General features: G+C 39.7%; 1 protein-coding gene and 1 long non-coding RNA gene across 2 annotated transcripts; both read right to left on the minus strand.

The window, feature by feature from the left end:
- Positions 1–17,514: 17,514 nt before the first annotated feature.
- Positions 17,515–29,511, minus strand: Grxcr2 (glutaredoxin and cysteine rich domain containing 2). Its single transcript, XM_026384463.2, has 3 exons — positions 29,176–29,511; positions 23,423–23,650; positions 17,515–17,697 (listed from the first exon to the last, which is right to left on the minus strand). The coding sequence occupies exons 1-3, from the start codon at positions 29,509–29,511 to the stop codon at positions 17,515–17,517; spliced, it is 747 nt and encodes a 248-aa protein (XP_026240248.2).
- A 34,506-nt stretch (positions 29,512–64,017) lies between these two features.
- LOC113179724 (uncharacterized) lies at positions 64,018–68,754 on the minus strand. Its single transcript, XR_003300380.2, has 3 exons — positions 68,696–68,754; positions 67,603–67,663; positions 64,018–64,075 (listed from the first exon to the last, which is right to left on the minus strand). It is a non-coding gene; the product is annotated as an uncharacterized LOC113179724 (long non-coding RNA).
- Between the last annotated feature and the right edge of the window lie 3,335 nt (positions 68,755–72,089).

Below are 72,089 nucleotides of genomic sequence, written 5' to 3' on the forward strand. Positions count from 1 at the left end.
AAAATACAGTTCTACTTAGTTTTTTGTAACACTCTAATGTATTATGTTGATTTATAGATTCTTAGAAACCTGTTTTTACATTTTGCTGCAGTGTAAAGTTTACTGTAGAAGCGTTTAAAAACCCATGCTTTTATTAGTCCAATCTGTTACCTGTACCGTTTTACTAAAATGGATCTACTTGTTAACCTAGACATAACAAGCCATATGTCTTTGACCAAAACCTCCAATATGTGAATCTGTATTAAGGTTCTTCAGGAAAAAAAAAAGAACCAATAGAATATATACAGACATACGAAGGGATTTGTCATGGGAGTTGGCTCACGTGTTCATGGAGACTAAGAAGTCCCATAACCTGCCATCCAGTCAGAAAAACCCAGAGAGCTCATGGTGTAATTCTGTCCTAATCCAAAGGAATGGAGCCAGGCACAGTGGCACATCTCCCAGTGTCGGGCAGAATGCCTGAGTTCAGGGGGCCCCTGGGTCAGTCCCAGAGGCTGCAGGCCTGAGAACCTGGAGTTCTGATATGCAAAGGCCAGAGGAGATAGATGTCCAGCCCCAGAAGAGAGAGTAAATTCACCATTCCTCTGCTGTTTTGTTTTGTCTGATCCTCAACAGACTGGATGATGCTTTGGTGAGAGGTCTTCTCTACCCATTCCACTGAATCAAATGCTGATCGCTTCCAGAGACAACCTGAAGAACACACCCAAAAATGTTTTTGCCAGTTACCTAGACAGTCCCCTACCCAGTTGATGCAGAAAATCAGCCATGACATGCTCCATATCTTTATCTGAAAACAGATAAAAATGTAAAAATCAAGAGAGAAAGAGACAGAATAAAATCAGTGAATATATATAAATAGGTGGTAATTACTGTTTCTTCTTTCAGTAATAATCTTTGGAAGCTCCCACACACACAAGGTGCTTTTCTAGATGCTGAAGACATAATGAACGAAACAGATCCAAAGAGCTTACTCTCTATGACAGAAGCAGATGCTAAACAAATCACCAAAAAACTAAATACACATTATGTATTTTGCCTTGTAGAAAAAGTAAAGGAAATGATGAGAGCATCCAATTCTGTGTGTGCCCAGGGAGACTCTCCTGAAGAAGTAACATCAAACATGGACATGAAAGAGATGAGTCAGAAGTGTCTTGGATTTTTCTACCCAGCATAGGTATAGCCCAAGTCTTTCTGGAGAAATACTCTACTTACATTCTTAACCTATGTGCCACCCTGCAGCTGAGACCTAGGCTAAGCTAGAGAGTGTATTCCCTCTCTGGCCACAATGATGACTCAGGGAGTCCTGGGATGAGCCCGTGACCTCCACTAGACCAATTGCCATAGCAGGCCAAGATGGTGCATGTGCTGCCACAGTCTGATTGACAGAAGTCTGAGCTGTCATCAGACACTCTCTCTCTCTCTTTTTTTTTTCCCCTTGGTACTGGAGATTGAACTCAGGGGTACTCCACCACTGAGCCACATCCCTAGCCCTATTTTGTATTTTATTTAGAGACAGGATCTCACTGAGTTGCTTAATGTTTCACCATTGCTGAGGCTGGCTTTGAACTTGCTGTCCTCCTACCTCAGCCTCCTGAGCAGCTGGGATCACAGGCATGTGCCACCGGGCCCAGCTGCTGCTTCTGCTGCTGCTGCTGCTGCTGCTTCTTTTTCAATTTATATATTTTTAATTGTGGATGAACCTTTATTTTTATTTATTTTTATGTGGTGCTGAGAATCAAACCCAGTGTCTCACACATGGTAGGCAAGTATTCTACCACTGAGCCACAACCCCAGCCCTGTATTCAGACACTCTTCTACAATTCAGACACTCTTCTACAATCAACCTATTCTTGCAAACATAGCAATTGAAGAGGTGCCCAAGCAAGATCTGGTGAGGTGAACCTCACAGGCATGTTTTTGTAACTCTTTACTGTAGTAAAATTTCCCCCAAATGTCCTTGAGATGCTTTGACTTGATACATGGAAAAACATGTATTAGTAGTAGTCATTCCCCTAGCTTTGTGTTTTAATTACAGGAATGTAACTTAACTGAATGTTTCTGGCCCCTGTGGGATCCCTTACTCACTCCTGCCTAACTGATGAGTATTAAGGGAAAACTAGGTATGGTTTCTTTCCCTCCTGGGGTTTTGGAATCTTTTTCAGGGAGGATGGTGTCTGCTGTGTTCTGGGCTCTGAGACAAATGGGGCCTCACTATAGGAATGGCCCGCAGGTAAAAATGTCTGCCAAAGCCTGCAGTCCACTCTTAGGAAGCCCATAATTGTCCAGCACCTAAGCTACATCCCTCAAAGTAGCTTTCATTAGTAACAAAGATGATATTTTAAGCTTCATCTTCCTGATCCTTCTCTATCTTTCATATGGTACAAGCTTAATGTACTTGAATAGTTAAAGACCATAAATAAAGTAACAGTTCTAGAGTCCCCTCAAATAACTTAAAACTTAAAAAGCCATGAACAAAGTGACATTTCTTGAGCGCCCTCAAATTCCAACATTAATGTATTCTTCTTAATGTGTACTGGAAAGACATGACCAGTTACTTAAGCATAATTATCTTGCTAGGCATGGTGGCACAGACCTGTAACCCCAGCAACTTGGGAGACTGAGGCAGGAGGATGGCAAGTTTGAGGCCAGCCTGGGCAACATAGCAAAACTCTGTCTCAAAATTAAATTAAATAAATAAATAAAAAGGGGCAGGAGGCATAGCTCATTGCCCATGGGTTTAATCCCCACTACCACACACACACACACACACACACAATGATTTGATAGATATTACTGCTTAATATGAAGCTAATTATTTTAAGGAAGTCAACTTGGTGTCAATGAAGCCAAAATATTAAGAAAATAATAATATGAATTTGGAAAATATGGCCAAAAATAATGAATGATGTGAATGATAAAAGCATGGACATTCTACACCAAAGAGAAGATTAACAGAAGGCATGTCTTGGCTTCACCCAGGAGTTTGATGATATAACAAAGGCCTGTCAATTCAGGAGAAAGCTCTGTTAAGTTGATGAAACCTTATATGGCATAAGAAAAGCATGGAATAGCAATATAGTAAAGTTAAATTGGAAATATTGGTGTGAAATAATGACCTTTAAAAGTACTTTTTCAGCTCTGAGTGACCCAGCAGCAACATTAATAGAACTCTGGATCACTGCACCTTCTAGAACATTCCCAGAGCTTCGTTCCTGGGATTTAAAATCATTATTATTATTATTATTTTTTACTATAAGGAAACAGAATCCCTTGGAGAATAGCCAATTCCATGATTTAGGACAGAAAAAAAAATCAGAACATTTTTCCACCCTCCTTCTGTTGCCAAAAAGCAAGGATGTAAAGGATAAGAGAGGAACATAAAGGGTCCCCCCCTCAATGGGTAAATAGTGACAATGTTTAAAATAAAAATTTTTATTGTAAAAACAAAGTTCAAATAATGAAAACAAAACAAAATAAATACATGCCTGAATTCTATGATTTTGTCATTTTTTAATGCAGAGTAATACTCCATTGTGTATAAATGCCACATTTTTTTTATCCATTCGTCTATTGAAGGGCATCTAGGTTGCTTCCACAGTCTTGCTATTGTGAATTGTGCTGCTATGAACATCGATGTAGCAGTGTCCCTGTAGCATACTCTTTTTAGGTCTTTAGGGAATAGACCGAGAAGGGGAATAGCTGGGTCAAATGGTGGTTCCATTCCCAGCTTTCCAAGAAATCTCCATACTGCTTTCCAAATTGGCTGCACCAATTTGCAGTCCCACCAACAATGTACAAGTGTACCCTTTTCCCCACATCCTCTCCAACACTTGTTGTTGTAGAATTTGGAGGGAAATGGATGGCATTAGAGCAGGTTATGCTAAGTGAAGCTAGCCAATCCCTAAAAAACAAATGCCAAATGTCTTCTTTGATATAAGGAAAGTAACTAAGAACAGAGTAGGGAAGAAGAGCATGAGAAGAAGACTAACATTAAACAGGGATGAGAGGTGGGAGGGAAAGGGAGAGAGAAGGGAAATTGCATGGAAATGGAAGGAGACCCTCAGGGTTATACAAAATTACATACAAGAGGAAGTGAGGGGAAAGGGAAAAATAATACAAGGGGGAGAAATGAATTACAGTAGAGGGGGTAGAGAGAGAAGAGGGGAGGGGAGGGGAGGGGAGGGGGGATAGTAGAGGATAGGAAAGGCAGCAGAATACAACAGACATGAGTATGGCAATATGTAAATCAGTGGAAGTGTAACTGATGTGATTCTGCAATCTGTATACGGGGTAAAAATGGGAGTTCATAACCCACTTGAATCAAAGTGTGAAATATGATATATCAAGAACTATGTAATGTTTTGAACAACCAATAAAAAAAAATATATGCCTGGGCCAAAAAGTAGAACTTGCACCCACCCCTTTTCCCCCTTCTATGAGCCTCTTCCCATCATGCTTCCTCTCCTTTCTTCATATTATGTTGATAAGTTCCTTTAGTTTTTTATAGTTTTATCACCCAAATGTGTGCATTCTAAGATACTCTAGTTTAGTCTGGCACATTTGGAAAAAAGATGATCTGTCTTTTGAGATAAATTATAATCCAATCATCAAAGTCATCACCATCATCATCACGATAGCGTATAGAAATGAGTCTTGTGAAAGTCTATGACTTCAAAATGACTCAAAATAGAAAATTTAATATGAAATCTGCCAAAAACTTTCTTGCAATACAAAATGGTGAATATAACCCTGTGTATTGTTTACTGATTTTAATAATTAGGAAGGCTTGATAGTTCTTCTATTAGTTTTTATGTCCATGAGACATGATCATCTGCCTTTCTCTATCTGTATAAAGAGAACAAATATTGGAAACTAGAAGACAAATATTCCCAGAAAAAGTAGGTGCCAGGAATAGGAAGGGTTGCTCAGCATGAGTGGGTGCTCACAATAATGAACCAGGAGGAGGGCTCTACAGTGTTTTCCAAAGTAATCAACCACCAGATGACCGGCAAAGGAATGCCAATTACAGACTCCAGCCCTCAACTCCTGGGAGATTAGATCTCAGTGCCAGAAGGGAAGATGTCAGCTTTTAATGCTAAGGCATCAAATCAATATTTGATTATGACAAGATAATCAGTTATATAACAATGGACAGGTGATTTTTTTTTTAATTTCAGGGACAGATACTAGATTGCAAAAATTAAACCCTAGGCATAAGAGAAGGCCTGAAACACTTTCACTGGCATAATAGACACCAGTAATGATAGAAAAGCTTGCTATGGAACTGTGGTTCGGATTAGAATCACCTTGGGAGAAGCAATCAAGCCTGCCCAAGAATTAATCATCCAACTCACCAATTCCTGCAATCTAAGCTGTTCCGATAAGATAATCTTTTCTCTGAGTCTGCCTAAGAAAATCTGTGACCCCAGAAAGGAAAAATATAACAATAATAATACTGAAACCTGCAGATATATCAAAACAAGCATAGAAAAATAAGTACAAGTCTATGATATTGATGCTTTAGAGTAGATTTAAGTGCAACTCTAGCAAAAAGATTCTGTGATTTTTGTTTTTATGTTTGTGAATTAAGGTTTAGAAATGTTTAAAAGGATTAGCCATTCTAAATATATAATTGCATCTAGCTTAATTTTCTTAAATGATTTGCTTAATAAATTTGTAATCGATGTTTAAAGGCCCCAAGAAAAATTGGTTTTCGGTTTTTGGTATCAGATTCACAAGCTTAATAAATTGATCATTAAACAAAAAACAAATGATTGAAGATTTTCCTCTCCATACAAAAAAAAAAAAACAAAAAACCCTTGGACATAAAAGATTCAATCAGTAATAGAAGATGGTCTGACTTTATATTAGTTATCACTTTTTTGTGACACATCATCTCCAAACTTCCTTCCTATCTCAAAACAATCCTTACTAACTCAAAGTGTATTGTCTGTGCCTCACACAGCTGAGTGGCTTTCCTCCCAGGTCTCTCCTAGGCCTACAGTTCAGGTGTCACTGTTGCTGTCACTTTTTTTTTTTTTTTTTTTTTTTTTTTTTTTTTTTTTTTTGGTACTGGGGATTGAATCCAAGGGTGCTTTGCCACTAAGTCACATCTCCAGCCATTTATTTATTTATTTATTTATTTGCTTATTTGCTTATTTGCTTATTTATTTATTTATTATTTTGAGACAGGATCTCCCTAAGTTGCTTAGGGCCTGACAAATTTGCTTAGGGTGACCTCAAACTTGCAGTCCTCTTGCCTTAGCCTCCTGAGTCACTGGAATTACCGACATGTTCCACGGTGCCTGGCCAGCTGCTGTCATCTTAAGCTCAGCAGGAAGGCGCCCCTGCCAAGCTCACACCTCTGGTCATTGGCAGGATTTGGTTTCATCAGTTCACTGACTGACGGCCTCAGTTTCACCCCTGGCTCTTGGCTGGGGGCTAGTTTCTGCTCTTTGTCATGTGAACCCTTCCAAAAGCAGCTCATGTCACAGCAGCTGGCTTCATCAAGTGGATGATTAAAAAATAAAAATAAAAACAGGGAATCATAGTCTTTTATAACCTAAGCTCAGGAGTGATGCACATCATTTTTGTCAGGTGTCCTGTTGTGAGAAGAAAGTCACTAGGTCCAGTCCACACTCAAGGGCAGGGAATTCTGAGGTGGGTGTCAGTGGGAGCCACTTTAGGAGCTGACCGCTGGCCCATAAACCAATACATTGAAGGCCCTGGGGATGAAACCAACCATCGTATCTCTGAAAACAATAAATCACCAAATGTTTATTGAACATCTCTGGGCCAGACACTGTGGTAAGATTCTGGGATACGGTGACGGATGAGACATACAGTTCCTGTCTACAGGGAGCTCATGCTGAATGAGGAAGTTCAACATCTTAAGAAGAGTTAACCACTCTCTGCTCTCTTCCTTTTCTGACCCCTATGACTGTATTCTCTAAATATTCATTTAAATATCTGGCTATCTGTGAAACAAAGATGTCCTGGAGGGAAGATATTATATTTCTTTCCTATTTGTGCCTGGTTGCGTCTTTCATATGACCTCACATATATGAAGCCTCCAAAGATGTAACATCTCAAACCTAAAAAAAAAAAAAGCAGGCATGGTCAATTCTCTACAAACCACTTATACCTTAGTATAAATGAATGATCCTAATCTTCTGGGAAATAATCAGGATAGGGGAAGACGTGCTTGGGAGCTGGGTAGAGGTGATGCTAAGGAAACTGTACAAAGAGGAAACTCATAGTGTTTAAGGAAATTAAGTGGACTCTAGTTTTATCAAGGCATGACTTAACTGCCCCCTTCCTTCCTTCTTTCTCTTCCCAACCCCAACTCTCAAAACAATGAGGAGGTTCTACTAAAGTTCCAGGGTCTCCCTAAGTTGCTTAGGGCCTCACTAACTTGCTAACTTCTTTTTTCCCTCTGGATTTTACATGTTCTTTAACACAGGCAGTAATTATATGCCATAATTTTGACACTGACATAACTCTATTTCTCTCTCACACATAATTGCATGAATGTGAACTCTCTATAATTACTGTGTTTAATTAGAAAATTAAGAGATGCAACTAATGAGGACAGGTGATAAAAACAACTGTGAACATTTCTTTCAAATTTACTTTTAGCATAAAATTCACTCCGGTTAAGCTCTAGTGAACCACAGAATTTTTTTTCTTAGAAATGTCACTAGTGTTCATCCCAAATGAATATATTACCAAAGGGATTCATATTTGTAGGAGACTTAGAATTTTTTTTAAATCATCTTCCTTATGACTTAAGCTTAATTGATGCTTTTGGCCAGGTGAATTTGGAAGGTAAATTATAGGTCACAAAGTTAATGCTGAATACAGTTTTGAAGAGGAGAAGGGGAGGGACAGGGGAAGAATTGGGGCATGAAGTTAACCAAATTATGCTATGTGTATGTATTCCATAATGCATTCCAATATTATATCTAACCACAATGCATCAATTAAAAAATAAATAGAAGACAGACCAATAGAGTATAAAAGATGATCAAGGAGGGAAGGGGGAAGTGCCTGGGATTGAAATGGAGAAAGTTATGCTATATATATATTTATGAATATGTCAAAATGAACCTCACTATTAACTATAGCAGTATAACGATAATACACTGAAAAAAAGGCTTCTCGTGCTGACAAAAATCTATCTCACAACAAGCATCCATTGCTTATTTAGGGAAAAAAAAAAAAGTTTAAATTGGCAACTCACTCTTCATGGAGATCTTACCTGAAAGTCAAAATGAAAACAAGAAAAAAAAAAGTAGAGGGCAATGGCTTAGACCTAGAGACTTTGCCTTTCTAGCCCCACCAAATCTACAAGGCAAGCAAGGAGGGAAACACATTGCCATTGCACACCACAAGTGTCTTCCCAAAAGGGTGAGTCTTAGAAAGGACGGCCCCTGGGCTCTACAGATCTGTGTGTGTGAGGGGCAGATAGGCCTTGAGGCTGAGCCACAGTTGGGAACCAGGGCCAAAGACATGAGCTACTGTGCTAACAAAATACTAACAGGAGTAAACTAAGATGAGAAGGGAGGCGAGACCAGCAGCCTGGTTCTGTGGTTCCAGGGAGCAGCACAGTGAGCAAAACAAGTCTTGCAACGTGTTCACATCCTTGTGACTCAAGATCAGCCTCCAAGTATATGCCATTTTCAATGCCATTCATTACTTCCATGCCCAGGCATTGTTGAGAACCACAGAAAAGGCCCACTGTTTAGTTTGGATGGGTGTGGCATGGAAAGAAGCAGCATGTGTGGGACCAAGAGGTGATCAGTAAACTGAATGAATTTTATTGTTAGGATGGTTTGGGGAGTTGGTAAATGTAAAGTGCTTAGATAAGGGTCCTGCACAGTAAGGTGATATGTGCTTGTTAAATTGGGAAATATATTGCATATACAAACACCAAATTGAGCCCAGCTAAACTGGCTAGCAGAGGAAATGAAAATCACCAGACTAAGCAGCAATGGTGTTTTTCACAAATTGAGGCCAAATTTGTTTATTATGCTGAGGCATGAGACTTTAATACCAATGATATTGGGGTTTGTCTTGTTTTGTTGATACTAGGGATTAAAACCAGGGATGCTTTACTACTGAGTTACATTGCCAGTCCTTTTTATTTTTTACTTTGAGACAGAGTCTAAGTTGATGAGGCTGATCCTGAACTGGCAAATCCCTGCCTCAGCTTCATGAGTTGCTGGGAGTATAGGAATGTAGTACTGTGCCTGGCTCGTTTTTTATTCTAAGGACCTATTACAAATGCCTACAACTTACTAGAAATCCAGTGAAAATTGTTCCATGAATAAATCAATGGATAAATGTTGAATTTTTAAAGACATCCATTCATTTTTAAAAATTGTTGAATTTTAAAGGATATAAATTATTTTAATTACAGTGTCATGATGGTTTTTAATCTTTATTTTTTTTCCCCTTGATCTGAAGGGATCCTTGTCATCCTGGGAGTAATAGTTGGCTAAACTTGCACCAATACTGCCCAACCCACTGGCAAATGTTCGTAGGTCACAAAGTAGGAAGTGGATAATTTAGTGCAAACTTATTTCTACCAGTAGGCAAAGAACCAGACATCTCCCTTCACCCCCACTCGTTTATTGCAACTTTATTTAAAACAGGTAAAAGTTAGAAATAGAACAATATCCATCGACAACAAAGGGGAATGAAAGGAAGAGAAAAGAGATGGGAATAGGAAAGACAGTAGAATTAATCAGACATAACTCTCCTATGCTCATCTATGAATAGCTGATCAGTGTAACTCCACATCATGTACAACCACAATGGGATCCTCATCGGAATGGGTTGCACTCGATGTATGTATAATATGTCAAAAGACACCCTACTGTCATGCATATTCAAAAACAAAAAAAAGAATTAATTTACAATCCATAGTACATGCATATAATAAAACACTCTGCAATAAAAAGAAATACTGATACATGCTTGTATGTAGATGGATCTCAGATATGTACATGTGTCTATTCTGAGCGAAAGAAGTTATGTATACATATATTGATACAATATTTTTTACACCAAGGTTTAAAACAAAAGAAAACAATCAGTTAAAACAGTGGTTGTTTCATGAAAATTTAGGGCAAGATTTTACTCAAAAGGATAGAAGGGAAATTTGGGGGGTTGTGGTAAAGTTTCATCTCTTTATGGATTTTAGGATTACATACATGTATGAATTCATTAATATGTGCATAAAGCAAATGTGCTCTTATGATTCTCATACTTCATTTTATGTATCTCAAAAGAAACAGTAAGCCAATATTTAAAATAAGTTGATATTATGCTGCAGTATTTAGCATAAAGTACACTAATTAATTAAATAATGAATAGAGAATTGGACACATGGTAGGTTTCTGAACAAGTGAACAAGAAAGTGCTGATTATTGATTTAGGTAGAGTCTATCAATATTTCCTTTTTCCAGCTTTTTTGTTGAAAAATTTTAATCACAATATAATGTTGGATATAAATATATAGTAAATTCATACAAAGAAAGTGTGAATGAATAATGCTAGACCCAAGTTAAAATGTATCTAGATGGCAACAGAATTTATGATATAAATAACTCCTTCTGATATCGAAAATACTTTATAATAGTATTGTGGGGTAGAGCAGAGACAATGTTATATTTAGAGGTATATATTTGGCTTTTTATTCTTTGAATTGTATATAAAACTACTTTAATCAGAATAGTGTATGAGGACCAGTTTCATCAGTTAAATTCTACAAATTTAGTTTTATGTACAATGAATGCTTTTTTCCTTAGGCTTCAAATGAAATGCTGTCTAATTTGGTTCTTGTTCACTTGCACACGTATAAGTATTTTTTATTATTTATTCACAAACAAATGCTTAAAATTTAAGGATTAATGCATAACTAAATAAATGTATACTTCCTCTTTCTTAGTATAGAATGAGTGGGTATATACTTTAGGGACACTGAAGCTGGCTACTAGCTTGGAGAAGATAAAAATGTTAATTCAAGGACAATTGATATTTAATATCAAATACAAATTGACCTTTATTAATATTAGATATTTCCGAGGTTATTTATTAGTGAATGGTTCTTTGGATAATAATGTAACCCAACATTGTCATTTTTACAATTGCAAAGGGTAAATTAAGTGATATTTAGCTTTCTGCATTAATTAGAACAGGAAAGTGTCTATTTTTCTTAAGTGGAATTTTATTATAATAAGTCTGTTTTAGAGTATCTTCTATTTTTATTTTATCATTGGTTATTAATTTCATTTCATTATAATCCAATAAAATGCAAAGTATTATCTCTATTTTTTTGTATTGGCTAAGAGTTGCTTTGTGGCCTAAGATAATCATATATTTTAGAGAAGGATCCATGTACTGCTGAGAAGAAAGTGTATTCAGTCACTGATGGATGAAATATTCTACATATGTCTGTTAAGTCTAAATTATTAATTGTTTTCTTTAGTTTTATAGCTTCTTTATTTAGTTTTTGTTTGAAGGATCTATCCAGTGATGAGAGAGGTGTATTAAAATCACCCAGTATTCTTGTGTGTGGTCTATTTGATTCTTGAAATTGAGAAGAGTTTGTTTGATGTATGTAGATGCTCCATTGTTTGATTCATAAATATTTACAATGTTATGTCTTATTGATGTATAATTCCCTTAAGCAGCATGAAATGTCCTTCCTTGTCCTTTTTTTTAATTTGAATTTGTTTCTCCTTTGACTGACTGTTCTTCTAGTATAGCTCCTCCCTTTGCTGCTTTTCACTTTTATTTTCTATTTCTTCTTCATGGAATATTTTATAGAGTATGTTTTGTAGTGCAGGCTTTCTAGTTGTGAAATGTTAAAAGGTTAACATTTGTTTATCTTGGAAGGTTTTAATTTCATTGTCATTTCTGAAGCTTAATTTTGCTGGGTATAGTATTTTTGGCTGGCATCCAGTTTCTTTCAAAACTTAATATATCTTATTCCAAGACCTCCTAGTTTTGAGGGTCTGAGTTGAGAAATCAGCCGAGACCCAGATTGGTTTCCCTATGATTGTGACCCTATATTTTTTCTGGTAGCCTTTAAAATTCTACCCTTATTCTGTATGTTAGGCATTTTCATAATAATGTGCCTGTGTGGGACTATTGTAATTTTTTATATTTGGGGTCCTGGAAGCCTCCTATATTTGATTTTCCATTTCATTCTTTGGGCTTGGGAAATTTTCTGATACTATCTCATTGAAAAAAATGTGCATTCCTTTCATTTGTATCTCTGCACCTTCATCTATCCCAATAAATCTTAAATTTGGTCTTTTCAGATTATCTCATACTCCTTGGAAGTTCTGTTCATGGTCTCTTAACATCTTTTCTCCAAAGTCAACTTTATTTTCAAGATTATATGTTTTGTGTTCATTGCCTGAAACTGTCTTCCAAGTGATCTGGTCTGTTGTTGATGCTTTCAATTGAATTTTTAATTTGGTTTATTGATTCGTTCATTTTGAGGATTTCTGCTTAAATTTTTTTTTTCAGAATCTCTGTCTCTTTGTTGAAGTGATAGTTCACTTCTGGTATTTTCTCTCTGATTTCAATCTTTTTATCGTTCTTTATTCCACAGATCAGTTTAACTCTGTACATTCTAAATTGATCTGAGGTGGTAGAGTCTCTATTCTGTGGACTTATAGTGTCCCTGAAGATTTCCAGTACCTCACTATTTAAAGGGAGACAAATAATAACAACAACCAATGCAAACAATATACAGCATTAAACAAATACCTCTTACTATGATTATAATGTTAATTATCACAATAAGCAGAAATTATATGATCAGTTATTGCAAACAATAAAAACAACAAGTTTGCAAAAGGGTTTACAATTTCAAGTGGTGGACTGGGAGAGAACAGAAGTGATGTAAGATGTAAGGATTATAAGGGAAGGGGAGAGAAGATAAAAGTAAAACATTAAAGGAAGAGTGAAAGAAACAACAATACAGATTGGCTGTTAGCAGAAGAAAAGAGAAAAATAAACAATATTTCTAAATGTAAACAAGGGAGAGGAAAAAATATATAAAAAATAAAAATTTTAAAACTTAGAAATAACAATAAGAGAATGCAAACAAAATGAAAATATACTAACCAAAATCCTAATCCTCAAAAAAACTTATTCGTTAAAAATAACTGACTTCAAAAATGCTCAAAATGAAGCCCAGCATGGTGTCACATGCCTGTAATCCCATGGGGTTTGGGAGGCTGAGACATGAGTGAGTCCAAAGCCAGCCTCAGCAACAGCAAGGCACTAAACAACTCAAGTGAGACTCTGTCTCTAAATAAAATACAAAATAGGGTTGGGGGTGTGGCTCAGTGGTCGAGTGCCCCTTAGTTCAATCCCTGGTACCACCCAAAATTAAAAGCTAGAAATGAGAAAAAATAAATAAATTTGTATAAATGTCCATGAACCACTAAGTTCACAATTAAACAGAGAAAAGAAGGGAAAAAAAGATCTCAATGAAAAGTTAAAGAATTTTTTCCATTGGAGTTCAAACTATTCTCAGCTTTCCTTCCCAGCAGTGTTAGGTGGGGTGGTCTGGAGTGTGATGCTGGCCCCACCCTCAGGGTGAGATTGTTGGAGTGAGAGAGGTAATTCCATAAGTGGAACTCCTGGAGGCAGGTTTTAGGCTTAGGTAGGCTTCAGGTTCTTCACCGAATGCCAGTTTATCTGGAGATTTTAAATCAGTGCACTTCCAGGGCCCAGGAATTGTCATTCCATGCAGGAAGACTACACCCCTGATCATCCCTGGGTTCCACTCATGGAGTGGAGGAGCCAATTCTTGGTTCACTCCTTCACCCTTGCTGAGAAGCTGCCTATCTGCTCTCTTGGCTTCATGCCATGGAGCAGCCAGGAAAGTGACCTTCTCTATTCCACCATCTTGAAACCAACCAGGTATGTATATCTTGCATACAGAGTCATAAACAATATTTCTGAATGTAAAGGACAGTAAACAAACCCTGTGGTTCCACCTTGTAAATACCTCTATAGTCTCTATAGTTCAACCACTTTTACCCTGCCAGGCTACCATTCACTGCCATCAGGATCATAGCCATAGACCCTAACTGACTTCCATTTCCACCATTGCCCTAGAGCATCTTCTCTCAAATACAGCAGCCAGAGTGGCCTCGAAGAACAAATCAGATCACAATCCATCTCTGCCCCCAAGGCTTTATATGAGTCTGAATCCAATCAGGAAGACAGAACCTTCTCTGGATATTTCAAACAGAGGGAATGTATTATAGGATTTGGTTACAAAGATTAGTAACTGCAGGAAGCCACCACCACCCTCGGCTGGAGGAATAAAAGATAACATGGTGTTACACCAAACCTATAATCAGAGCCATAAGAGTGATTCCTGATGGAACCAAGCTGCGGGACCCAGCCCTCTCACTTGCTGCTGCTGCTAGAGCAGCTGCTCTGTGGGAAAGGCAGGCAGGAACCTGGTCCAAAAAGAGGAGGGCTCTTCCTTTCTCCCATCTTGCACTCTCCCGCTGTTATCTCTCATTGGCAGACCCTGACAGGAAGCCATCATCAAGGGAGTCTAGGAATTGTAGTTTGTAGGTCTCCTGCCCCAGCATTCAGGGGCGAGTATAGGAGAGTACATGAGGTTGACAGAGAACAGCCCCTGTCCAGAGCAGCATCTCACAGTCTCCAAGGCTTCTGCAAAATAGGAAAGCATCCCTCACCCAACACTCACAGCCTTCCCCTCTGAGATCCTTTCCACCTGTCCCCAGGTGCACACTGCACCCACACTGGCTTCTTTGTTGCTCTCCTTTCTAGGAGTCTAACACTTGCCATTTCCTCTGCCTAGAATGACGTTACCCCAGACACAACTCACTCCCTCTGCCCCATTAGGCCTTTACTTAAGTGACACCTTTTCATCAATGCCCCCCTGGAAACTAGAACTGAACCCGTGTTCAAATCTCCATCTCTCCCACTGTCTTATTCTTCTCTCAACTATGTATCCCATTCTAATATACTGGACATTCTTTTGTTCTTGTATTTATATTTATATTTTATATTGTATAAACATTTTTCTGTATTATATGTTACTATATATATATATATATATATATATATATATATATATATATATCTTCCTGCAGTTACTATATATATATATACATATATATATATATATTTAAATTTGTGTATTTAGTTATCTATATTTCCCCACTGAAATGTAGGCTACACAGGGGTGGGAATTTTGTCCATTTTGTCTACTAAAAAATCCTTGATGTTCAATAAAATAAATATTGTTGATAGTCAGCAATTAACATATTGTATACTTAAAACTTGTAAAAGGGTAGATATTAAGGGTTCCTGGCACAATAATAAATAGATAATTTCTCAATGAATAAAACAAATGTAATCCTTAGTAGATGTATTTATTCTGAGTTTTTTGTTGTAGTTGTTTTGTTTGGTTGTTTCTCTTTCTTTCTTTCCTTCTTTTCTTTTCTTTCTTTTTTGTACCAGAGATTGCATCCAGGGGAGTTTAACCACTGAGTCACGTCCCCAGCCCTTTTTATTATTTTATTTTGAGATAGGGTGTCACCAAGTTGCTTAGTTGCTGAGGCTGGCTTTGAACTCTTGATCCTCTTGTCTCAGCCTCCTGAGCTGCTGGTGAGGTTTTTAAGAATTATAGTCACTTAAGAGCAAGGGTAAGGAAGAGAAGATAATAAGGCTCACACCTCATCTGTAGAGACTCTCTAAGCCCACTAAGGTAACTGGAGGTGTCACTGAGTGGTAGAGTGTTTGCTTGGAGAGTTCTGGGTTCAATCTCCAGCACACACGTGCGCACACACTCACACACACACACACAGCCAATTAGACTAGGAAGGTGTCCCTCCTATGTACTCCAAATGTTCCCTGTAATTATCCCAGAAATTGTCACACTCTATTATAATTATCTGTTGGGTATCTGCCTCCTGCACTGCAACTCTACAACTGTAAGATCCATGCAACACCAAAGGGCTGGTGCCTCTGGGCAACAGCATACATCAAGGACCTAGCAGGACTGTCATGCAGGCATGTGAGGCTCCAACAGTATTTGCGGTCAAATGTTAAACCAGAATACCATATAAAGGTCTCTGAACACCACTTCTTTCCCTGGTGTTCTGAAAAGGCAGAGGAGTCGACAGCTATGAGAATACATACAAAGAGGCAGGAGGTAGTTAAGTATGGAAGCAAGGGAAACTAGAGACCAGTAGTAAGAAAGGGCAAGCAAATAAAATGACTGCAAAAAAAAGTTTTCATGCGTTTTATTAGAAGTATTTATGTTGCCCCCAAAGCATTCCATTGCTGAAGTATTTTAATAGCTGGATATTAGAGATTAACAAACAAATCTTGAAAAATGATTAAGTTATGAAATTAAAATCATCATAGAAAAGTAATGGGTCTCAATAGATAACAGATTTTACAGTGTTATTCTCAAGGGACATGGGGAATGGATGTTAGGGCTACAAAAAATCATTAACAAAAATGTCTTTCTAATTTAATAACAAACTTTAGGAGAAAATAATCCACAGTATGTGCATCTGTAGACAGTAGAAATATAATTGCCTAAAATCATCCTTGCATAGTTTTTCTCCTAGAAGTTTTCCAATAAATATCTACAAAATATCTGTCATCTTTTATGTAGACATTGTGGCTACATATTAAACTTAAAATAGATCTGTTTATTTGGTAAACCATTCAGGAGCTGGAAAAAGTCCTATCACACACATACTGGAGCACCAAATTTATCATAAATAGCTTCGACTTGGCTTATAACTTCAGTGGTTAGAGGCACTCAAAATGTCCCATCTCATCTTGACCTGAGAAGTAGTCCTGCTCACTGCCTGCATGGGTGCTACCTAAGCAAAGCCCCCAGGAGAGACTTTGGAAGGACAAGCCTCCTCAGCTTGCCTATCTCAGGGATGAACATCCTGTTTTGTGGTGGCCTGCTGGAGTGTTCAGTGTTGGCTCTCCCTTTCTTCTGCTTAATTAGAAATTCAATTTGACCAATGACAATTTCAGATGTATTATAAGCAACAGGAATTCAGTTCATCAGAAAGCTGCTTTTCGAGTCCATGCTTACCACATAATTTTGCAAAATACCTCCCAACCAGAAAATAATTTCAACCTGCTGCCTGAAGTGTACATTTATTTGTTCACTGGTGCAAGGTGAAAACTGAGCTAAATCAAGTGAGATACGTGCACACATCCCTGAAAGGATAATTTTAGAACAGGTTTCAAAGCTGACTCTGATTCAAAAATGCCCCTGCTACTTAGACCCACATGGAGATGCTCCCAGCCTCACAAAATGTCACTGAATAATTGAGTTTTGCTAACGGTGGAAGTGATTACAGCTGCAGTGGCTTCCTTGCTGGGAGAGGCAGGAGGAGGAGGAGGGGACAGTTTATTAGAAATAACTTTAGGGAGAGTACAATAAAAGCTGACATGCAAAATCCACAGCTATTGATTGCAAATCTGGCAAGGCTGCAGGCCATTCTCATTGCAGGCAGGGCACCTCAGGGCCCGGTAGGACTCCTTAAATCTGTTGGCCAGCATCGAGAACTTGCTGCCGTGGCACAGAGAGCAGGTGGCACTGCCAGAACCTCGGCAGTGAAAACAGTTGTCCTCGGGAAGTTCCCCTTCCTGCAAGAGACAGGCCAGGGTTTAGTTATAGCAGCAAGTTCAGGTTTATTATTCACATGCAGGTCTTGGCAAAGGCTGGGACAAAATTAGAGAAAAAATACTTCCCACAAAAGCCCAGTGATGGCCGGAATACAGGATAACAGCAGTTTTATCAGAGAGGATTTATCTGGTGAACATGGGCTAAGACAGCATCCTCTACCACCATGACTGGCATTCGTAGACTTCATGTTCTTCATCATGCCTGTGAGCATCTGACGTGTTATTTCTGTAAGTTCCATAAGGGCAAAGACTTGATTTTTCTCACTGCCAAATACTAACAGTGAACCCTTGTGGCATGCCTGGTTGGTGCCAGGTACAGTTCTAAGAGCTTTTTATGTATCAATCCATGTAACCCTTATAACATCCCAGTGAGATAATATGAGTGTTTCAGATAGAAACATGAGATACTGAGAAGTTAATTGACAATGGTCACACACACAATTGGGAAGAAGAGGAGGCAGGTTTTGATCCCAGGGGACTGATCACCAAAGTTCCAGCTGCTAGTGACTATGTATATGGACTTCACTGTAGTCTAACAGTAGATGACCCAAGAAAGATCATTTTGTGGACTGAGAGACTGAGTGGACAAATGAATAAATGAATCAGTGTTACCAGCCTTCAAAGCTTAGCTATCATTTCTTGGCATATTTTATTCCTCTTTGAGAACTGTGTAAGGCCTGGTGATTAAGAGCTCTGGGCTTAGGAGTCAATAGACAGAGGCTATTGCTTGATAGCAGCTGTACAACTTGGACAGTTCCCTTCATGTTTCTAATCTGTTTTTCTATCTGTGAAATGGGAATGGGAATGCCTGAGTAGCTGGGATACCAAATTAGAGAATATGTATAAATGCAATATTCTCTGGCATTCCGTAGATTCCTCATAAAAGTCAGTTTCCTTCGAAGTCCTGCCAATAAGTCTCCAGTCCTTGACTTTGACTCTAAAGAAAATATACCTGGGTGATTATCTTGCTCTTCCCCTAAGACATCTCAAGGAAACCTGCAATTTCACACTCCTTATAAACTGTGAATCTCCCAAGAAATAAGGGGTGATACCAGACTGATACCAAGTCAGTCCAATAATACATCCTGCCCATTTCACGTTCAAACATTTTCTCAGATCCATCCCTTTTTCATCATCCCAGAACTACAGCACCCAGCCCAAATGCCCACCCACTTTGGCCTGAATTCATATGGATCTGCCTCTGTTCCCTCTGGTGAGGACATTCTCCCCAGCAAAGCCCGTCTCATTAAGTTTGCTATAGTCGAGATCCTCACCCACCCACACCTCCAGAGCAGAGGCCCTGCCCACTGCCATCTGCACTGCCCCTGGCTGCAGGTCTCCTGCTCTGCTGAGTGCACCCTGCTAGCCAGTAGGCAAGTGCCCTGGGACAGCACCTTCTTACCACCACTTCAAGGGCAGTGTCCATCCCACTGTTGTTCACATATTGGTGCCAAATAAACAAACACAACAACAATGTCTAAAGAGCCTTTCCTGTTCTTAAACTCTAGGAACAAGACAGCTGGAGTCCATGGGGCAGCCCTAGCTCCACCCACCCAACACAGCTTCCTTTATAACCTGAGAATAAAAATAATTTCTGAAAAGAGAGACAGAAGTTTTGAAAATATCTTCATGATGTTGCAATGTGCCTAGGAGAGATATTAAATTTTATTTATTCTAGACTTAGGGAAGGGAAGAGGTTACCCAACCCATTATATTTGTGTACTCTTGTTAATATTTGATTGACATGATAAGCGAAATAAACCAATCCCAAACAACCAAAGGTTAAAATGTTCTTTCGGATGTGCAGATGCTACCTACAATAGGCAGCAGAGGGGTTGGGAGGATGTGGGGGGAAGAGTGGGGAGATGGGGATGAGAAATTCCTCAGAATGAATTGGACAAAACTTTCCTATTGTCATATATGAATACAGGACCAGTGTAACTCCACATCATGTACAACCTTGAGAATGGGAAGTCATACTCCATGTATGTATGGTATGTCAAAATACATTCTACTGTCATGTTTAATTAACAAGAACAAACAAAAAAATTAAAAAACAAAAAATTTGATTGTTGCCATATTTTAATATATGAATAATGAAGAAGTTCCTTATCTTCCTTTAAAGTATTAAAAATAAATATACTTGCATATATATCTATAGAAAAAGAGAGAGAGAGAGAGACTGGAAATTGAGCACAGGTCTTCATGCGTGCTAGGCAAATGTCCTATCACTGATCTACAAACCCAGCCCTGTATATTTATTTATTTATTTATTTTTGATACAGGATCTCACTAAAGTTGCTGAGGCTGGCCTTGAACTTGCAATTCTCCTGCCTCAGCATCCTGAGTCTCTGGGATTATAGGCTTTTATCACAGGAACCTGCTCTGTTTAGTCATTCAACTAATTAAACAAGTATTTAATGAGCCTATATGTCATATAATACATATAAAATACATGCCTCTTTCTTCTTTTCTCAGTATTTTAAAAAATTCTTCTCAGTAAATAATTAGCAGCAGGATATAGAGCATAGCTGCATAGTGAGGCTTAGATTCTAGACTCTAGCAGAACCACTCAGCCTACCTTTCACTCAAAGGCTATGTGGCTTTGACAATGGCATCCAGCACCAGCCAGAGCCTGCACGGCAAGGTGAATGCAATCATAACATTGGCAGAGATATGTGCCAATGGCTTTAATTATCTCTGGCAAGTTACCTAATCTCTCTGAGCCTCAGTTTCCCCCCGCTGCAGACAGACCATTGGTAATACCTGCCACTCAGGCTCCTGTCAGTATGAAAGGGACTAAGGAGCACTGGGCATGATACCTGGCAACTGTGAGCCCTGTATAAATAGCAGCTGGTATTATTATTGTTACAATTATCATCATCATCAACAACATTATTATTATCTCAAAGGTGAGATCACATAAAGCATAAAGAAACTCAGACGATGTATATTCTAAAATCCACTGAGCACAAAGCCAGATTTTTCCCTTGTACATTTAACTGTGTCTCGATTCAATTATTCTTCTCCTTTTCTTTGATAGTTGATGTAGAGGTTCAAGCGAGGCCTGGCTTTCAGCCTTGCCCTGCTCTTTCATCAGGCTCTCACTGCGTCCTGGTTCCATATAACAGAACAAAGAGTCTCTTGGTCAGAAGGGGTTTCTTGATGTTCTTTGACCCTCTCTTTTAGAAGAAAACTTGTCTGGGCATTTATTGCATGAGGGATTGGGCAAACAAATAGCAATTTAAAGCAGAGTTTAAAGGACAGACAAGTGAAGTATAACCTTTCACGGCAACCGTCTGCCTGCACAGCTCTGCCCTAGTTTACAGCACTACAGCTAAGAAACACGCATCCCTCCAAATTGAATTTAAAGGTAATTGTCATATCAGGCCTGCTGTTGCCTTCCCATTTAGGCCTGCAATGTGACCTGCATTTTACCATTTCTAGCCCTCTCCCCCACGGCCCCCCAAAAAAGAAAGTGCTCCTAAAGGTGGCAATATGATAGGAGAAATAGTAAAATTAAAATTTTTTTTAATTCAGAAAGTAGAGCTTCGATTACAACTTTCAGTCGTCTGCCTGCTACAGCTCTTAATAGCTCTGCACAGAAGACAAGAAAAGGCAATGACAGAGTATTCCTCACCAGCTTGCGCATTGGTTTTAAATCTCAATATTCTTTCAACAAACATTTAACTAAACATTTGCTGAGCATGGACTTTATGCCAGTCGTTACTTTTTTGACACTCAAACCTCTATGTTGCACCCAGCATAAACATGGCCTCTACCATCATGGAAGCCAAATCAAAAGCCAAAAACAAAAGTTAACCAGATTAGCACACACAAAAAAATTGCACTATGGAGAGGAGTGAAGAGTCCCCCAACTGATCCATGTTGGAGGGATTTATCTTCATGAAAGCCTGAGAATTTTATCCCTCTCAGGGGATGATGTTCCCTCCCTGATCCCAGGGGCTGCAGGCAAGGTGGCAGAGAACCTGAGGAACATTCCAGGCAGACAGGATTTGCCTCTGGTAGAAAAGAAGAAAAGAACATATGAGGGATGGTTCCATGAGCAGTGTGTCAGGGTAGAGAGCATGAGGAGAGAGGTGTGAGAGATGGGGCTGAAGAGGTCAGCAGGCCCTTCCGAGCTTTCTGTAACAAGAAAGGAGTCTTGGTTTTATACCAAGCAAGGAGAAGATACCAAAAGCTTTGGACAGGTAGTAAGTTGATGAAGTGGGTGACAGAATCAGATTTTCATTTCAAAAATCCATTGTTAAAGGTGAGATCAGGTTGGAAAGAGACCTGAGTAGATGCCAACAGAACCTTGGGATCTTTCTCTGGAGACTGGGTAGCTGGGGCTCTGGGGGAGGGGAGGGAGATGGGAAAGCAGGAGAGAAGAAAGTGGACGCTGGAGGAGTCGTGGAAAGGTGGGTGGACTCGCAAGGTGAGAGAACTGAAGGGACAGGGGGTCTTTGGCACCTTGGCTGTCACTTTGAGGCCAGTTTCCACTTTCTTACTCTCATCACCTAAACCCTCCCAGAGTGGGATATTCATCACTCAGCTTCCCTCACCAACTCATGGGAGGTGACAGGGAGTTCCACAGAATGCTTTAAATTGCAAGAAATGGAATCTAAGAACAAATTCATTTTCCTGCTACCCAAGATTTTACTCTCTTAGCTTAGATTCATCAAAATTGACTCCCCACTCCAAACCTCATACTGTGGATTAAAGAACACTTTCCTCATCCCTCTCATCTGAGCTTGGCTGATCAGTGGTGGCCCACGCACAGGGCTGTGGAGGGAAAACATTGCAACTGCTTTTTATATTATATCTGCTTTTTATCTAAAAATAGGCCAAGAAATTAAGCTTTAATAATGTTCTTAATGACATTTTTTATAGTGATATATTTGTTTGTTTGAGACAGGGTCTGGCTAAATTGCTGAGGCTGGCCTTGAATTTGTGATCCTCCTGCTTTAGCCCCCTGATTAGCTGGGATTACAGACGTGTACGTGTACCACACCCAGCTTCTAATTTTTAATAAACCGGTTGGCACTGGTGCTCTCACTAGGTCAGGCAATCCCTGGACAAGTGTGGTACCCAAGAGACCCTGGAGTAGGCATGACCTTCAGAGTTGTTGACAGTAGTGCCTCAGCTGTCAATTTTATTCATTTTCAACATATTGCTTTGTATTACAGTTTAGTTGGGCCTGGGATCACGGATTTACAAATATTATTGCTTAGCATTAACTAAACTAGTCTGCAAAATGGACTCCTGGCTTTATGCAATGTCTTCAAGGAGACTGAATCGAGGATCACAGCGATAAGAGAAGCACAAATGAACCCAGGAAAAGAGGAAAGAGCCGACTTTTCTTGAGCTTTTAAAACTAGCTGTTCATAAGCCACATTGCACAGTGAAACCAAAAAATACATAATCATATCTCAAAAGAAGTATGCCCCAAAAATTTAAATTATGAATATTTGAAATATGGATTTATATATATTCTTTGTTCTATGATTATTGCTAACAACATACCATTAAAATATAACAAATACTAAAATGTCTTCACATCTTTAACATTTAGACATTTTGGGTATTCGTATTCAAAAGTTTTGACTTAAAGAGTGCATAATCAAAATGATTCGGACAGCTATAGGGTCAGCCCCGAGTGGGACAATCTGGCCCTCTGACGCACCTGCATGTACTGATCATGAGGGAATGGGCTCTCCGTCTCTGGCAAAGGCCCATTGTTCTGGTCCCTGTCTCCATAGGTTTCTTTTTTGCTCATCAGAGACTCTTCCTCAGCCACTTCTTCTTTCTGGAGAATTTTCCTCATGAAATCCCTCTTGTCCATTGGGGTTCGGATGATTTTCAGGTTATTTGTGTAGATGATTATCTTTCCAAAATCTATAATAGGTGGAGGCTAGAGAAATGGAGAAGAAACATGAAACAACCTTCACCACCAATCGCCAAATACAGGGTTGCAGAAGCTGTCCAACACCCCAGGAAGTAGGAGAGAAGGAATTTCCAACATTCAAAGATTTTGACCACATCAGACCCGGAGTTATAGTTCATTCCACACCTTGTTTACTTTCTGTGAAAGCTATGAAAACGAACCTCTTCCTTCTTGTTGATGGTAACTCTCAAAGCTAAACTACTCAGAGTGCCAGACTCTGGAGAGCAGGGTCTAGAGCTTCTGCACACAACAGTCAATGCAGAGCTGGGCACAGTGGGTGCTTAATAAATGCAATGTAACACTTTTTTTATTCTATGTAAATATAGCTCCACTTTTTTGTATGCATAGGCAATATCAGCAGATACCATTTATTGAGCACTATTGTGTGCCAGATGTTATTGCTAGGCAGTTTACCAATTACCTTACCCCTCTGCAAACATCCCTATGAAGAAGCTTCCACGTTTTACAGGTGAGGAGACTTAGTCTCAGTGGGGTTAAGTACTTTCCAAGGTGGCAGTTACTCAGGTACTGTGCCTGGGATTCAAACCCAAGTCTGTCCTCCTACAGCCCACATTCTTAACACCTGCCCTGCACTAATTGACAAGAATTCCCCTTTCCCAATTGAGGATTGATGTAGCTACTCAGTTGTAACCTGTTTTTTGATAATCCATATAACATGAAAATATTTCACATCAATAAATATGCTTCTAGAGCATCATTATCAATAGCTCATGTTCACTTGCATGGGTTTAGCTTATGTTAGTTAATAGTTTGCTCAGGAACTCATTTGGGCAATACCATAATGCAATAAAAGAAGCCTGGAGGATAGGGTGTTGCTTAGGAGTAGAGCACTTTCCTAGCACAACCGGGGAATAACTGTCGAGGAATTCCTTGATCTATCCAAAGTTAGGACAGCATCCAATCCCGATTCTATGGCAAGCTGCATCGAATCCCAATTCTCTGGTCCACCTATTGCGAGGTACAGGGGAGTTGGGTACGTCTCAGAACTCCGGTTTACTCAATTGCCAATGGGCTGATATGCAGCTGGGAGGCACCACCACAGACAAGTTATTTACTAAAATACGGAAATCCCTTCACACTGGATGGTAAACAGGTATTTTCCTGAGACTCCTGAGTGCCCTCCTATTATCCAGCCTCCCTTCAGGAGCCTTGAACATCCCAAAATCCAGTGGGTAAGAGTTCATTCTTAGAACCCCAAGTCCTGGGACCCTGCCCAATTCTGCTGCCTTCCATGCTGGTTGGGTATGTCCCTGTTGTTAAATATTTTGATTCTGATCCCTGGGGCTAATGATATTAACTCCTGTAGATGGGAGGTGGTATAAAAACCATAAAATAGGTTTTTCAAAAGCTGGAGGAACTATGCTAATAGTGGGCTTTGCTGTTTTTGCTGTTATTGGGAACTGTTCTTCAGTGGTGCATGCACACTCATGCTACATACCTAAATGCCTCCATGAAATATTTCCCCTGCTTACAAAACTACATAAATCAAATCTACTTAGATGCTACCGTTGAGCAGTCCCCTAATTAAAACCTTCATGTATTCCGCCAAAACCCTACTTGAGCCAGACTTCAGTGTTCAAGTTCCCTTTTTTGAAGCAGTGTGGAGTTTTGTGAAGCTCCCTATCTGGCCCTTTCTCTCCCTCTAGTTGAGGGATCATGTAGCAGCTTCCTTTTCCTGTGTCTTCTGCACACTGGACTCCTATTTCACACTCCGGACTATCAGTTTCCCACCATCAGAAGATAAGGACAGAGGAGCTTTGGAAGGTTCCATTTCTACTCCCAGTGATAGCCAAAGAGGCTCAGTTACGAGGAGCCCTTTCACATCTCAAGTCGTCTTCTTTTCATTTTCTTTTTGGAAGGCAAAACTCTGAATATGTGAAGAGCATCAGGGATCATCTGCTCCAACCCCAGCCTCTAAGCTGCATAGTCAGTATTTTTTAATATACTCCAAAGATGGAAGATCCCAAATCACCTTGAAGGTGTGGTTAAGTTTCTGTCATGCTGATAGCCACATTCTTCCCTGTGTCTAAGGAAACTCCCTGGTGTAACCGAAATTCTCATTATCTGGTTACACCCAGTTGCCCCTGAGGAGCAGCCACTTTTGTATGAGAGGGTCAGGATGGGGTCAGAAATTTATCATTTCCTTCCACAGCCCAGGATGGCCACCTGGTGGGTAAACATTTGTAAAATACTTCGGTGTCTGTGACAACATGCCTAGAGATTGTTATTCAGGTATTATTAAATCTTTCCATTGCTGTTTTTTAGATGCAGAAATGCCTTATTGGGTAGTAATAATGTGATGGGCTTTGTAGGCAAATCTGATTCAAATTTTATCCAAATATTGTTTGACAACCGTGCGAGACATGCAAGCTTTTAATCCTTCTGAACTTCTGTTTTCTCAATTTGTAAAACTCTCCTAGAAATATCACGAAGATGAAATTATATAGTACGTGTGAAATGAGTTTCAGTAACTGTTACTTCCCTTCTTTTCTGCTTCCACATTTTTGTGAACCTCAGTTTTAATTCCTTAAAATATTTAGATTAGTTTACAGCCACTTTCTCCACCCATCACATAAAATAAAAAATAATCAACATTTCTTTGATAAGAACCTGCTTTTTATTGCAATGGTGAGTAATATTTTCTAAAGAGATACAAGGTGCAGGTATAATGCTAAGTGCTTCATGTGTGTTCTCTTTATTAATCACAATAACTGCCCTGTAAGCAGGTACTCACTTCTACTGCCCTCGTGTCATGGATGACATTGAAGATCAGCAAAGTCAAGTAGAGTGCCAAGCTCACACTCCAAGTGGGTAGAAATGGACATCAAGCCCAAGTTTGAATGACATCAAAAGTCCTTGCTTTCAGCGGGGTGCAGTGCCACATGCCTGTAATCCCAGCAGCTAGAGAGGCTGAGGCAGGAGGATTTTAAGTTCAAAGCCAGCCTCAGCAACTCAGTGAGACCCTGTCTCAAAATCAGAAATAAAAAAGGGCTGTGGATGCAGCTCAGTGGCTAAATACACTGGGTTTAACCCCTGGTATTTAAAAACAAAACAAAAACAAAAACAAAACTTGTTTTATTTGCATTATTAGTATTATTGTTATTGTTGTATAATATATATATTTTCCATTTCAACCATTTCTAAGTGTCTTAGAGTTCAGTGGCATTAGCACATTCACATTATTGTACAGATAACACCACCATCTATCTATCTGTCTGCAGAACTTTTTCTTCTTTCCAAACTGAAAATCTGAATTCATTAAACAATAACTCTCTTTTACCTCCAGCACCTGGAAACCACCATTCTTCTTTATATCTCTATAAATTTGACAATTCCCAGTTTCTCTCGTAAGTGGAACCATACAGTATTTGTCTCTCTGTGACTTGCTCCCTTCACTTAGCTTAATGTCTTTAAGACTCATCCGTGTTGTGGTGTGTCAAATTTTCCTATGTTTTAAAGGTGGAATAGTATGGCCTTGTTGTGTATGTACTATTCATCAGTTTATTCATTCATCAGCCAATAGACATTTAGGTTGTTTCCACCTTTAGCAGCTGTGAATTGCTATGAACATTGAGGTACAAATGTCTGTTCAAATTCAAAAAACTTTTATTTGAATCATTGCTCTTAACGACTACCCGATGTGGTCTCCTAGCCAGTAGTTACTAGAGATTATTTTACAATTGGATTTGCTATTGAAAAATCATGACATTCCAGTTCTTGTCTCCTTCTTTTGCATGAATACCACATTGACAAACTTTCTCAGTAGGAGATGCTACACAAACCCATCATGGCCCCTCCAACCCAGAACCTGGCTAAGATTGGGATGTGGCATTTGATTAGGAAACAAAGAATAGAAAAGATAATGAACCCAAACAGGAATCCTCTAGAGTACTGTTTTAACCAACTGAGCTGTGTGGCCATGAAGACTCATTTATCAGGTGTTGTAAATCCATGTCAAATCACAGATTTACAGAAATGCCAAATTTGGCATATGACTTATAAAGCAGCCCAAAATTGTCTACCATGGCCTTGTATGAGGTTTGTATAAAGTATGGCTTTTTAAATTCTAAACCTGCAAATATAGCTTAAGATATAGCTTGAGTCCCTAGTAATAAGTACACAATAAATGGTAGCTGCCATTATTGTTGGTGTTGATGTTGGTATTGTCATTGTTGTTATGTAATGATCTTGTTCTTAAAAAGGAAGATGCCATAAGGCAAAAAGCATGAGACATTAGAAGATCTGGATTCTTATTCTGACTCTGTGCCAAGGGACCCTGTAATACTGAGTGGGTCCCTCATCAACTTGGCACTTAGCTTTTCTCACCTGCACAGTGGGAATGACCTTAACATTCTCTCCAAGATTATGGCAAAGATCCAATGCTATAGAGACAGAGATAATATGTGATAGCACTTAACAATGTATATGTTACTCTACTAACATAAATATTGAAAAGAAGCCTGGTAATCTTTGGTAATTGTGGACATTCCTATAATTATACTGTATCAATTACAGCAAGTCCAATACATTTGTCTACAGTAGATGTAGTCTCTATTCCCTTAGGAAATGAACAATAAAAAATGATTAGGAAGTAATTATCTGAATTTCACACTTTAGAGATGAGAACATACCCTGGTTTGTCATTTATTAATAACCTAGACACATTGTATAATTATTTTTAATGATGAAAAGAAAAAAAGGCATCCATGGTCCCACTGGCACAAGCATGTACACATCTTCTACAAATTTTGGCATCTGCAAGTATTTTCCAGGTTCTTCTAGCTTAAAAGAAAATCGTGTATGGGCTTTTGATTATACATGGTACTAGAGAATATAATTGAAATTCACAGATACAATGCATGCTTCAATTGAACTATTAGCTCAAACGTCTCCCCAGGTCACATCTCTGGTTGATTTGCTTTTCACCATCTCTTCCCAGGATTCCAACTAACCAGAGTCCATGCTAATGAGCAATGGAAAGGCAAAAATAATAAAAGACAAACACTTACAAAGCAGGCAGTAGGAAGGTGACAGCAGGAAAACAAGACTTGGATAAACCGCAGCTGAGAAATCGGCTGTAGTAAAATGGGCACCTTCAAACACTCAGCTCTTTCAGGAAACAAAACGACCCACTGCTGCATAATTTTCTAAAATGGCAAGTCTGGCAACCTGAAAACCACTGCACCTCTATTTAATTTACACACTGAGAAAACTCAGCCAAAGACCCAATTACAAGGTATTACCCTGGATGGAATTTGAACGCTATTTATGCTCATTGCACTTTCCAATGAGTAGTCAACAAGCATGTTATTTTTGTCCCGGAAATATTATTCTAATAACAGCTTGGTGCATCTATGGCTCTGGATGGTAGCTGGTGAGAGCAAGAAACAAATCTGAAGCATTTAGGTGTTTCTCTAGACACACTGCAGGAAGCCCTACCCTTAAAGCTTATAACCACGCACAATACCAACCTTATGGTCATTCGCCTTGTAATCATTGAACAGAGGCTGGCTGCCTGCCAAAGTGTAGGCATCGCCCTCTCTGAATACACTGATCCTCTGAGCAGTCAGCTTAGGGGAGTACAGCGAAGGTTTGGGGGCTTCCCCAGACCCATAAACACCATCCATTGGCTCAAGGGACTCCTGGAGAAAACTGTGAGGGTATTCTTCCTTTGGCGACTCTAATTCCTGCCCATCCTCAAAGACCTGCTTCAACACTCGACCACTGTAAGAGGAGGAGATTTTAAATCGTACTTTCCGGGGTTTGTCGTCACTCTTCTGATTCAGCTTCTTCTCGGGGTCCTCCATTAGCAGAAAGTTCACCCTGTGGTTTTCAGGCTTCCGGGCAGCCAGTGAAACTTGGGCTCTAAGGAAAAGGCATTTTATTTTCTCTCCTCCTGCATATGATTAATTCAGGTTGGTGCTAGTGTATGCTCAGTTTACAGCAACTGACACCCGCACATGAAATATTGATGGAACCTCATGAAAAGGCAGGGGACCGTGGGCTTATAGAATGGATGGAATATAAGACAAGACTGGTTCCCCTCCTAATTCAAAGCTCATCCATAACTTCACCCAACCCTGGCTTGTCTTAACCTGAGGATGAATACGTTTATTAGACTAAACAAGCACCAATTCAATAAGGATCAGACATTTAATCAATTAGCGATTGTCTTGTTGTTGTTACCAACAACTACAATCCAGTGAACACTTAATAAGTGGGGGGGGGAGGAGGTTGTCACATGCATTATCTTTCTTCATGCTCACAATAACCCTACAAAGAATTGTCTCTTTTCCACAGGGAAAAGGGAAGCTTTGAGCTATTTCCTCATTTTCCACTTCTATTACAGCTAAGTACGTGACAGACTAGGCAATCCAACTCAGACCTGACTCCAAAACCGTGAGCATGTACACCAGGCCAAAAGTTTTCAAACTGTGTTTTGTGGGGACCTGGATACAATGGAGTTTCTTGTTGGCTGTTGCTTAGAATAGGAGGAGGTCAAGGGTCCTATATTCTGGGTCTTCCACTCCGTGTTAACCAAAGAAGCTCCACTTTCTAGGTATTTTATACATTCAGTCTCATTTGCAAGAACAGAACTAGTCCCCTCTGTCTGTTGCACCCAGTAAATGCCCAATACTGTGAGGGGATCAGTGAGATGAATGTCAGAGAAACACGAGCTGTGGGGCCTGAGAACAGTCCTACAATCCAGTTTAGGAAACAGACTTAACACATGTGAAATAATAACCTCAAGCTTAAGGGTGCAAACTGTCCTCTGCTAAAACCCACAACAGCTGTTCTGGGAGGGAAGTGGTCTCTCGGGAGACAAGGATGGAAGAAGGCTTGTAAAGGAAAATGCACTCAGGTTGCATCTAAATGGATGGGCTGGCTCTGAAGAGCTGAATGGTGGAATAAAATCGTTCTCCCTGTGTTTGCTGACAGCCTCAGTTAATTGCCCAAAATGACTCTCTCCAACTCCTGTCACTATTCCTAGAGATTCCGTCCCCACTGCCCTCTTCCATCCACCCCAATGCCCTGGCCCTAAATGAAAGCTTCATGGCCCCAGTTTTCAAAATTGTGGTTGCTTCTAAAGACATCTGTACCCATGTCCAATTCCATTCCCCACATTGTTGTGAAAGTTGTTTCCCAAAAATCTAGTCTGCATGTATCAGTTCCCCCTTAAAATTCTTACCAAGTGATCACTGCGTAACAAGTTCTAATACTTTCATGTGACAGAGTTCCTCAGAATGTAGCCTCATCTTCCTTCCTCTCCAGCCTCATCCTCATCATTTTTCCAAGTGCTTCCTGGAATTGGGTTCCAGGCCCACCAACAAACTCACCCATTTCATAGACCCTTCAGGTTTCTGCCTCTCACCCAGCACCTTGTTTACTGATTTGTGGATAAAATTTCTGCTCCTCTTTCAAGTCACACCCTGATTGTCTCTGTTTCTGGGAAGCCTTTCCACTGCCCCAGGGAGTGCCACAGAATTGTGGGCCTACCGTATTAAGGCACTTCTACCTTTCCCTTGTCAATCCTGTGTTTCCTCCCATCCGACCATGAACATCTTAGAGTGACAACATCTATATCATCTCTCTATTCCCAGTGTTCAGCAAAGTGCCCAACACATACGAGAACTCACTTAACAATTGTAGAATGAATCAATTCAGGTGAGAGGAGTCAAATAAATAATACTTTTGGAACAAGAATTGGGCATATTGGTTGAGAATAATGAAAATGTATAATCAGAAGGTTGTTAATAAAACATCTACCTTTCTGCTAAGGACAGGTAGTATCACAGTTATAAAGTGCCTGCGTGATCAAGGAATAGGTCAGGTAGAAAAAAAAAAACCTAGAGAAACAACATTTTTTTAAAAAAGAAGAAAGCAAGCAAGCTATGTTCTCCCTGACACAGAAGACACGCTCCTCTAGGTCCCCACTGATGTGGAGCTGGCCCAGATGTGCCATGAATGGAGGCCCAGATTTTGATCGCTTAGCCTTGAGGGCAGCCAGGTGGGGCCCAGGACTACATCGGCCCCATGCATTTGTCCAGTGTATATCACAACATCATTATTGTCTGTGTGTGCCTTGCCATGAAAAAGAGTAGGCATCCCCACGAGAAAACTATTTTTTCCATCTGCCTCAGGGAACAGTTATTAAAAAATGAGCAATAATCTGTCTTTATCTAGAGGAGCCAGGGAACTGACTTCCATAACTAACTGTCAAATAAACATGTCCAATTGTCCCCAAAATGAACACCCTTGGCAAAGGTAGCCTTCCAGAAGAGTGGACTCAACCAGAACAAAACATGCAAATGAGTTTTCCTAGTAACATTTGTTCAGCACTTTCTTCACGCCCCTTCCCATATTCACAGATTTTCAGTGAGCCGAACCAGTCGTGGGAAGTTTGGAAATAACCATGCTTGCTTGATAATTTTTAGATGGTAGTGTTTTCAGAATAGTCACAGTTCATACACTTCCAGAAGGAGGCTAAATTGATAAATTGAAAGCAATTTTGGCAGTATTATCGAAAGCCTTAAAAATGTTCATATCCTTGAGTCTTTCAAAGAAAGAAAATAACTGCCTGTATCAGAAGAAATCATGTCAAGATGCTAATATCAGTTGCCTCTGGGTGGAGGATGCTGGATGCTTTTTTTTTTTTCATTCCCAGTTTTATTATATTTTACTCGTCATGATAAGCTCATCTTACTTTGATAATCAGGAGGAAAATACATTTTAAAAATCCATTAGTTTTAACCCAATAATTTCTCCTAAGGAAATAGTTTTAAAAGGATGAAAATATTTATCTAAAAAAAAGATAGTCTCTATAATATTATTTATACTGGGAAAAAAAACTTGAAAACAAAGGTCCAACAGTAGAATTCCATAACATGAAAGATTATGTAGCCCCTTTAAAAAGATTTACAAAAAGTTTAAAATAACATGTTTATGGTACAAATGAAGTAGCAAAATTATAACAGAATTTTATGTTCTGTAATATAGAATTCACTATATAAAGCTGTATAGGAAGGAACTAAATGCATTAGAACACGGTAAAATATTAATGGTTTTTCTCTGAAAAGGAAATTGGGGTGATCTTTATTTTCTTCTTTTTCACACTTATTTGTATTTTTAAAAATGTTTCCACAATAAGCGAGTACTGCTTTATATTAGAAATACTTATCATTATATCCCATTGGCTAGAGAAAATTAAATCCACAACATTCTGCCATTTCTCTCTGGCTGAATTCTAATTAGTGTCTGACCAGGACAATCTTCATAGTGAAAGGGGACTCCAGTGACAGTCACATGGGAACAAAATGCAAATCAGAATAAACCCACCTGTGAGGTATTCTGGACAAAGGTCTTCAACATTTTTCTAATCAAGTCTTACTTTCAGTTTATAGGAATGATAAGGAATAAAGGAATGAGTTAAATGACCCAAGAGGAAAAACTCAGACCAAGTCATTCTGTGGGACATCTACAAGACACTGGTCTCACCAAAAAGTCAATATATTAGGAAAAACAGAAGCAAGGGAAACACACTAGATTTGAAGTGTATAAAGAGATAAAATCAAATCTAATACGTGAACTTTGATGGCTTCCTAGAAAAATTTGACTCTAGAGTTAATCTCACATGGAATTAGAGAATTATTGTTAATTTACATAGTCAAGATAATGTTATGTAATTATATAAGACAATGTCTTTTCTGTAGGAGATACATGCGTAAATATTTAAGGTGACATGTCATGATGCCTGGAATTTAATGTGAAAATGTTTATCCTCTCAATATGTGTAGATGTATATTTAAATACATGTATATATAGACATATCAAAATGGGGAAATGTTTGCATTCTTGATGATTAATTATTATAGTATTACTCCAATATTTTGGCATGTTTGAAATGTTTCTAATAAAAATTGGGTTTTCTTCTAAAAAGATTCACCCAGATACCTAGGTTTGCTTCCATGCATTTTGATTTAGACCATAGTGTGCTCTGAATCTTTTTAGGAGTAGTATTTTTTATCCTTTCCTGTCTGATGTCATTTACTAGGCTTTATTTTTATGTGTATTTTGGGATTTGGGAGATTATATTAGATATGTGTCTTGATGAGAGAAATGTACAATTATTGCAAATTGAGTATGAACATTATCCTTTAGCAATCTTTCCACATCTATCATTTCTAATCAGAGTGGGGCTTATAAATTAAACATATTCTTTTAATCTGCTCATACATTACCACACAGTGTGCTCATATGTGTGTGTAGTGTGCTTATTTAAACTCCAGTTCCACATCTCCCTTTGAAATACTGTTATGACAGAAGGATATTACAGTTATTGATCATTTATAGAGGGTTGCAAGGGTTCATGGGACTTTATAAAATGCATGACAAACAAAATCCAGGTTTATTATCTGTCCTACTCCACCACCACCTAAAATACAAAGTCCCAAGGTAATGCTTCAAGAGACTGTCATATCTCACCATCACCTTTTAAAATTTTTTCCAAGGTTGTGTAGGCTCCCTCAGGAATGAATTTGTCATTATGGATGGAGGTGTCATGGGACAGAGTCTAGTGGTTTGTCTCACTTGTCCCCATCCACATGGCACAACATTCCAGCCAAAATATGGGGTCAAGGGAATCTAATTAGAGGGAAGATGTGATCCACAGAGCTAATAATTATTTTCTGGAAAAAAAACTAATAAAATAAGTCAGATCAATGTTGAGGAGTAAAACCATGTTAAACTGATTGCTTTACTGCAAGACTTCTCAGAATGTTTAATATACTAATACACTTTGTCAACCTCGCTGAGGGGGATACATTATTTCTAAACCACGGTTCCCACAAAACTCTTTTTATTTTTGGAATTTGATTTACTGGGGTCAATATTCTGAGGAAAATAGGCTGGGAGATTCTGTTCTCAAAGGCTTCCTGGCTTAAAAATTCTCTCCACCTTCCACCTGCACCCCTCTGTAATAAAAAGGAGCTACTGCTTGTTGGGCATTTACAGTCTATAAAGGAGTTATTTTTCAGACAGGGCATTTGGAAACTCAAGCTCAAAGAGGTTAAGTTACCTGCATGGGGCCCCATAGCCATGTCATGTCAGTCATTATTCTAGTCCAGGGTTGACCCCAAAGCTCAAGCTTTTTGCTATTAACACCTTTATCTCACATCATGAAATTAATCACTTGGGAAAAGAAAGACAGTTCCTTAAAAAAGGGAGAAGACTGATTTCAACTAGTCTCATGGTATTCTGAAACCCATAATAGACCTGATCTGAAACCAGATCAGTGAGGATGAAGCTTCACTACCTGTGTGGTTGGTTCTCTAAACTCTGCCTCAGGGAATAGCCTCGATTTGCTTTGAAATGCAGCCACCTGCATTATCTGTAAATCTCCAGAATGCAGGGATAGGCCATCTTCTTCATACCTTGATGTGTCTTTTCCTCATTGCTTCTGAGCTGAGCTGGCACAAGTCTCTGTATCGCAGGCCAAACCCCAATCAGACTATAAAGGGAAGGTTCTCAAGGGAGCCGGCAGAGGGAGAATGTAGTAGGAAAATATCAGCCCTGCCAGGAACCACAAGCCAAAATCTGGGACTTTATTAAAAAATAATAATCGCTTGGGATTATTCTACCACTCAAAGACCCTGTCCCTGGGGTCCTTGGTTTGCCTGCTAGAGAGTAAGGGACTCATTTTTCTCCCTCCTCCCTTGGTTCTAACTTACTATGCATTCCTGTCTATAGAAAGCAAGCAGGGATCTCAGAGGCTGAAAACAGTCCTGAGTTTTCTGTATTCCAGCACTCTCCAATAGAAACATGGTATAAGCCATACATGCATTTTTTAATTTTCCAGAAATATCATTCAAAAAGTAAAAAGAAAAAGATAAAATTGGTTTTAATAATATTTACTTAATCCAGTATAGCCATAATTTTATCATTCAATATGTAATCCAACATAAGTATTTGTTAGATATTCTTTTTTCCTGTCAAACCTAAACTCCTGTATATATTTTATATTTATAGAGCATAATAAGGAAGTCTACATAAAAACATAGGAGTGGCTGGGGATATAGCTCAGTAGGTAGAGTGCTTGCCTTAATTAGTTCACTAAATTTTCAGTTAAAAAATGTTTGATCCCTATTCAGACTTCATAAAATATACAGTTGACAAAGTAAATTCATGGATCCAAGATGCTGCGTTGCAGTATCAATGTTTAAATTTATATGTAAACTAAATTAAGTTAAAATTTCAAGGCCAGTAGGCACACAGGATTTGGAGCTACCCTTTTAGATAGCTTGTAGCCACAGAAATTCTTAACGAGGCCAGTAGTGCCCCCTAGAGGGCATTATGGAAATTCGTAAAAACATTTTATTTTTTAGAGTTGCACTCACAAAGAACACCACAGACATTTAGCAGGTGGGAAACCAGGGACACTAGACAACCTGCAGTGTGAAGGAAAAGCCTACATAGCAAAAATTGTCCCACACTTCAGACTCCCGCAGATAAAACACCTGTTGATAAAATTAGCTCAGCCTAGAACCTGTTTGTTTTTCTATTGTTTTTCTTGTTGGAAGTAGGGAACTTAGCTTTGATACACATTTGGAGAAACTGAAATTTTCTCATACAAATTTCTCATACAAATTTTTTCTCATACAAAAAACTGAAATTTTTTGCATACAAATTAAGGGAAGCTTATACTTTGTTTTGTTCAGAGTTCTACCAAGAGTTTTCCCACCATTTTGAAAATTCTTTCACTGATTTAAATACCGCAAGTACAACAGACTGCATCTGCAGCTGTCGCATTCAGAGGTCCTGGACATAGGCATAGCATCTGACTATTTCCTGACTCTTCTAGGGAAATTCCACCTAAGCATTTGCTGGTAAAATATGTAATATTTTATTGTCAATGACCTTTTTTGTTTCTTTTTATATTAGAGCAAAGTCATTGTACTGTTTCTTTGAAGTTATGTTTGTAGGTAACTCTAATCCGTTCATTTCATTCCATAACAGTAAAGGGGCTTTGGGAAATATGTGTTCCAGAAAGCACGGCCCATGAAGATCCTGCCACCTGCAGGAAAGAGAAGGAACTGAGGCTGCATTACAGAACACCCCAGGACAGAGCATAGCCGGGTGATTACTACTGGGTACCCACAGTGTCCAAAACACTAGAAGATAGGGTTACAGCAGGGGCCCAACAAGCTCTCCCAAGGAGCTCACGGTGGAGTGTGAACAAGAGCAATGTGGGCAAGAACAATCTGTTGGTCAGATAAACTCCTGATCCATTTCAAACCTCTCTGCTAACAATTTGCCCAGGTTACTTGATCCAGGAAAATGTAACAAGGATGCTAAAGTTTCCGGACATAAATTTAAATTTTTTTCAAAGTTTATGTCATTGTAGGAAGTCTACATAAAAACATAGGAGTAAACCATGAATTTGCTCTTTAGTAAATAAATTTTAAAAAAAGAGACACAAATAAAGAACAAAACAGAAGCCTTCCTTCACCCTTCCCAGAACATAACTATTACTATAAATCTAGAATACATCCTTCCCAGCATATATCCTTATGCCCCATCCTGCTCACCAATTAAATTGTGCATTATAAAACCAAAAGACAGCTAACATTTTGGGTACTTGAGAGTCAGGTGTTAAATGATTGGCAAGCATTGTCACCTTTTACCATAATTACAACACTATGAAGTAAATGTTAAAATTATGTCCATTATATAGATAAGAATTTGAAATAAAAAAGAACTTGGAGGGGTCAAGTGCATCCCCAAGATCACAGAGACATAAGTGATGGAGCTTGAATTAGAACCTGGAGTCCACATCCTAAACCAGCTGCACAGTGCAGCTTTTAAATATTAATAAACTCCTATGTGTCACCATGATGTTTTCCCTTGAGACAAATGAGCATTTTTTACTAAATACTTTCAATTCTGTTTATAGCAAGGATTATGCCTAACCCCCAAGACCTCCTAAAAGGCAGTGCAAGGCAACGCAAAGCACATAGGTTTTAGGAACAGCTCCTTCTGGCTGTGTGATCTTGGGTAAATTGTTTACATCTCTGAATCACAAAGAAGTGGATTAGGACCCTGAGAACATGAAACACAGCAGGGACAGTTTTCTATGGACATTTGTGAGTACAAAAACCTCTTCAAGAGGTTAGATCCAGGGCTGGAGCTGTGGCTCAGTGATAGAGCACTCATCTTGAATGTGTGAGGCACTGAGTTTGATCCTCAGCACCTCATAAAGGATATGGAATATATTATTCAACGTACATGTATGAATATGGCCTAATGAATTCCACCATTAATGTAATTATAAGGCACCAATAATTTTTTTAAAAAGATGTTAGACACAAGTGTCCTGTTGGTGACTGAAGACTGGCAGTGGGGTTCAGAGTCTCCGCTGAAGAAATCTAGATCTTTCCCTTCACCCTCTGAGGTACCCCTTCAGTTTCCTCTTGAGTCTTATCCCTTCCCTACTTTTTCAGAGAATCAGAATCTACTCCCTGTTCTGTATCAGAGTTGCCACTGAAGTCACCAAAATATTTCAGAGCTGTGGAAAAAAGACTGATTCAGAGTCAAAAAATAAGAGCTCTAATTCCAACTTAATCTGTAAGAATTGTTATGTGGCTGAAACAAGCCTCCAGCCCATTTTGGGTCTCTGTTTCCTCTTCTCTAAAAATCATGAATTTTGCACATTGGGGGGGGGGTTCGTACCAGAGATTGAATTCAGGGCACTGGACCACTGAACCACATCCTCAGCCCTATTTTGTATTTTATTTAGAGACAGGGTCTCACTGAGTTGCTTAGCACCTGGCTTTTGCTGAGGCTGGCTTTGAACTCATGGTCCTCCCGCCTCAGCCTCCCAAGCCACGGGGATTACAGGCATGTGCCATCACACCTGTCATGTATTTTGAATCTCTCTAAATTCTGTCTCAGGATGAACATGCCACCATTCTATTTCTGGCAGTGATGGGAAGGAAGAGAATGACGGACACAATGGAAAAAAATCTATCCTCCTACCAATATTCATTGATTTGTCAGAGGCCACAGTCAATTGTCTTTCTCTGGAGTAAGCACACAACTGTTGCTCATGCAGCAAAAGCCATTTTTTTTTTTTTGCCTGAGAAAACAAAATGTTCTGGGAAATTTCACAAAAAATGCTTTCAAACTGTCCAAAGAGCCACAGATTCACACCAAGTAGGTATTACATGAAGCCTGAGGTCCGAGGCATTGTCTGTAAGTATTTTCCATGAAAATTTCACAACACTCAGACATACTCTGGACTGCTTGGTTTAACAATCTATGTGACAGGCTGAGGCCAAAGCAGGAACTTGACTGGAGATGTCAGATCTGAGTAACCCCAGACCCAGGAATTTGAACTATGTGAGTATGTCTCTCCCCAGAGGTGTCCTAGGGCAGAAAACATAGCTCTGGGACAAATACATCACTCATACCAACACCTTTCTCTCCATCCCAGACTGGACACTAGAAGTGTGCTTGTACACACACACACACACACACACACACACACACACACACACACCCATCTCTGAGGACCATTGTCACTGAGGAAACATGGTGTGGTAGAGTCACAATACTCAGGTTCTGGCCAGACAACTTGGCATGACATTAGGCCTGGAAATGATCTTCTCCAGCCTAAATTTTAGTATCTGTGATCTTGAACTTGTTAGCCTCTGACAATCGGATTCCTTGGTATTAAGAACATCTTCCTAACCCACTGAGGAGACAGGCTGGCCTGTTGTGGTTTATACCAGGAACTGGAGCTTTAATTTCCACCTGTCCCACACATATCCCCATACCTCTTCTTGGAAGAGCTTTTCCTCTGCTACATGTGGTCCTGGAGAGAGACCCTACTACCTTGGCCACATCGATTGGTGCAAGGTTGGGCAGAGCAAATTGAAGCCTTGCCTTATGTTTCTATTATCTATTGTGCAGTATCAAGTTGGTCTAAAATTTAATGATATCCTCTGTATTCTCTCAAGCTTCTGTAGCTGGGGTTTCAGCCATCTAGAGGCTGGGCTGGGACAGAACATCCAGGATGCTCATTCACATGCTGTTGGTACTTGTGGCACTGGAGGACTCAGCTGGGGCTGTGGATGGGAACACAGTTCCTCTCCTCGTAGCTTGGGCTTCTCAGAGTATGACAGCTGGGTCCCAAGACGGAGCATTCCAAGCAGACAAGTCCCAATGTGCCTGCAATTTACCAAGATCTGCTCACACTGTGCTTGATAAAGCCCTATTGGCCAAAGCAAGTCACATATCCAAGCTCAGGGTCACTACACAGGAGGCAACTATACAGAAGAGTCAATACCAACAAGAATGGTTCTTTGGAGGCCACCAATTAACCAATAATTTCTTTTTTGTGATTAACCTAGTTTGAGTCGCTATCACTTGTCACCAAAACATCCATGACTAACAGAGTCAGTATCAGATCTGAATCCAACTCTTATCATTGCCATTTATTAGCTGTGCAGCCAAAAAAGTCACCTGACTTATCAGAGATTCAGTTTTTTTCAATCTTAAAATAGAGATAATACCCAGTCAGCATACCATTATGAAAAATAACATGAAAGGCTTGAGAACATTTTTTGAATTCAAATGTACTATACAAATAAACATGTCACAGTGATGATAAAGGAGAAACTAGAGGGCTGGGGCTGAAGCTCAGTGGTAGAGCGCTTGCCTGGCACATGTAAGGCACTGGATTTGATCCTCAGCACCACATAAAAATAAATTAATAAACAAAGATATTGTGTCCATCTACAACATATATGTGTGTATATATATATATATATATATATATATATATATATATATATATTATATATGAGAAACTAGAAGTTTAAGTCAATCAGTTTGTTATTCATTCATTACACACACATTCAATAGATATCTACCCTATGTATAACATCCTATATATTCCTGGCTATATAAGAGCTGTATAAGCCCTCAAATAATTTGAAGTCCAATACAGGAAATAGATATGTGCATATATGACACTAACCCAAGGACCCTTCAAAAGAGAAATAAGTATTATGGATAGAGATGAAAGAAATAAATCATTCTGAATTGTATGGGGGGAAGAGAATAAGGACATCTTCAAAAAATGTGGCAGTTATCCCCAGCTATAAAGAATGTGTTTATATACATAGAGAAGGCAAAACACCTCAAAAGAGCAGTCACTAAATGGGCAATGGCTAAAAAGCATATAGGAAGTCCTTGGTAAGAATTATGTGTGAGCTGGGTGCATGCCTGTAATCCCAGCAGCTCCAGAGGCTGAGGTAGGAGGGTTATGAGTTCAAAGCCAGCCTCAGCAAAAGCAAGGTGCTAAGCAACTCAGTGAGAGCGTGTCTGTAAATAAAATACAAAATAGGGCTAGGGATGTTGCTCAGCAATCGAGTGCCCCTAAATTCAATCCCTGGTACTCCCCACCCTTCAAAGAAAAGGAAAGAAAAATTATGTGTGAATGGATAAATAAATGGACAAATGACAATCCAGGAATAGCACACAGTCCTGTGTTTCTGAGCAAATAGAATATGGAAGGGCATGTGAGAGAGAGGACTGAAAGAACAGATTGGGGCCATGCTATGATGCGTCTTAAATGGTATACCAAAGACTTGGGCATTTATTTTAATGAGGAGCCACTGAGGATTAGGAAACATGTTTTGCAATGATGGCTCTGGTGCTAATGTGAGATGAGCCTGAAAATAGCACTATTCTTTCCCTCTGTCCCTGTCAGTGTAGGGAATGGCAGGTGGGCCTGACTCCCTAACTCTCTCACTCTACTCCAGGGTGGTCAGATGATTCCACTTGGCCAATGGGAGCAACTTGTGCCACTGGATCACAGTGACTGGTCCAGGGTCAGGCACCTGACTTGAGCCAGATCAGTGAGACAGCCTCCTAGGACTTCGGGTGAGAGCATTAGAAAAAAAGTGCTGGGCTGGGGTTGTGGCTCAGAGGTAGAGCACTTGCCTAGCATGTGTGAGGCACTGGGTTCGATCCTCAGCACCTCATATGAATACATCAATAAAATAAAGGTCCATCAACAACTAAAAAAATATTAAAAAAAAAAAAAAGTGCTTCCCCCCACCTTACACACTGATACTGCCAGTCTGGAATTACGTCAACCTGAAGTTGATGGTGACAATAAAAACCAGCCTGAGAACAAAGCTAAGGGGAAAGGAAATGGAGAGTATAGACAAAAGGAGTCAGCAAATAATGGCTTTATTTGTGTTCCCGGAAAGAGACACCCCGAAAGCCACCCCACCCCATTTCCAGTAGCACTGGAAGGGATCCAATCACATTCCTTTTGCACTTGAATGGGTTTTTTGACTTTTTGTAATGGAATGATTTCTGGGTGAGTATAGTCAGGCACAGTGCTAATTTCTTAACAGTCATTCGTTGGTCTAACGAATGTGTTGAAATGCCTGCTAACTTCCAGGTACTCTTCCAGGAACTGAAAATAGAGTGAAAAAACAGACCCAAATCCCTGCTCTCATGGTGCTTACATTCTAGTGGACAGCAGTCAGGAGAGGAATAAACAACATCATTAAAATCTGTAGTGTGTTAGATGACCGTCTGTCCTGGGAGAAGAAAACGAGGCAGTGGAGGGAGTGGAAGAACAGGCTGGCAGTCAGATTGCTCTTTGACCTAAAGTGCTCAGGGACTTGTCATTGCTGAGGGCTCAGCCTTGATGGGGAGAACGGCTTTCCCAGGAGAAAGGGACTTCCCTCCCCAAGGCAGGACTGTGCCTGGGAGTGGAGGAGCACAAGGAGGCTGGTAAGGCTCAGGGGACGGTGGGTAGATCAGATGACATGGGAGGGACAGTGGAGAGAGAGGGCATCCTGGAGGCCATTTTAAGAAGTGACCTTTCACTCTGAGAGACAGGAGGCCAGTGGATTTTCCAGAGGAGGGTCATGCACCAATGCAGATTTAAAAGGATCACTCTGGCTGCCATACTATGTGCAGAGTAAGGCAGGAGTGAACGCAAAAGGCCAGTTAGGAGACCAAAGAAGCACAAAAAAAGAGGAGATGGCTTGGCTGGCAGTGGTAACATTGAAGGTGGTGAGAACTGGCCAGCCTGCGCATCTATTTGGAAGGTAAAGGCCAACAGGTATAGCTGATAAATAGGATGTGGAGTCACATAGGGAAAAGAGAGAGTTTGGAAAGATTACAACATTTTTACTTGAGTTCCTTAAAGGATCTATTAGCAGATGAAAGGAATATTAAGAGAGTTCAAGCTTGGGAATGAAGGTCAGGTGTTTCATCTTTATTATCTTCAATTTGGAAGACGTGGGATAGGTCTTCATGTCTAATGGAGCATCAGAGTGTCATATCCACGGAAGTCTGGACTGGAGTTATATGCCTGCACCATCCTCAGAGAAAGCTCAGAGAAAGTTTCAGCCTCATCAGTTATGTGGGGGAAGATGTTCTTGCTGTTCACCTTTCCCTAGTCACGTCCTCTTTATCCATTTGCAGCTCTAATTGCCTTGCAAGACAATGAGCTCAGACGTAATTCCCTCCAGTCTCAGAGGTCGACTCTAAATTCCAACAATCCTAGCCAACAAGATTTTTTTTTTCATCCTCAAAGTTCAGCTCCAGGAATCCAAGAGGATAGAAATGACCAAGTGCAAACAAACAAACTCATCAGGAACAAAGATTTCTACCAAGTCTCAAAAGAATCTGGAAATTCCTGGGATGTGCAGAAGGAGGAACAAGACAAGCACAAAGAGTAACACCGGGGCTGACAGGTGGCAGAGGAGGTGTCAATTCAGAATCCTGGTGGGTTTTATCAGCTGATGAACACCGAAATACTCTGACAATTTTTTTGCTTAAAATAGGAACAATGAATATGAAGGGATCTTTTAGATGTTAATAGAAGCATTGTTAAGGAAGAAAATTGGACCTATTGTTTTGCAAACAGCTAGATCTGCCGAAGCAAATTCAGTATGTATTTCTGAGGGCTCCTTTCAAAATATGCTTAATTGTAATAAGCAAAACTCCAGGAGGCACACTGTAGGGAAAAGACCTGGGGATCTGGAGTTAGATGTGACTTCCAGCTGCAGTTCTACAGCAAATCACTGACTCAAAAATACTGCATTGTAAAATGCAGTTTCTATTCTCCAGCTCCATCCATGTACCTGAAAATGCCATAATTTTATTCTCTTTTAATGCTGAGTAATATTCCATTAAGTGTGTGTGTGTGTGTGTGTGTGTGTGTGTGTGTATACACAGCTTCTTTATCCATTCATCTGTTGAAGGGCATCTAGGTTGCTTCTACAATTTAGCTATTGTGAATTGAGCTGCTGTAAACATTGATGTGGCTGCATTACTATAGTATGCTGATTTTAAGTCCTTTGGGTATAGACCAAGGAGTGGGATAGCTGGGTCAAATGGTGGTTCCATTCCAAGTTTTTCAAGGAATCTCCATACTGCTTTCCAGATTAGTTGCACCAATTTGCAGTCCCACCAGCAATCTAAGAGTGTGCCTTTTCCCCCACATCCTCACCATCATTTATTGTTGTTTGTATTCTTGATAATTACCATTCTGAGATGAAATCTTGGAGTAGTTTTGACTTAAATTTCTCTAATTATTAGAGATGTTGAACATTTTTTCATTTGCTGATCAATTGTATATTTTCTTCTGAGAGGTGTCTGTTCAGCTCCTTAGCCCATTTATTGATTGAGTTATTTGGGGGTTTTTTTGTTTTGTTTTGTTTTTTTGGGGGGGTTGGTATTTTTTGAGTTCTTTATATATCCTGGAGATTAGTGCTTTCTCTGATGTGTGTGTAGCAAAAATTTGCACCAAAAATGTAGACTCTCTGTTTACCTCATTGATTGTTTCTTTTGCTAAGAAAAGCTTTTTAGTTTGAGTCTATCCCACTTATTAATCCTTGATTTTATTTCTTGCACTTCAGGAGTCTTGTTAAGGAAGTCAAATCGGGGCCTAATCCAACATGATGAAGATTTGGTCCTACTTTTCCCTCTATTAGGCAGAGGGTCTCTGGACTAATTCTTAGGTCCTTGATCTATTTTGAGTTTAATTTTGTGCATGGTGAGAGATACGGGTTTATTTTCATTTTTCTGCATATGGATTTAAGTGAAGTAAGCCAGCCCCCCCCCCAAAAAAAAACAAAGGCTAAATGTTCTCTTTGATAAATGGATGCTGGTCCATAATGGGGATGGGGGAGGCATGGGAAAAATGGAGGAATTTTGATTGATGAAAGGAGAGGGAAAGTGGGGAAGATACATGGGGGCAGGAAAGATGGTGGAATGAGATGGACATCATTACCCTAGGTACATGTAAGACTGCACATAGAGTGTGACACTATCTCATGTACAACCAGAGAAATGAAAAGTTGCACAGCAATTGTGTACAATGAATCATAATGCATTCTGCTGTCATATATACCTAATTAAAATAAATAAATTTTTAAAATGCAGATTCTAAGATCACTTGAAATTGTCATGTGATGGAAGAAAGGCAATGTGCTTAGAGAGAACCAGAGCACTGAGGTTAGGCTCCTGATGAGCACTGATCTAAGGCTTCTATGTCCGGGTGATATACAAGTAAAGTTGAGAACTTGGGAAGAACACCTGGATTTGAATCCCATTGCCACCACACTTGCTCGAAGACCTAAATCAAGGTAATCACCATTCTGGCACTCAATAGCCACATCTGCAATACTCTTTCTTACCTTCTTGTCAAGGAAATTATCAAGATTAAATGAGCAACTATGTATGAAGACTTAGCATAGTTGCCAGCAGCACATAAAAAACTCTGGATACTAATTAGCAGTACTTATTGCTATCACATGAAATTCTCATAACAAGACTCTGAGGGGTGAAATCACTAATACTGCCATGTCATAGTTTTTGAATTACAGTTTTTGAATAACTTGTTCAAGGTCACATCACTAGTAAATTATAAACATTACTAATAAGTAGTTAAGGAGCAAAAGTTGTAATGGTTTTACATTGTACATGTAATGTAATGTAATGTTAGCATGTTAGCATTTGGAAGTGATCAGCTAATCTTTTGATTGTTTTCCCTAGTGTTGAGCTCTTCAGCCTTACATCCCATTTCTCAGCTGAGATGCTACTGACTTCCATCTCTGTGCAGTGGCCTCCATCCAAATCCCCAGTTGTCACACATGTCACCACTTCAGAGAAACTTTTCCTGACCATATATCCAAAGTGGTCTCCAGCACCCCCATCAGCGTATCTGCCTATAATACTACCATTTTATTTTCTTTATAGAAGTTATGGGTTAACTTGCTCACTTGGTTGTTTTCTATTTCCTCCCACTGGAATGGAAGCTTCTCGAGGGCAAGGACTTGAGTGCCAAGCAGAGCCAGGGGTGGAGCCCAGTGGTAGAGCACTTGCCAAGCATGTGTGAGGCCCTGGATTCCACCTCCAGCACAACAATAATAATAGTTATGCCTAGCACCTAAGTAGATGCTCAAAAAATGAGTGACGACTGAGGCTTCAGACCAGGACCTCACTTTACTTCTCTTATACATGTTTTTTCAATTAATCTTCTGTCTTAGATCTGTCAGCAAACAATCAGAAGTTGGGATAAATAGTCCTGCTCTCTTTTCTTCCCCCCAACAATTCCTCTCATGCACATTTCTTTATGAGGTTAACAGGACAGTGTGATCAGACATGATTTTCTCCTCTCCCAGGGGCTGGTGCTAAATTGTGAAGCTTAATGAGAATCCCATTGCTCTCACTCACTCTAACTGTCACGCTGTGGCTGAACCAATATTGGGACTCACATCGTACATCCAAGTTCATTTTGTTTTCACACTGTTGTACCTATGAGCAGAGTCTCTGGCAAGTTTGTTTTAATAACAGGATTCCAGAGGGAAAATGTCAACTGAATTCATTACTAAAATAAATCGAAACTACGTGAATAGGCTAGAGTGGAAGAGGCTTTGAGAAAGCCTTATCTTCTCAAACTTGGGGGCTGATCACAAGATGACAATGAATAAAACACACACCAGCTCTTGTTGGAAGACAAGATTCTCCTGGCCAGGACCCCCGGACTTCTCCACCCAGTTAAGCTGTGTTCTATAGATTAACCTTTGTGAATATATAACATCCTCTCCATGAACCAAGGAAAGGGAAGCTTGTACCTACAATTTTCCTACTTTCAATTAAAAAAAATATAACTAATAATAATGACATAATTACAAGCCAGCTCCATACTCTCCACTGCTTCCACATCTCAAATACAGTGATGACATACAGCTGTACTTCCTATCTGCAAGCTGATTGGAAAATAACACAAAAGATACATAAATCTGTAGAACCCAGCTTGACATGACCACAACCAGCTTATTGGTAATTGCCATTTTTCCTGCCAAGTGATCCCAGCTCACATCCCAAGCCCTACAGGATAAGCAGAGTAATCAAAATAGTCAACCAAGTGTGTTGTGCCAGCCAGTGACGGTGCCCATACTGTCTCTTAACTGATGTTGGCTATGTCAGTACTTGTTGAGCAAGGCCAGGGACATTCTGATTTGCCATGGCCCACCTTTGTCTACTTAGCATATAAACTCTCCTCCTGCCTTTGAATATTGCATCCACCTGTCCTGCTGTCACCCAAGACATGCTTCTGTCCATAAGTCCCCAGGAAATTGTGCAATCCTGATCTATCTGCCTCTTTCTTCAGTCTCTTGACACCTTTTATCTTTGAAAGCCCGTTCTCATGCACCAAGACTAGGTATTTCTGAAACAAAACAATTAATCATAAAATGTGATATGTGCTTTGAAGGAAACTCATGTCGGGCTGAGACCAAGGGAAGAAACCTACTTTAAATAGAGCAAATATGGTTTAAGCCAAAATTAAAAGGGTAAGGTCAATTATGTGACATGTGTGTGTGTATGTGTGTGTGTGTGTATACATGTGAACATGCTACAATGCCTTTCTGTGAAGGAGGAGGCTAAGACTCTGGGAAGTTAAATCTCCTTCCAAAAGTTGCTCACATATTATTAGGCAGAGCTTTATGGATTTTTTTTGTTGTTAATTTAAAATCCATCCTTTTATTTTTTTAAATTACACCATAACATTGTACGTATTTACAGGGTACAGTTTAATAATTCACTACATGTATGTAATTTGTAATGATCCTGTCACAGTAATTAGTATTTCCATCTCCTTAAACATTTATTAATTCTTGATGTTGGAAGCCCAGGAACTTCTTTTAGTTTTAATGAAAATATATAATAAGTTATTATAAACTGTAGTCTCCCTGCTGTGCTATAGGACACTAGAACTTATTATTTCTGCATTTTGTCACTCCTTACCCAACCTCCCTCAAACCCCCTCCCCCACCTTTCCTAGCTCTAGTAATCACTACTGTAGCCACTAATTTTTTGAAAGGTGTGTCAATTTTTTTAATGATTTTATTTTTTAAGATATTAAATTGACAAAAATTTGCATGTTCAAGGTGTACAATATGATGATCTGATATACACAATATATGTTGCATACTGATGACCATAGTTAAATTAATAGATGCATCACCACCCATAGTCAGCACTTTTGGAACTCGTTTGATTTAATAGAATTACATACCCTTTGCCTAGTTATATGTTGTTTCTCTCTTAAATCAAAGAAGATGGAGGATGCGTGCTTCTTTGCAGAAGAGGTTCAGGGTTTCCTGTGGTGTCTCAGCTCATGGTAGTAATTGCTGAGCAAGGTCCCAGGGCACTGGAGTGGGTCCTGCATCTTGGAAAAGGCCTGACTTGGCAACAGTGGGGAGAAAGAGGCCAAGGGAAAGTGAACCGCGGGGAAACCAGGGAGCCCAAGAGGAGCCCTGCTTTAGAAAATATGCCGGACAAGAGCCCAGGGAAATATGTAGGAGATGAAAACATAGGAAGAACTGACCCAAGGACAAGACAGGAGAAATTGAGTCCCCAAATTCACCCTCCTTGGGACCAACTCTGTGAGCAGTAAATACTTAGATATTGACCAATTTTCAAAGTTTTATTTCTGGTTCTGTAGCCAGACTATTTTTTTTTTTTTTTGCCATTGTCTTCTTTATTCAATCAAAAAACATTTGTTAGGTGTATTCTAATGCTCAGCCCTGATAATACAATGATGAAATTATGGTCTGTGATTGGTCTCTGAAATAGGTTTCCCTGGGTCCTCAGTCCAGCCAGCCAGAACCTAAACAGCCTGGATATGTTCCATAGAGTCCAGCACCAGCTTCACACTAGCGCTGTGCCAGCTCTTGGAGTCCAAGGATGAGGGAGGTCATTCCACACACCAGAGCCCAGGGGCCAGCAGAAGCGGCAGACTAGTCAGTGGCCAGTACAACCCCTGGGAGCAAGAGCTGTGGGAGGCAGAATGCAGGAGGCCATGGAAGCTGAAAAGAGGGTCCCTAACCTTAAGTAGTTTCCTGCAGGAAATGTCCCTTCTTTCCTTCATTCAGCAAATAATTACAAAACCCCTGTTAGGCAGACTCTGCTCCAGATGCTGGGCACCCAGTAAGAAGGAGAAGATCCTGGGCTTCTGGAACTGATATCCCAGGAGGAGCGGGGAGACCAGAATGAATTAATAAGGATCAAATAAACTTGATAGATGGTGGTAAGTGTTTGAAGAGCACTGCAGAGAGAAGGAAGGAGAGTGATAGGAAGGACAAAGAAGGACATGGAGGGGGGGCAACAGAGGCAGGAGAGGAGCCCTAAACACCAAGATGGACCAGGTGAGGGCAAGGGTTCAAGGCAGAGTCCTGGGTAAAGGTCTAGAGGCAGAGGCAAAAGCCCAGCCTCCTCAAGAGCCACAGAAGGCCAGTTTGAATAAAATGACCTGGATGGGATGGATGACAGGAGATGAGATCAGAGTTATAAGCAGGACCAGTTTATGAGGGCCTGACATGTATTGGGGATTTTATCCACAGTGCAATGGGACAATGGGAAGCTGTAGGATACTGATATAGAATCTCTTTGGGGGAGGGGTAGACTTGAGGATCAAACCCAGGGCTTGGCACGTGCTAAGCATGTACTCCACCACTGAGCTACCTCTGCAATCTGATACAGATATGTCCTCATTTACACTTGCTGAAGGTAACTCTGGTCAAATGGATGGTTGAGTATCATTTGGCCCCAAATGGTGAGCACCCATTTAATCAACATCGTCCTATGAACGGCAACCACCCCATAAAATAAAGGCAATCCAAACCTGCAAATCAGGAAGACCACAGACTTAGACAATCTTTCATATCAAACGAATTTTAGCTTTCTGAAAAACATAATACATTGACCAGAGGTTTCTCATTTCGCCTAAGAGTGAAACTTTATATATAAACTGATACTGGCCCAACCCACAGACTCTCATTCTCACAATGGCCTTAAAAATGGTGGATTCACAGAATTACAATCAATGAACAAACATTTGCTGATCACCTTCTATGTGTCAGGCACTCTGAAAGACACTGAGAGATGTGCTTCCTCCCTTTGTAGAGCCCCAGCCCACGTGGCCAGCAGAAGAGCTCTAGTTTAGAGGCATTGTATGGACCAAGGAAAATCAAAATAACTAATTGCACAGGCACCTGTTTGCAGATTTGTGATGAACTTGATGGAGCTGGTGATTAAAAGCAGCTTGACGTGTCTGTGGGCTGAAAGATGAGTGCAACAGTTTGGGAGTGTTGCAGGGGAGATCCTATCAGGGTTGGGAGGGGCAGCTACTCATCTTCTTGGGAAAAAAAAAAAAAAGAAGAACTCCTGTCAAAGTCGGAGCTTTCCTCATAATTCATTCAAAGGAAACCAAGTTTGGGGCAGTGTCTGTGTATTACAGTATCTCTTCCCTACATTTTCCTAATTATTTCAGTTGGCCTAAATGGGGATTCTCTATTAGGAAGTTTTAGAACGGGTGATCAAAATCTTGGTCCTATTAAGAAGATTAAAAATTAATAAAATACATTATTGAACTTTGACAATAAGTGCAAGCAGATAAAGCTTCTCAATTGCATGCTCACCAGATGCAGAATGGAAAAGAACAAAAAGTGACCATAGTGAAGGGGTTTCAGAATCACAGCCATGCTCTCTACCACCTGTCAAAGACTGTCCAAAGCAAAGACAGGCTACCAACCCATGGGTGCTTTGGCTTCCTGTTCCTAATGCTATAGCCCAAAGGGCAGTGATTACTTTAAAACAGTGGTTTGGAGACTTGCATTAGGATCACAAGAGGAGCTAGTAAGAATGAAAAAAATCCTGGATCCCTGTCCTAGGCCTCTTAGACTGAACTGAAATGTTCAGGACCTGTGGTATTGGATAAGCTCTTTAAGCAATGCTGACCTTGAGGACTGCTGTCATCTGAGCTCCCTAACTAGCTATGGATGGCCAATGAGAGAGAAGTGTGGGGAACCTGCAGATGACTTGGCAGGAGATCTTGCAGAAGGTGGTCTAGTGGAGGCAGGTGCAGAGGACCATTTCCAACTAGGCCGTTAGTGTCCCTACAGGGAGGGAATGGTCTTTTTTTTTTTTTTTTGTAATTTTAAATAATCTGTGGATGCTTTGTAAACTCTACTAGTTATTGTTGATGCTTAATCTTTCCCAAAGCTATTTTGTCCACCTTGATTTTGTAGGGCCCTTTGGGCTAAAAACTTTAAAAGCCAGATATTGCTCTCAAACCCTCCAACATTCACATAGAAGTTTTCAGAACAACCTCAAACATGCTGCTTAAGAAGACAGGCTCTAGAGAATGTTCTCTCTGATATGCAGATGCTAACACACAATGGGGGGGGGAGAATAGAAATTTATTGGTTTAGACGAAGGGAAATGGGAGGAAGGGAGAGGGGGCGGGAATAGGAAAGACAGTAGAATGAATGGGGCATACCTTTCCCATGTTCATGTATAAATATACCGCCAGTGTAACTTCACATCATGTACAACCACAAGAATGGGAAGTTATACTCCATGTATAAATAAAATGTCCAAAAACATTCTACTATCATGTATAACTAGAAAGATAAATAAAAAATTTTAAAATAATAAATAAAATTTAAAAAGATATATCTACCAATTTATAAGTATATATATATATATATATATATATATCCATTTAAATTCTAAAAAAAAAGAAAATACGCTCTAGATACTAGAGGGCTGTGTGTTCTTGCCCAAGTTGTGCCTCAGTTTCCTCATCTGCACAGGGGGTTAACCACCAGTATCCACTTCACAGGTAGCAAATGGGAATATCTATTCAAAATCCTTTGCATGTCCCTAGAACAGAATCAATGCAAGGTAAATATTTGCTCAAATGTACAAGCTTGTCAAAAATGCTAAGTCTCCAGGGGGAAGTGCCAGCAGCACACCCTACTGACACAAAAGTCACACTGGAGGGTTGGGGGAAAGAGAGATGAGCTGATTCAGGAGGAAACAGATGATGCTTTGTGAAGATCTCAGAGCTGTGCATGGCTGTGTAGGAGGCGAGGGGGCGGAGGAAGGGGGGCGCTGCTCTGAGCTCCTGCCTGAGCTGGGGTGGGAATGGTGTGTGACAGGAAAGGAAGAGGAAAGCAGAGAAGTGACAAACTCACTGTGCGTGTGTCTGTCATCACGGATGAGCAATAGAGATGATAAGAATCCTCAAGGCAAGCCTGTATCATTAGAGAAGGAAGAAAAAAGCTCATTATTAGGGGGAAGTTGATGTTCTGTGAAGCCAGAGCTTTTAGAACAAAAAAAAAAGCAGTCTGACAGTTTTCAGGGCTGGGAAGCATTATTTTATGGATGATCCATGACAGGCCCTGGGGTCTTTTGATTTCTCTTATTTTATTGCTTTAGTGCCCCCACTTTCTCCATCAGGCCCCAGGCAGAACCCTGAGGGGAGTCTATGGGAAAAAGTTCTTAGAGGAAGAAGAGGAGGATTTCTGTGGCAGAGGGGTATCTGTATTTAAAGAGTTTCATTTAAACTGTTTGGAAAATATCACTGAGGCAGATCAGTAGTATAATCTCATGATAAACCCAACTTTATACTTTCCAAAGGATGCAGCTTAGAGGGTGGAGGTAGGTATCATTGTAGCTGTCAAGCCTGGATTTAAACTAGGTTCAAATCAAGGTGACACACTGTCTTACCTTGGATCAATCATTTAACCCCCCTGACCCTCGGTCTCCACATCTGTACATTGTGATTGAGATTCCAGCCAACCTTACAGAGTTACTGTAGGAAATACATGAAGGTCCCCGAGCAGACCCTCAGGGAATCACCCTGACATCATCTTCACATGGCCATCCTGTCGTTGCTGTCATCACTGTTGTCACTATGCCTAGGAGGTTACAAAGCAATAATAGAAACCAACTTTAAAAATCAGGAAGTTGTCAGGCTTCAAATCATAGCAGCTTTCAGAAAACACACAAATCACCTATTTCAAACTTAACAACAACGGGAACCATAGCTAGATTTATTTTGTCAGTTCCCTGCTCACTTTGATAAAACAGTCATTTATTTCCAGGGCAGGCAGTCCCCAAAGCTCAGATCTCCCTTTAAGATACAGAACAGATGGGGCTGGGGATGTGGCTCAAGCGGTAGCGCGCTCGCCTGGCATGCATGCGGCCTGGGTTCGATCCTCAGCACCACATACAAACAAAGATGTTGTGTCCACCAATAACTAAAAAAAATAAATATTAAAAAAAAGTTCTCCTCTCTCTCTCTCTTTCTCTCTCTCTCTCAAAAAAAAAAAAAAAGATACAGAACAGCACTGCTGTGAAAAGACAGATCATTTCTCTACAGTATTTTGCTGTTATGCCCTCCCCACCTCCAGTGACCAATTCCCAAGCCTCCTTTGTTCCCCAGCCTTGGTTCCCAAGGCACAAACAGCTCAGAGAAGAAAGCAGTTCTTATGGTTCTGGTCTCAGGTTTCCCTGTGTCTTAGACTCAAACCCAGTGATTCCACCGTCGAGTTTCCCCAGAGCTATGGACCACTCTAAGAACATTTCCAAAAGACAAGATGTGAGAAGAAGTGTGTAGAATATGGACAAGAATCATGATCCAAAGAATGAAAACACATCCTCCCAGTGAATCATTCCATAAACACTGGTGGAATATCTATAGGGGTCCAGTTCTATGCTCAGGGCTGGAATAAGGAAAAGAGAATACCGTCCTTATCTAGAAGCCCATAGCCTAGGAGACAGCAATTAAGGACCCCTGTAGCATGGAGAGGAGAGAGGCCTATTCAGGGCTGGTTCAGTGACACCTTATGATGAGATTACTGGGTTCACATTCTTGGGGCAGGCAGTGAACAAACACTGAGGGATATCCTGAAATACCTCCCCATCACTTACTTTGCACCATACCGATCTCCCTTTTATGTCTTCATTGTTTCAGAATAAGAGACATCCTTACTCAAAAGCCAACATTAATATTGCTCATTATCAGCCATGCCAAAACCTGTGAGGCCACTGACCAACCATCTTATTCCCTCATCTGTAAGATAGGAACAAAATTGCTTGCCCTGCAATCAGATATCAAACATAAAAACCTTTTTTTGTAAAGTTCTGTTAAGGGAGGCGATTTTGTCCCCATCATACAGATGAGGGGATGAAATGATGGGCCTTACAGCTCAAAGGTAAAAGAGCTGGGGTGTGAGCCAACATCTTCTGACTCCGAGTGTAGCACCTAGGCCTTCACAATACTGAACCCAAACTTGCCCACCCTGACTGCGTTTGAAGGGTTTGCAGACCCAGGTAGCATTTCTACTCAATTGCTCTGAGAAACAGTGACAAAGCAGGGTTTAAGTAATGGGTTGATGGGTGGGTGGGAGGGAGGAGGAGAAGCTGTTAACTTTAGATGTGTAATTCAGGCTGCTTATTAAGTGGCAGAAGTGTCACCATGCCCTATCTTTGCCATCCACCTTCTAAAATAAAGAGCCAGGGTCTATGATTTCCTCAGTGGGAAGATCCATCCCTCACATCCTTATAAACCCTGCAGATGGTGGGGCTTTTTACAATCACCAAGGAAGACTCTGGCCTATGGGAGGTTCCTGTTATTTGCTGCAGTCCCCCAGAAGCATGCCCTCCACATCTAGTAGAGGATCTTATAAGATAGGAGAATGTCCCAGAAATTTATTAACCCCGTCACACTTCGTGGAGCCCTGGGTGATAAAATCACATCAGTACTTGGTCATCCTGGTACACCATTCCTGCATCTAGGTCAGTCAAACATTCTCTGCAGTAATGACTTATATGAATTCTAGCCCCAGAACACAAACCTCTGTGTGTATATTAGTACTATATAAGTTGAAAGTATATAAGTAATTGTTGACAGAGCCAAAATAAAAACCCTAAAATCAGAATTATAGTCAGGTAGTATTGTCTATAAAATTACTCCTGTTCCAAAATATAAAGGATTATAGTAGCTTACATCTACCTGGTGTTTTCTATCTTCCAGGAACTGTTCAAGAATAGTCCTGGACCGTCACATCAATGTTACCTGGAAACTGGTGAGAAATGCATATTCTCAGGCTCCGCCCAGACTTGAGTCAGAAATGCTGGGAATAGTCCCAGCAGTCTGTGTTTTAACAAGCTCTTCAGGCGAGTCTGATGCATTCTAAAGTTTGAGAACCCTTGCCTTATGTTAATGTTGAAGGAAATAAGGTAGAGGAACTATTGAACACTACTATTTCCAGATTATAGAGAAGATATCTGTCTTAAAATATCAAGTGACTTCTCAAAAGGGAGAAGTACACCAGGACTGGAAGGCAGTCCATTCTGCCACCCAAGTTCCTGCTTTCTTAAATACGTCTGTTCCAGCCAATGAAAAATAAGCATGCCAAAAGTCAAGGAGACAGCAATTCCTATGGAAACAAATCAAAGAGAGTTTCAGTTCAGAGCAAGCAAGCAGGAAACATTTATTGACCACCAGTTATGTGTCAGTCACCATGTGCTTTGGTTTGAATGTTTCCTTCCTCTTCAAATTATTATGCTAAAATTCCAAAACCCAAGGAGATGGTGGTGGGACCTCTGGGAGATGATTAGGTCATGGCGCAGAGCTTTCATGAATGATTAGTGACTTTATAAAAGAGGCCTCAGAAAGACCCCTTACCTGGCCCTTCTGCCTATGAGGACCCAGCAGAAGTCTACCAACTCTGACAGCAGCCCTCACCAGACTCTGAACATTTCAGTGCCTAGACGTTGGATTTCCAGCCTCAAAAACTGTAAGCAGTAAGTTTCTGTTGTTTATGAGCCACCCAGTCTTGAAGATTTGTTATAGCAGCCCAAACAGATAAAGACACTATGCACAAATATCTCATTTAATTCTAACAACAGGCCATGCCAGTTAGGCACTCTGAAATCATACCAGGTAGGGTGAACTACTTTTCCAAGTTCTCCTTGCTCAGGAAGTTGGAGGGTAGAATTTGAATCCTGCTTAAACTCTCTCTAAAACCTTCATAGCCTCCTGGGGCACAGTTACATATTCAGCAAACCCATGTACCCCCATGGCAAAAAGGCCAGGAAACCAAGGATAAATGTGTATGTAGCAGCAGCAAGTGAGATCACTCTGTTCCAGGGCTCAAAATCCACCTCTACAGCATCATCCTGATCTCTCCTCCCTCCCTCCCAGTTCCCTTCTCATAAACTACCGACTTTTCCCTTTCTCTCTGTGAAAAGGGGGAAGACAAGTTCTTACCAAACTGAACATGTTGATTCTCTTTCTATTAATTGAGCATTCACCTTCCTTCCAGGAGAAACAAGGCCCTTAGAGGTTAATGCTGCCAGGAATGAGATGAATTGCTAGTTGGAAACGTAGCAATATTCAGTGAGGATTATCTTAATGTTATGGATGCCTTTAACCAGCTCCCCACACAACACACATACACGCCCTCGAAACTGGTTTAGGATTTACCAGCAACCTTCTAAATCAATGGCTTAATTAACTTTCAGGCTGTGTATGAAATGTCATGAAATGTCTCTACAGTCAAGCCGCACAAGGAGGTCCAAAACTTAAATGCATTTTTGTATTAACTACAGTTTCCCAGTCATCATTTTGTAAATTTTGTAAAATAGTTGGCTATTTCTTTTCACATTAAGACATAGTATTTTTACGTCTTGATTCATAGATTCAAAGAGACACAAGGTGGAAACTTCAAGTGAAAATATTTGTTACAATAAATATATTTTTTTAATATATATCTAAACAGCCCCAAATGCAAAGGCCATCTCTGTCACTCCCTAGCTTAAAACTCATGACTGGTTCTTGATCACTTTCAGGATGGAGCCCAGGTATCCCAGGCTCTTTGCCAAGTACTTTGTGATCAGGTGGCTGTCCACCCACATTCCATCCCCAAAGTCTGATACTTCGACTACACACCCCTTGCCCTGGGTGGGCAATATACAGACAGTCCCCAGAAAGTCCCCCCATCCTCAGTCCTTTGTAACTATAGGATTCTCAGGCTAGAATCCTTCTCCATTTCTCCTCATCCTTCAAACTCAGCACAGTTGCCACAAGTCTTCCTTGACCACAGTGGGGACTCCCAAGGTACCCTGTACTGACCTTCATCATAGTACTTTCATGCTGGTTCATGGGAGTCAATTTAATCCTGAGTCACCACCAAAGCAAGGAGCTTCATGAAAGTATCTCATTGTCATGAGAGCCCTGCACAGGACCAGTCACATAATAAGCATCATTGTTGAATGAATGAATGAATGAGTGAATAAATGAATAAATGAATGATCATTCATTCACCTAGGTATTCATTTTGTCCACAGGCTCCAAATACACCCTAGAAGTGAAAGCTATGATTGTTCTCTCCCAACACATTTAAAAAGTGGCTTCTAGCCCAGGAACAGTGGAGCATATCCATAATCACAGCTGCTAAGGAAGCTGAGGCAGGAGGATCACAAGTTCAAGGCCAAGCTTAGCAATTTAGCAAGACTCTGTCTCAAAATAAAAAGGGCTGGGGATATAGCTCAGTGGTAGAGCTCCCCTGGGTTCAATTCCCAGTACTGAAAACAAAAATTTTTTTTCAAACTGCTACCATTCCCAGGGACTCATACAGTCCAAAATGGCCAGAATCATCTCAAGGCTACAGAAATTCAGTCCTGCACATGACATAGATGAACTCATCTTCATTATCTAGAGGAGTCCAGCAGTGTTCACCAAAGTCAAGATTCTTAAGATTGGTAACAAAACCCAAGCTAGGTTAGAGTCCTAAAACTAGTTCCTGTCTGGAATGGTCTGAAAGCTTAGTTTGATTCAAACCTTCATATCATAAGACCAGGGTAAGTATGTTCTATGTATTTAAGAGCAGTGGTGGGGGTAATTATAGAAGCAGTAAAGTATTATAGACAACTCTAACTCAAAAATAAAGCAGTGTATAAAGTAAGCAATGGAAAACTATACCCCGATATTGGCCCATAATGTGATTCTCCAGGGACAGCCCTAGTTTAGTTTTTAGGAGGCTGATGGATAATGAACCTGTAACACAGAGTCAACTCACAGTTGGCCACATACAATATGGTTTTTATAGCAGTTTTATTAGTTGCTACAAAATAAAAATTAAAATGCTTCACACAACTGAGAGGCTTTCATGGGGCTCCCAGCTTTGAAGATGAATAGGAAATAAATAGACTATCAGAAACTACCATGAAAAATACTGTGATTTTCAACTTTTCTTAGAAAATCCAAAGATCTACCACCCCATTAGCAATAACGAGGTGAAGGTGACTGGTGCCAGATACTTAGCATGAGGCAGGCTTTCAAGGTAGTCACAGCCCCTGCCTGGCCCACTTACCAAGCCAGTCCAGCATCTACATGCACTGGAGTTGACAATCACTAATATATATCCTTATAAAACCCTTCTAAATAGCATTATGAACACTGATCTTCTCTTTTCCATTCTATTTATTGTTTTTTTTTGTTTTTGGTTTTAGTACTGGGGATGGAACTCAGGGGCACTTAATCACTGAACCACATCCTCAGCCCTTTTTTGTATTTTATTTGGAGACAAGATCTCACTGAGTTGATTAGGGCCTCGCTAAGTTGCTGAGGCTGGCTTTGAACTTGCAATCCTCCTGTTTCTTCTTCCCAAGCTGCTGGGATTACAGGCATTGGCCACTGTGCCCAGTTTATTTATTGTTAATGTATACAATTCTACCTACATATTCCTCGGTATGGTATATATGGGGCAGGGTCTATATGTGTAATAGTATTTATAACCAATACTTTCCCAATGAATATTTACAGTAGCACCACATATTTTCACTAACAGTAAACCATATACATATATGTGTGTGTGAAAGAGTGTGCATTTATGTAAATATATACCAATATATACATATATATGTGTTTATATATATATATATATATGCATATATATATATATGTACATATATGTCTTTGTGAGTATTTCTCTTGAGTGAATTTCTAGATATAGAATTGCTGAATAAAAGGGAATGTATATTTAGGGTTGGGGATGTGGCTCAAGTGGTAGAGCGCTAGCCTGGCATACGTGAAGCACTGGGTTTGATCCTCAGCACCACATGAAAATAAAATCAAGATATTGTGTCCACCTAAAAAAAAACTAAAAAATAAAAACTTTTTTAAAAAGGGGGAATGTATATTTAAATTTTTATTGGACAATATAAAAATGCTGAAATTGGTTTAGAATCCCAGTCATGGTTAGCCCCAAGCAGGGGCAAGGAGAGGCTGAGGCTAGAGACAGGGGTGGAGAGGTAAACTGCCCACCACTTTAGCCCTCTTCTTCAGCAGCGATAATCCTGTGTTCCTAGTCCACCCATAGTTCATTGCCACAACGGTAATATCACAAATGGAAGAGCCAGACTTAACAGGACAAATAAGTTTTTGAATTTAACTTGAAAATTTAATTCAGTCATAAATTGGGCATGAAAACAAAATGAGACAATTCTGGTTATCTCTATAGAATTTTCTATTTGTTATTGCAAACCAAAGGAATTTTACTAAAATGTATTGCCTAGCCTTTATTTAATTTGAGCATTTCTCATTATTTTATCTCAAAAATAAATTCTTCCCATACTCTCTCTCTCTTTCTGTTTCAGGCTTATTTCCCTTTATACTTCTTATAAATTAACCTGGTATTACCCTGAGAAGGCTGCTCATGTTTCCATGGTTTGAGCTTTATTAAATAGAACTAAAAATATAAATCTAGGATCAAAATGCAAAAAAGGTATTGAACACCTTTTTAAATATCATAGATGCAGCAAATGGGATGACATGAGGGTTAAGAATGCAGACTGCCTGGATCTAAATCCTGGGTTCCTTGGGCACTGATGGACCAAAGCATCACCTCCAAACGGCTCCACTTCCTCATCTGCAAGACTAGGTAATAACAAGGTTAGGGTTCTTTGCACAGAATCTGACACAAAATAATGTTAATTGTTATTATTTATTCTAGCATAATAACCAACTCCATCCCTCTTAAAGTTCTGAAGATGCTACAGTGCCCATGACCACGTAGGCCTTGGGGCAGCTCTCTGTGAGTTGACAGTCATGCAGTGACCAAATCAGAATGATAACTGCTTCAGGAAGAGAAGCCAGGAGTTGGGCTCAGTTTTAAACTGTACTTTAGATGCAACACGATAGATAATAAGAGCCCTGGCAAGGGGATAATGGCTAACCTTTGCTGAGCGCTACTCTGTCACACTCTTTGAAGCATTTTATAAGCATCTTCTCGATGTACGCTCACAATAATCCTATGGGATAAGTGTTGTTATTACCATCGTCTTTTTTCTCAGAACCAAGTACAGAGTGTTAAAGTGATTTGCTCTAGGTCACACTCTTATTTAATAAAGTGGTAAAACCAGGCGCAGTGGTGCACACCTGTAATCCCAACTACTAGGGAGGCTTAGGCAGGAGGTCACAAGTTCAAGGTCAACTTGGGCAATTTAGTGAGAGTCTGTCTTGAAAAAAAATTTTTTTTTTCTTTTAGAATAGAACTGGGGATATGGCTCGGTGGAAGAGCACTCTACAGAGTTCAATGCCCAGTACCATATACACACAAAATAATCATAATAATGGGGTGGCATAGGTCAATTGACTAGAACTTATGCTCTTAACCACTAAAGAGGTCAAAAATGATGTCAAAAAGAGATAAACTGCAGCTACAACAAAAAGAAAAATTAGTATTGTCAACTTACATCTCTGGAGCATCTGCAGATAGCAGATCTGCTCTAAGATAGCAGACACTGCTCTAAGTGCTGTTGACACATGTTGGGAAATGTATTCCTTATGAAAAGCTTAAGTATGTATTACTGATCATATTTTTATGGACGGGGCTTGGAACTATTGAACACAAAGCTCACAAAAGCTCTTAATGGTAGAGCTGAGTGTCCAGAGCATGTCTCCAGATTCCAAGTCCCAAGCTTTCTCCTCTATCAGTAAGAATTCCAAACACAAAGGAATCATTCCTCTCAATCATCAAATATTTACTAGGCACTCGTGTCAGGCACAATGATCAATATAGGCATGGTTCCTGCATTATGAGACAAGAAACCAACTATATATGATAATAAGTGAATAAATAACATCATATCATATAATTGGTAGGTAATTAGCACCATCACAGCCCCCCAAAATAACTAATTTATTTGACATGTTTTAAATGTTATTTAGCCAGTAATAGAAAAATAATTCTAATTCTGAAAAAAATAAAAAGAAACATATGTTTTTCATGTATTCTATCATATAATACCAGACCTGCCTCTGAAGAAAGATATCTAGGACTAAAGCATTTGGGGAATTACTGAGTTTTGCAATTTTCCCACCTGTGTGATCAAGAGTACAATAGCCCGGGCAAATTGTCAACTTTTGCATAGACTTGCTCTGGATTTAATAAGAATTAAGGTTGAATCCTGCTAATAGTTTTGAATCAAAATATTTACCAATTTCATCAGAAAGGAAACAGTAAAAGATGATAGGGAAGTTAGGAGCAAAATGAGCACAAGGTTGTTTTTTGTGGGTTTTTTTTTGTTTTTGTTTGTTTGTTTTTTAAGGCACAGACAGTATCCGTTATGGATTAACATTGATTTACTATAATTTCAGAGCTTTGAAATTATTTTTTTTAAATAGTTACTGTGTTAGTCAGCTTATTGTTGCTGTTACTAAAATACCTGACAAGAACAATTTAGAGGATGAAAGATTTGTTTTGTCTTACCATTTCAGAGGTTTGAGATCTACGGTCAGAGGCTCCATTTCTTTGGGCCCGAGGTGACGCAGAACATCATGGCAGGAGGGTATAAAGGAGGAAAGCATTCAGTTCATGGCAGCCAGGAAGAAGCTAGGGGGAAAAATAAGCTGCAGAAAAGATAAACCCTTCTAGAGCATGTCCCCAGTGATCTATTTCATCCATCTAGGTTCAGCCTACCAGGAGCCCATTCAGCAATCAATGGATTGATAAGTCCACTGATGAGGTCAGAGCCCTCTTGACCCAATCACTGCCCAGTCAAATGCCCCATCTCTGCACCTTGCTGCATTGGGGACCATGCTTTCAAAATGAGGCTCTGAGGGGCATTCCAAATCCAAACTATAACGTCTATATATCAATTATAATCCACAGGATTACAATTATTATTTATTATTAATATTAATTATTATAATTTAGATAGGATTTAAATCTCTCATTGTAACTGTTTTAGTAAATTTATAATGATTTAACTATTTTCATGATCTTTTCTTAAAATGTATTAAACTAGTAACATATGTTCATTATAGAAAAATTACAAATGTACATAAGCATGATGAAAAAAATAAAAATCAGCTAAAAAGCCTGGTTCCCAGAAACAGCCATTGTTGACATTTTGGCATACATTCTTCTAGTCCCAAATTATATATCTGTCATTGTTCTTAAATAACCTGTAAGTTAAAAGTTTCTATATCCACTTAATTGTAAATGTTCTTCATATTATATATATGTATACATATATATATACATATATATATATACATATCATTTCAATAGTTGTATAGCATTCCCATATTATATAGATAGATAATCTGTGTGTGTGTGTGTGTGTCTTTATCTGTTCTTCTATTGTTGCACAATAAGGTTATTTTGAACTTTTCACTATTATAAGTGATGCTACAAGGAATATACTTAAGTACATTTCTGTTATATTAGTACAAACTTCTACTTCTAGTGTTATTTAAGGATCAAAGGGACTTTGTTGTTGTTGTTTGCAATACTGGGGATTGAACTCAAGGATGCTTTACCACTGAGCTACATCCCCAGCTTTTTTTATTTTTATTTTTTTATGTTGAGACAAGGTCTTTCTAAATTGCTGTGCCTGGCCTGCAACTTACCATCCTCCTGCCTCAGCCTCCCAATTAACTGGATTTATATGCATTTGCCACCATGCCCAACTCAAAGGGGTATATTTTTGTGGCTTTGGCTATACACTGAATTTAATTTATATATATATATATATATATATTTACTTTGAAATAATTATAGACTCATAATATTTGCAAAAAAATGGTACAAAGAAGTCCCTTGTACCCTTCACCTAGCTTCATCTTATATAATTATAATATATTATAAAAACAAAAAAAACTGACATTGGCACAATACAATTAACTAGACTACAGGCTTTACTTGGGTTTCACCAAATTATTTTCTATAACAGAACCTACTTTCTCTTCTCACAAAGCTGCCATTAGAATGGCTTTCTAATCTCCTGTAGGAAAAATAATACAAATATATGTCATAGATTATTTTCTCAACTGAAAATCAAGAATGCAAGAATCTTTCACCAGATTTGAAGGTGGATAAAATCACTGTTTGTGATACAAAAAAAAAAATGTTTCTGTCTTCTTGATTCTTTATGATACACTGGAGCATAGTTTCTCCAAAGCCTGGGATACCCAGGACAAAAAGTGAATAACTGGATCACAGACTGGGAAAGTTGTTCCCTTGTCCTTCTTCTTATGATTAGGTTTAGGGCTAGTCTTTAATGCCTCTCTAACTCTTGCTAATTCTCCCTTTTAAACACAAATTGCTCAGGCCTCATGTTTAAGTCTAGGAAGACAATAGCATTTGACTGGAATTCAATGGTATTCTATTACTTTAATCAAACATGTATTTACCTTCACCTTCAAACTGCAGCAAGTGAAACTGGTTTCTCATTTACAGAAGTGTTTTTTTTTAATTTCCTTTTAAAATAAGTTATTTCAATTAGGAAAGTGAGTTGCTATTCTTTAAAAGTATGTGATTATGGAAAAAAGACATAAAGATGGATTAAGGATACATTGTGTTAAGAGTGTTCTGGTGGATAAAGAACTAACCACATGTACCTGCGTGTTCTTCCTCAGGTTTTGTAGGGGTTAGAGTGAGAACCCTCTGGCTCCTGGTTCTTTTATGAGATCTGCTTACCAAAAAGAAGAAAAAAAAGAGATGAATCCTGTATCTATTAAGCATTTATTGTATGCATCACCACATTTGACTCCTCTGAACAACCCAGTGAAATAGATGCTCTTAATAACCTCGTCTTATACATGAGGAATCAGAGAGAGAGTGGAATGGAGAATTTGCCCAGCTGATCTGTTAACTGTCAGAGCTGGGATTTAGATGGGTTCTATTGGACTCCAAAGTCATGCTCTTGATTGCTGGTTCAAACTGTTTCTCATTAAACTTAAGGACCATAAGTCCTCCCCAGAAAATGTACCCTGGCTCTTTGTCCTCAGCACCAGTTTGGATCACTTTACTCTAGGGCTGGTGTTTGCAGAGGAGCACCCTCTGGTCCACTCCTTGCCTGCAAACATCCTCCTGATTGCAGAGGAAAACTCACAATTAACTTCATTCCAGGTCTTTCAAAGGCAGGATGTCCCACAGCCATCCACCCCCTGCTGGTCTGCCTTCCTTCATTTCCACTGTTGGAAAGATGCCCACTCCCTTTGTCCCAGTCCTTGAATAGTTCCAAAGGTTCCCTTGTATCACTAGAAAATCAAGTCACCTGGGCAAAGTCAACTCATGTCGGCAGATAACAGAGCTTTATTTACATATTAAAACATTCACCCAGGTCCATACTAGGTACTAAAGGAAGAGAGCAAGAAGTAGAGACCCTGGCCTCCACCAAGAATGTAGTGAGAGTCAGAGAGACTTGACAAACAAGCAGCCCTCACACTTCATATTTCCAAGCACCTGACCTCCTAGGAGGGACCCTTAAGGAACTTAAGGATTGGATTACAAATGGTTAGCTTTACAGCAGAGATCCTGAGAACGTCAAAGGCTGAGAGCCAGTCAATTGAAAACACTGAATCTCTAAAGTTATAATTCCAGTAAATAATTTGATCTACAAAAGTTATCTGCATGTTTGTTTTGTAATTTAGAGTAGGCTTCCTTAAAGGTAATTTGGGAGCAGGAGTTAGGGATGGGTTTGTGAAACAGGGGCTGAGGGAGAGCTAATCCAAGGATGAGTTATTGTGTCAGTACCTTTATGAGCAAGTGGTGCTCATCGTGGGATCCTCTAAGGAGCCTTATGAAATCTGAGGACCATCCCAAAGGATGAAAAGGAGCATTTATTCACACACGGCCCATCAGTCAAAGATGATCCACACCTCTGGGTCAAGCACCTTTGAGCAAGTTCCCAATGATAACCACCCTAAGATACCATCTCACTCCAGTAAGATTGGCAGCCACTATGAAGTCAAACAACAACAAGTGCTGGCAAGGATGTGGGGAAAAGGGTACTCTTGTACATTGCTGGTGGGACTGCAAAATGGTGCGGCCAATTTGGAAAGCAGTATGGAGATTCCTGGGAAAGCTGGGAATGGAACCACCATTCGACCCAGCTATTGCCCTTCTCAGACTATTCTCTGAAGACCTTAAAAGAGCGTACTACAGGGATACTGATACTGCCACATCGATGTTCATAGCAGCACAATTCACAATTGCTAGACTGTGGAACCAACCCAGATGCCCTTCAATAGATGAATGGATAAAAAAAAAAGTGGCATTTATACACCATGGAGTATTACGCAGCACTAAAAAATGACAAAATCATGGAATTTGCAGGGAAATGGATGGCACTAGAGCAGATTATGCTTAGTGTAGCTAGCCAATCCCTAAAAAACAAATACCAAATGTCTTCTTTGATATAATGAGAGCAACTAAGAACATAGCAGGGAGGAAGAGCAGGAAGAAAAGATTAACATTAAACAGATACATGAGGTGGGAGGGAAAGGGAGAGAAAAGGGAAATTGCATGGTAATGGAGGGAGACCCTCATTGTTATACAAAATTACATATAAGAGGTTGTGAGGGGAATGGGAAAATAAACAAGGAGAGAAATGAATTACAGTAGGTGGGGTAGAGAGAGAAGATGGGAGGGGAGGGGAGGGGGGATAGTAGAGGATAGGAAAGGTAGCAGAATACAACAGTTACTAATAGGGCATTATGTAAAAATGTGGATGTGTAACCGATGTGATTCTGCAATCTGTATTTGGGGTAAAATTGGGAGTTCATAACCCACTTGATTCTAATGTATGAAATATGATATGTCAAGAGCTTTGTAATGTTTTGAACAACCAATAAATAAATAAATAAATAAATAAATAAAGTTCCCAATGATAATCCATGCACTTTTTAGTTCATGGCAGGGTTTTGAGGAGAGACCCAAATTTGGTAAAACTTACCTTATGTTAGGGGGCTGGGGATGTGGCTCAAGCGGTAGCTCGCTCGCCTGGCATGCGTGCGGCCCGGGTTCGATCCTCAGCACCACATACCAACAAAGATGTTGTGTCCGCCAAAAACTGAAAAATAAATATTAAAATTCTCTCTCTCTCTCTCTCTCTCTCTCTCTCTCTCTCTCTCCCCCCCCACCCTCCAAAAAAAGGAAAAAGAATATTTAAAAAAAAAAAAAAACTTACCTTATGTTAGAGGTGGAGCTGAGGACATTCAAAGCAGCACCAAAATTAGAAAACCACTACTAACAATTTGATATACATCTGCCCACACTCAAATATTTAAGAACACTATTCATGCATTCATAAGCACATTCACCACAATCCAGTCACAGTGTTAGATATGCAGACAGATGAAAAGACACATAAGTGCCTTGCTCTCCTATAGTCCATTTGGAGAGCTGGGCATTAAATAAAAGATTATAAAGTTATTGAATTACATTAGTGATAACTGTCAAGAAGGAGAAGGGTGAGATGACAAACTTCTTACTTCTGAAAAATCAAGGAGGTCTTCCCTGAGGAAGAGACATTTAAGCCCAGATTTGCAGAGAAAAGGGTAAAAAAGGCAAAGGGGGGAAGAAAAGGGTACTTAAGAAGAGATGAAAATAAAAACAGTTACTAGGACGTGTGTTGGAAGCAGGAAGAAGAGCATGAACAAATACCCTATGGCAGCAAAACTTAAAGTGTCCTGAGAATGAAGAGAAGCAGCACATCTGGAGTGGGAGCGAGGGGAGGATGAAGTGCAGGTTGAGGCAGATACTCCAGGACATACAGGGGCGAATAGGTCAGAAAAAAATTTTACATTTTTATCCTATGGTAAACAGGAACCTACTGGAGGATTTCGGGGGTTTTGTTGTTTGTTTGTATGCTTATTTCTGGTACCAGGGATTGAACCCAGGGATGCCTAACCACTGGGCCACATCCCAGCCCTTTTTATTTTTTATCTGTAGACAGGGTCTTGCTAAATTGCTGCGGATGGGCTTGAATTTGCAATTCACCTGCCTCAGCCTCCCAAGTTGCTGGGATTACAGGGGTGGGCCACCATGCCCGGCTTCCTGAAGGATTTTGAATAGGGGTACAATATGATCAGAATTGCTTTTTTATTTTTATACATAAATCAACATGTAAACAGAAGCATCAGAAGCTCATAAATATCACACAGTGTTATGAAAGACTGCAGCCTGGGATTAGCATTCAGTGGGCATTAGAACCTGTGTTGGGGGCTGAGGGTCCAAGTGTTCCAGGCAACTTCTCAGGGAGAGGTATTGTAGTCTAGGAATCAAAGACAGTTAGCAAGTCAGTGGAAAAGACAGGGAAAAAAACTTATTTATTAGAGCCTTTGTCAGACTCTGTGAGTACAACAGACAATAATAATATCAATCTCCTTATTGGATATATCTCTGTCTTGTAGAAATAATGGAGTGCACACCTCCCTGAACCATGGCCCATCAGACAGTCACACTTTTCCGGGGTCACAGAGATGTCAAGGACCCTGTTGGTGTCTTCAGAGGTACCCAGATACAATGCAAATGAAGTGAGAAGTTGTACAGATGCAATAGGGAAGGCTGGGTGTGGTCTTTTTTCCCTTCTGATGAACACCAGATATCCCCCACACAGATGTGGTCGATGTGGCTGACAGTTCATGAAATCTGGCCATCACCGCCAACACCAAAGGATTCATCAGCGGTTACCAGGATCCCCAGACTCACAGGCCAACACAGGACAGAGAGATGGTCCTCTTGCTCCTGGTCTTTAGGTTCATCTCTCCTTCCTCTCATTTTGGATTTCAACCCAGATCTTTCCTGCCTCCAATCATTTTCCTCTTTGATTTAGATGAAGATAAAGTCTAAGAGGCAATGCCAATGCCCAGATGAAGCTCTGGACTTCATCAGTTTTCTCAAACACTTGGATGCCCTGGCCTCTCTGGGGACACCTACTTTACACCTACTTTTGCCATTTAGCCCAATGGGAAGACGGAGCACAGTAGAGATTGAGAGCTTTATCTCAAAGCTCTCTATCTCGTGTCACTCTGCAGCTTGAAACCTTTTAGTGAGTCTCTTTTGCCTGCTACATAAAATATAAGGTTTGGTCTTTTAGTTTTCAGAGCCAGACTATGTTCCAATCTTGAACTTTCCACTCAGGAGCCAGGTGACCTTGGGAAGGATCTTTGGTCACTACACCTCATTTCCTCTTCTGGAAAATGAGAAAGACAGTACTGGCCTGTGTTGGACATGTCATATATATTGCATCAGATTCTCTTTGGTACTCACCATCCATATGCCCAGAGTTTCTGTCTTCTCTTACCAGACTTAGATGGAATGTCCACCACAGGGCATGGGGTCCAGCATCCATGTAGCCCCAGCAATCTTGAAGTATGGGGCATTTCATGCTCACGGGATAAAATTTCGACTAATGGAAAGGGGAAGGTAAGAGAGACACATGCAGATCAATTCTGCCTTCTTCTCTCTCTTCCATGAATTGCTCCAAGGCACTGCTCTTCCCTAACAGAACAGCCAATGGGTAGATTCCCAAGTAGCCAGTGTACACACCTGCTGGGCCTCCTCAAGGCTTGTCATGAAGCAGTGTCCAGCTTGGAAATGCATTGTCTTGTGTTATCTTCCATCTTCCCTGCCTCATTTCCTTTTTCTCTTTCCTAATGCCTTGGGTTTGTACCTCCAAAATAAAACAGAAGTTATTTCAAAAAGAAAGAAAGAGAAAGAAACAAAGCATGCAGCCTGTAACTACTGCATAACTGTACAAATATGTATAGAAGTATTGGCAGGGGGGGTACAGGGGGGTCCTGGGGTCTGGCACAGCATGTGGAGTTCATCTTTTTATTTTTAAGGACTAAACATTTGTCTAGTTTGATGCCAAGTTAGCATTCAGCTAAGCTGGGGTGTAATCCCCATTTAAAACTCTCCTCCTTCTCCTAAACTTCAAAAGAAAATGTTTTCTCAAGACTATCCTCATATGTGGGTGGTACTGGGGACCACCTACAGGTGTGATTTGAGAGGCACTAAAAGAACCCTTCTCCCTTTCGGTGTAAATTTTCTGTCCTTCACTAGTGCCCAAAATTCTCCCATCACAATTTTATCGGTCTGAATTTCCAATTGCCAAGTATCCTAGGAGAGAGCAACTCACGGGATTTATCCTGCTTTCCTGGGACTGAATTAGTTTGATTGGATTTTCTAAGAGATAGAAGAGTTTGAAGATTTTTGAGACTACTGATCATGCAGGGGCTTGAAGGAGCCATTAAGTTGGATAGACTATGGATGGACAGGTCAGAGGAGCCCAATTCTCCTTTTTTGACTTTATCAACTTGTCTTGGATTGGCCCTTGGATCAGTTGGTGTGAAAGTATGGATGTATACAGTGAAACTATGTAGATGTACTTATGGCATATATATGACTTTATAATATGAGAAGCAATCACAGTAAGGAAACCCAGTCCTGGGATTAGACCAATCTGAGTTTACAAGATTTGAAACCCTAGGGAAGTTATGGGATGCTAGGGAGGATTCGATAAGATAATCTGTTTCAAGTCTTACTACCTGAACTTAAACTATACTACAAAGCTATAGTTTATACTACAAAAATGGCATGGTATTGGCACCAAAATAAACATGTAGATCAATGGTATGGAATAGAAGACACAGAGACAAATCCACATAAATACATTTATCTCATACTAGACAAAGGCACTAAAAGCATACATTGGAGAAAAGATAGCCTCTTCAACAAATGGTACTGGGAGAACTGAAAATCCATATGTAGTAAAATGAAACTAAACCCTTATCTCTCACCATGCACAAAATTCAACTCAAAGTGGGTCAGGGACCTAGTAATTAGACCACAGACCCTGCACCTAAGAGAGGAAAAAATGGGCCCAAATTTTCTTCATGTTAGATTAGGCCCTGACTTCCTTAACAAGACTCCTAAAGTGAAAGAAATAAAATCAAGAATTAATAAATGGGATAGACTCAAACTAAAAAGCTTCTTCTCAGCAAAAGAACAATCAACGAGGTAAACAGAGAGCCTACATTTTGGTAGCAAAATTTCACCACATGCACGTCAGATATGGCACTAATCTCCAGGATATATAAAGAACTCAAAAAACTTAACAACAAAACACAAACAACTCAATCAATAAATGGGCTAAGGAGCTGAACAGACACAATCAATCAACAAATATATTTAAAAAAATGTTCAGCAACTCTAGTAATTAGAGAAATGCAATCTTGGAGTCAAAACTACTCCAAGATTTCATCTCACACCAGTCAGAATGGCAGTTATCAAGAATACAAACAACAATAAGTGTTGGTGAGGATATGGGGGAAAAGGCACACTCTTAGATTGCTGGTGGGACTGCAAATCGGTGCAACCAATATGGAAAGCAGTATGGAGATTCCTTAGAAAACTTGGAATGGAACCTCCATTTGACCCAGCTATCCCACTATATCCAAAGGACTTAAAATCAGCTTACTATAGTAATGCAGCCACATCAATGTTTATTGCAGCTTTTTTCACAATAACTAAACTGTGGAAGCAATCTAGATGCCCTTCAACAGATGAATGGATAAAGAAGCTGTAATATACATACACAATGGAATATTACTCAGCATTAAAAGAGAATAAAATTATGGCACTTGCAGGTAAATGCATGGAGTTGGAGAATATCTTGCTGAGTGAAGTAAGCCAATTCCAAAAAAACCAAAGACCGAATGTTCTCTCAGATAAGTGGATGCTGATCCATAATAGGTGGGTGGGCATGGGGAAAATGGAGGAATTTTGATTGGGCAAAAGGGAGGGAAAAGAGGGGAAGAGGTATGGGGCCAGGAAAGATGGTGGAATGAGTTGGACATTATTATCCTAGGTACACGTTTGACTGCACATATGGTGCAATGCTACATCATGTATAATCAGAGAAATGAATAGTTGTACTGCGATTATGTACAATGAATCAAAATGTCATATATACCTAATTAAAATAAATAAATAAAATAGATTTGAGAAGAAGAAAAAAATAAAGTCTTAGCAGTTGGGCTATGCAGCTAGTATTTGATATATGTTACTGTTATTAAGATTATGTGTGTGTGCATCATTATGGAAGCATGTGTGTTCATGTAAGTACAGGTGTGGAATATCAGGGAGATAGAGTATGTTTAAGAATAAGAGAAGGAAGGAGGAAGGATGTTGGCAACTCCAGCAGCAGAAGTTCTAGCATTGAGTGGCCCTTTCTGGGGTTGAGGGATGCTCACAGAGGACAGCAGCTTTACTAAGTGGGAAACAGTAAGGAGAAGACAAAGCCTCAAACAATAAGAGATGTGCTTATGGCCACAGAACCAAGAGTGGGAATTAACTGAAGGATACAGGAAATTAACTGAATTAACTGAAGGATACAGGAAAGTGAAATGGGATGGGATTTTTTTTTTCCTTTTTGGGTACTAGGGATTGAACTCAGAGGAGCTTTATAACTGAGATATATCCTCAGCCCTTTTTGTTTTGTTTTGTTTTGATTTGTTTTGTTTTGTTTTAATTTTTAGATGGGGTCTCACTAAGTTGCTTAGGCTTGCCTCAAACTTGCGATCCTCCTGCCTCAGCAGCTGGGATTACAGGTGTAAGCAGGATGGGATATTTTTGAAGTTCAAAGGGGAGTTTAAAAAATAAATTAAACAGCAATTTGTATACGGGGTAAAAGC

The sequence above is a fragment of the Urocitellus parryii genome, chromosome 1 (assembly GCF_045843805.1).
Source record: "Urocitellus parryii isolate mUroPar1 chromosome 1, mUroPar1.hap1, whole genome shotgun sequence".
Taxonomy (NCBI): domain Eukaryota; kingdom Metazoa; phylum Chordata; class Mammalia; order Rodentia; family Sciuridae; genus Urocitellus; species Urocitellus parryii.

Coding starts and splice junctions, on each gene's coding strand:
- Grxcr2 (XM_026384463.2), bottom strand. CDS start 29,511: ATGGAGGACCCCGAGAAGAAGCTGAATCAGAAGAGTGACGACAAACCC. Junction 23,651..29,175: donor ACAAGGCGAATGACCATAAG/GTTGGTATTGTG, acceptor CCATTTCTCTAG/CCTCCACCTATTATAGATTT. Junction 17,698..23,422: donor CTCATGATCAGTACATGCAG/GTGCGTCAGAGG, acceptor TGTCTCTTGCAG/GAAGGGGAACTTCCCGAGGA.